This window comes from Manis javanica, chromosome 12, assembly GCF_040802235.1.
Source record: "Manis javanica isolate MJ-LG chromosome 12, MJ_LKY, whole genome shotgun sequence".
Taxonomy (NCBI): Eukaryota; Metazoa; Chordata; class Mammalia; order Pholidota; family Manidae; genus Manis; species Manis javanica.
The window spans coordinates 10,071,448-10,143,536 of NC_133167.1; the positions used below are offsets into that span (position 1 = coordinate 10,071,448).

The 72,089-nt window shown below is 42.5% G+C and overlaps 1 protein-coding gene and 1 pseudogene across 3 annotated transcripts; one reads left to right on the forward strand and one right to left on the reverse strand.

The window, feature by feature from the left end:
• Positions 1–25,445: 25,445 nt before the first annotated feature.
• Positions 25,446–42,460, reverse strand: SLC19A3 (solute carrier family 19 member 3). Of its 3 annotated transcripts, none has more exons than XM_036997838.2 (7): positions 42,352–42,460; positions 39,823–40,059; positions 33,235–33,386; positions 30,710–31,526; positions 28,945–29,137; positions 27,336–27,477; positions 25,446–26,532 (listed from the first exon to the last, which is right to left on the reverse strand). In XM_036997838.2, the coding sequence occupies exons 2-7, from the start codon at positions 39,833–39,835 to the stop codon at positions 26,347–26,349; spliced, it is 1,503 nt and encodes a 500-aa protein (XP_036853733.1). In that variant the 5' UTR covers positions 39,836–40,059; positions 42,352–42,460; the 3' UTR covers positions 25,446–26,346. The 3 variants fall into 3 exon arrangements, with proteins under 3 accessions (XP_036853733.1, XP_036853734.1, XP_073074138.1); XM_036997839.2 differs by lacking the exon at positions 42,352–42,460 and adding an exon at positions 41,663–41,868; XM_073218037.1 differs by lacking the exons at positions 39,823–40,059; positions 42,352–42,460 and adding an exon at positions 37,462–37,608.
• A 21,525-nt stretch (positions 42,461–63,985) lies between these two features.
• LOC108406059 (thiamine transporter 2-like) lies at positions 63,986–70,964 on the forward strand (annotated as a pseudogene).
• The last annotated feature ends 1,125 nt before the right edge of the window (positions 70,965–72,089 follow it).

Here is a 72,089-nt window from a genome sequence, read left to right on the forward strand (position 1 = left end):
TGCACAATGAGAAAACATCACGGAGCTGGGCTCTGATTCATGAGGCAGATCACAGGGTGGGAAGATGAAGGTGCAGGCGGCCAAACCTCCGAAGGGCTCTCAGAACAAGAGGTTTGGATGTCTTGGGGGAATTCGGCCAAACCCTCTTCCTCCTCTTTTTGGACACAGACGTCTTTGTCAACAGGCAGGCCTCGAGGGACGGCAAAGCAGGATGACAGAAGCAGCAGCATTCTCAAATACATGGAAAAGGCATTGGAGAGGAGGATGTGCATCGATCAGGGAAGCATAACTTCCCTGAATTTCCACAACCAACGTGGGACCGTGGAGATCTAGCTCCATGGGCCAGAGGAAAGCTGGTCGTTTACAGGGCAGGCACGGTTCTTCCCTTCCAATCTCACCTACCCCTCTGTGGCATTATGTATTTATTGTTTTGAGGAACTGTTAGGTCACTTTTCTGGAGGCCAGAGGTCAGAAATCAAGGTGTCTGCAAGACCATGCTCCCCATGAAAACTGCCAAGGACTTTGTCTTTAGCTCTCCCCAGCCGGTGGTGGCTTTCCAGAAATCTTTGATGTCCCCTGGCTAGCAGGTGCATGGCTCCAACCTCATGGGGTGTCTGTCTCCATGTGTGTCTGTCTTCACACGGCCGTCTTCTGAGAAGGACACCAGTCATATTAGAGGAGGGGCCCACCCTATTTCCGTACAACCTCATTGTAAGTATCCATCTGCAATGACCTTGTTTCTAAATGAGGTCACATTCTGAGACTCTGGGGTTAGGATTTCAACATATGATTTTTATTTGAAGGGACAGGGCTTGGGGAGAGACCCAATTCCACCTATAACAACCCTCATCTGTGGCAGAATGTGGCAAGTGCCTCAAGAGTGGGCCACATAAGAGGCTGTGGACAAGACACAAGAGCACTCCCTATACCCGCACATTACGGAGGGGGGAGAGGGCTTTTCCCATCGACCTTTTAGACACAGGGTGGCAGGAAGTGTATTCCAGGTGGAGAAACAAGCTTCAGTCTTGATATCAGACATGGTAAGTGTGTGAATTAAGGTAAACATCATTTGAATGAAGGAAAATAGAATATTTTAAGTTCAGAAAAATGGGTTGGGGAGGGCCTTGAAGACTTGGGCAATTAGGAAATTGGGTTCCTAATCCAATCTCTATAGACAGTCACTCTGTTGCTCTTTTTCTTTTAATTCATTCTTCTGATTTGTACTGAGGGACTACCAGTTATTCCCGGCCCAGAGGGCACAGCATTAAACCAGACTCCCATGTCCCTTGCACTAAATATGAAGAGGACTAGATCATAAAAGGCAAATTCATATCATTTCAGCCTGTGAGAAATGCTAGAAAGATAGTAAAGCAGGGTAAGGAAGAAAACATATCTGAGGAATTAATTTTTGACTATGGACAACTTAAGGACAGAATGCAAAAATTTGGGGAAAGTATGTTCCAGGCAGATGGAACAGTAGGTGCAAAGGCCCTGAGGCAAGGACGGTAATGAACAGACTACCTGGAGCCCAGGGGAAAGGAATGCATCGTGGTAAGGAGAAGACTTCAAATGACAAAGAACTTCAAAAGAGAAGTGTTGATATCCACTCTACGTTGTTCATGTCAAAGTTTGATAGGTGTGGAAAAATAGAACCATGTCATGTAGCAAAGCTGATGGGTGGGGTGCGCAGATGGAACCCAGTCATGGCTGCACCTCCGTGGAGTCCCCTGCTTGGCCTTGCTCCTTTGGTCTGTGTGGGAACTCAGCTGAGCTGGAGGAAGGCCCCAGACACTGGGCCTCATGAGGTGGCTCAGGCTCCCAAGTCATACAAGGCAGTTATGTAGACCAGAAGTGACTGATTTATAAAGAAAAAACAGCTTCCAGGTCACATCAACTCTTAAACCCTCTGCGTAGGTATCTGATTAAATTAAGTAATTATTACTTGATTATAATAAACTTCCTGGAGAGGCCAAATGATCACGAGAGCTCTCCTTGTTCAGCACTGGATTAGAGAAAATGGGAGTTAACACTTTATTGTTTGGAGAATCTTAATGTTCACTGGGATTTAACCAAATGGACCCAAGTTTACTACAGAGATTTATCTGCCCAAGGGACCACAGAGTCAATGCCACCTGTCACTGTGATGGCATACTGTCAAATTCCTGTGGCTCAAACTCTGCTCTCAAAGATGCCATGTGGACCATCCCTTTCTTCTATTAGCAGATAGTCGTAATGGTGATTATAACACCTCCACCTTTTATAGCGCCCTCCCTGGGGCTGGACCAAGCACTCTGCTAAAATCTCTAGGAGTAATATACAAAGTTTCATTTCCAGAACAACACTACTGGTACCCCAATTTAAGGGATGAAGAAAGTAACACAGAGAGGTTGAAAAACTTGCTAAAGCATGTGAACAAACAATTACCAAAAAAGAAACAGTCATGGTGAGTAAACACAAGGAAATGTGGCCGGCATCACTGGCATTCAAGTAAATGCCCCATGCACCTTTCAGATTGGCAGTGATATGCAGTATTGATAAGGCTGGGCAACAGGTGATCTCAGACACAGTCGGCAAGAGTCTGAATTGTAGTAAATTTGCTGAGTCTATCAAAATTTAAATCTCTACCCAAGAATTCATTTGTAAGCAATTGTTACAGAGGATGCTCAGCATTGCATCAAGAAGATATAGCATAAATGCTTATCAATATGGAAATTAATTTTTAAAATTTTATACATATATATACACACACATAGATTTATATGTTTATGCTTGTATTTACATTTATATGTATCAAGAGAGAGAATAGAGACAGAATACACACACACACACATACACACACACACACATACATACATATAGCATTGACTTTAACTTCTTAGTTAAGATTAGTTAACTAAGTCTTCTTAGACCACATCTCACCTTTCCAAGCTCTAAGGGCAAGCCAGCCATCCCTGTCCACCTGCTTGTCATTCCCAAGCCACACTTCCAACCTTCTCGCTAATACCTGTCTCACCCCTCCCAAGATAGCCCCACATACACACACAGTTCAGGGGCGTTCCTATGTGACTGTCTACAGAAGCTCCCTTATCTTTGGTTTGGCTGCTTTGAAGTGACAACTAAAGATAGCGCTCTAAGCCATGATAACCTAGATCACAGAAGCCACAGAGAATAAAGTAAGCACAAAGGCTAAGTCCCAGGAATCACAAAATTAGCCCAAAGATCAGGAAGAAACAGGAGATGGATGCATGTCTTCACAAAAATAACTATTTGAGAACATATGCTTCACAAATTACTAGATTCTATAAATGTATGGAAGAAGAGAAAATCATGTATTGAGTCATAAAATTCAGACTCTGAGAACATATGCATGTATGTACATGTGTACACATATATGCACATATGCATGCACATATATAGGTATGAAATTATTGTATATAACATGTAACACATATTCACCCTGATATGTATGTATATATAAATAACATGTATAACCTATATGTTAACAACATATATAAACTGATGAATAGGAGTAACATGTAAATATATATAATATAGGTTTTATATATGTATATATAAAATGTATATAGTGTCTATTCATTCTAACAATATTTATTAGCAAACTACAATGTGTGCCAAGCACTGAGATCCAATCTGAATTCAAATCTTCTTCTTAGAGATGGATACAAAAGATGAAGATTAGATAAATAGACCAAAAAGCCAGTAATTCAAGCAGATGTATGGCCAGTATGGCATATCAAGCAGACCTGCTGCTTCTCAAAATACCCATGCCGATGCAATAAAATAAATGCACCATGGACAGGGTCAATGTGATTGATGAGGGAATTTAACATGTAATTTACTGGACCACGTTTTTAGGTTATCAACTCCCTTTACTGAAATGAACAAACAACTTTAAAGGGAATGGTTAGTTGTAACCATATTTACTATGTGTTTTTAAAGAGGCTACTGTGTATAGTATCCCAAATCTTTCAAAAAGAATAGAAGTCACCATGTATTGTTACCTCACTGTATCAGTCAGCTAGAGCTGCCGTAACAAAATACCAAAGACTGGGTGGCTTCAACAACAAAGATTTATTCTCACAGTTCCAGAGGCTGGACATCTGCGAGCAGGGTGCCAGCACAGTCAAGGGCTGCTGAGGGCTCTTTTCTTGGTTTGCCGACAGCCACCTCCTTGCTGTGCCTCACAGAGCGGAGGGAGCTCTGGTGTCTCTTCCTCATCTTTAAGGGCACTCAACGCCATTGTGAGGCCCACACCCTCGGGACCACCTCTAAACCTAATTACCTCCCACAAGCCCCATCTCCAAATACCATCACTTTGGGGGTCAGGGTCCCAACATAGGAGTCTAGGAGACAGGGAACAATTCAGTCCCTAGAGGTCACCAGTGCTGCTTGCCTATTTTGTAATTGCAGGCATTGGCCTTGTTGATTAGGTTTTGTATTATGTTTTTCATACCCACAGATAGACTTGCCAGTGCCAATTCTTCAAAATACACCCCACAATATCATCACTTTCTTGAAGCTCCTCCAGTCCTTTCCACCCATTCCCCATCCAAGCATGTGGAGTCCCTCCTGCCGTGACACTGCATGTGTCTGTTTGTTATTATTCTGTCTCTCTGTCTCGTGCTCATGGTTATTTGTGTATGACTAAATTGTAAATCACCCAACAATGTAATTATTTGTGTATCCCTGACAGCCCCAAACTGTGGAAGGCCATAATTAATGCCACTTCAATGAAACTAACTCTAAGAATAAAGCAAAGGAAACTGGTCAGAGTTCATTTTTGCATTTATTAAGAGAGTCTTAGGAGAGCATCTAAAAAGAACCTGTGGTCACAGAAAGGATGGAATGCTTAGGTAAAGAACAAAAAACTCATGTATAGCTAGAAAAGAACTTCAAGAAGAAAACGCAGTAGAATTCATCATCTCATTTTGCTGCATTATAATCAAGATGTTCTCCACCTTTTTCCTTGGATGACATTGTATAAAATGTCCATGTGACCACCTTAACGATTACTTAACAGTTACTTAAACGCAGAGCATGAGAACCAAGCGCTAAGTGCCTTAAAGCCCAGGTGACAAGGCAGTGGGGAGCAGATGGAAGGAGGAAAGTCTCACCGGCAGAGTGGGCCCCGGCAGCTGCGGGTCGCCTGCCTAGCAGCTGCACAGCTACCCACAGCTGCCCTTCCGCCGACAGCAGCCCTGCCCGCAGCCTCAGCCACACGGACCGCAGCCCCGAGAGCGGCACGTGCAGCAGACCACGGGGACGCGTCAGCAGCCCCCACAGCAGCCGCTGCAGCAGAGGCAGCAGGCTGAACAGCAGCCCCCCGGGTAGCACCTGCAGGTGGTGCAGCCACCGCCGTAGCCTCCACAGCTGCAGCCTCCGCAGCCACAGCACCCCATAGTGTCAGGAGGACTCAGGAGAGGTGAGGAGGACTCAGGAGGTGAGGGGGCTGATGCCCTTCCCCTGGGGGTCCTTTAAATACCATCTCCATGCGCTGAGCCCAGAGCGCGCAGCCAGTGCCTCATCGCTGTTTATTCCACTGCCTATAAAAGATCTCACGAGGATCAAGTCCTTCCTTGTTGACATCCTGACCAGTTAACCTTTACTTATCTCTTAAATCTATATTTGGATTAGAACAAACTTCCTAGAGATTTGTGGCCATGAGAAACTAAATGTGCATGTTTTGCCCCAGAGCCTAGAACAGTGCCTGGGTCACTGAGCATATTCAATAGATACCTGCTGAATTTCAAATAACTGCCTTAACATATTTAAGAATAATCTTCATTTTTTTTTGTAACCATGATAGTCTGAATCTAGAGTCAGGTAAAAGTCCTGTGTTTCTGTGTGTATTTCATCATCATCATAAGTTGAAAAAAATCTTGTTTTTTTTCTCTACTGAGATTCATGACTCACCCCTAAGTTACAAAAACCTCTTCAAAGAAAAAGTGAAAACCAAGATTTAAAAAGGAAAGAACAGGCACCCCTAAATGTCTTCTATCTCATATCATAGCTCATCTCAAAACACAGACACACTTTTCCTGGCTGCTCGAGTTTCTTTGTTCACAAGAAGAGCTGCTTAATCATTAAAAATTACACACAAAGTATGTGATCTCAGATGCTAAAAATGTAATTTTGTACAGCCTGCTCCTAAGCCATCTGCCAAGAGTAAAATTTCTGCTTTGTTAAACAATTTTTATTTGTTCACCAATTGGGTAAGAATAGGAAAGGTGTCATCCAGGTGCTGGCCTTCTCTCCTGCCTCTCTCAGGTGTAGGAACTATGGTCAGGCCCGACATTTCAGGGGCTCTATGCAGCTGACTCTACCTGTCTGGCCTCCATCGCCTGCCCCAGGTACCCAGGTAGCCTGCAGGTGGGACCAGTAGTCCTCGGATGTATGTTCTTGCTTGGCAGTCTTGAGAACTTGGGCCTGCCTGCCTAGGGCAGGTACACCTGACAACTCACAGAAGGAAACCTGTCCCAGGACTGCACCTTCCGGATCAGACATGCCCCACTTTGGCAGGTCTGAGCTTCCCCTAAAATGATAGTGTCCCTGGAAGCTCTTTAACAAACTTACCTTTTGAAAACCAGAGAAGAAAGCCTTACAATGCCCTCCCTTGACCTACTTCTCATCCCCCAGAAGGCGTCAGGATTCCCGCAGCCCCATTTGGTCGCCCAGCACCCTGGACTGTGCAGTGCGCATGGAAATTCATGAAATGTCTGCAGTGGCCCATGGCTGACATACAGGCAGCACTTTGAGGATCCTGGACTACTTTTGTCCTCCCCTTTGGCAATCATTTTTCTGTCTCTGGAATAAAGTTACAACACAAACAATCATCGTAACAGAAAACTCAAGGTTCTCTAAGGAGGCTGCTGTGCTAAAAACAGCAGTGTTATCATGGCACGGGCACCCAGGAAGGAAGTAAACACAAGGTCTTGTGACATTCTTCTGTGGAAACTGGGCTAAAAAATAAGGGAGGCTTGGTATATAAGGGGCATCAGACCCCCTCACCTCCTGAATCTCCTCCTCACCTCTCCTGAGTCCTCCTGACACCATGGGGTGCTGTGGCTGTGGAGGCTGTGGCTGTGGGAGCTGTGGCTGCCGAACCTGTGGCTGCGGAGGCTGTGCGGAGGCAGCTGCACCACCTGCAGGTGCTACCGGAGGGGCTGCTGCTCCGCCTGCTGCCCCTGCTGCGTCGGCTGCTGTGGGGGCTGCTGCAGCGTCCCCGTGGTCTGCTGCACGCGCCGCTGCCGGGGCTGCGGCTCCTGTGGCTGCGGCTGCGGGCAGAGCTGCTGTCAGAGGAAGGGCTGCTGTCAGCAGAAGGGCTGCTGTAAGCAGTGGAGCGGCTGCTAGGCGGGCGGGCGGGTGGCTGGCAGCCGCTGGGGCATCTGCTTGCTCGCACCCCTAAGGCTTCCCTCTTTCCCGCCTGTCTGCTCCCCACTGTCTCCCTGTCACCTCAACTTCGGGAATTTTCTCACCGGTTGAGTATCCCATACTCAGCAGTGTCAGTGATCCTTCGCCTCTTGAGAGCGATCGCAGGAATACCTTATGCAGGGACATCCGCGGTGGTAAGAAGGGATCATCGGCCCAGGGTGGCCCCGGTGACGGAAGCACGTGGCGGATACTGACAGGTGGGCTGTGCCTCGGGGAGTCAGGCCTGGACCCTGCCTCTGGCCGTGGCTGTGTGTGCCAGACTCCCTCAGGGGGCTCCTGTCTGCCACTCCCTGCTCACTTGGGGCTCCGTGTTGGGACCTTGTGTTCTGTATCTTCTCTTTTTGCTTTGAGTAGCTCAAAATGTCACACCTGAAAATTGTCTAAACCAGTAGAAATAACTAAATTCAAAGGTGAGAGCACCTCCCAACACCCAAAGAACAGCCAACAGCCTGATCTCAGACCAGTAGGACTGAACTTCTACATATTTCATTCTGCAGCTTTTGCCCACCGATGTCTGCCTTTCCCATCTTTCAATGCAGCCCTGATTTCTCATTCGCAGTCTTTGTATTTCTCATTATTATGCAGAGACCTACTGAATGTCTAATAAACAATAAGTTGTCCTTAATATATTGACTCACAAAAGCTCTTTATTTGGTGGGGACCTTGGAGGGAGGACAGGCAGGCAGTGTTGTGTCCGGGGAGGAAAGAGACCTCCCTGAACAGCTTGAATTTATTGTGAGCATGAACTATTTATATAATGGAAGATCAACACCAACCAACATTACGTTTTTGACTAATCTATTTCTAATCAATTTTGTGACCTGAAATATATTCTTTTTTTTTTTTCAGGAAGGTCTTAAGTAAACTAACAATAACAGCCCAGCACACAGACAAAGCTTGTTAAACCTGTCCTAGGCATTGGAATTTCTGCCACAGCTCTCCATGCATAGTCCTTCTTAGGCAAAATGGTTTCATGAAAATATGGATTTCGTATACAACTTCGATTTTCGGAATAGTATTTTTTCGACAAATGGATTTCCAGAACTGAATTAAAAATCTCATTTATTCACAAAATATTAATTGCCAACTCTAGGTCTACCTACCATCTAAATATTCTCTAACAGGAGAACATAAGGGCACTACTCAATCTAGAACTTTATTTTCACATTAAATGGAAACAAATCAACTTTCAGGGCTGTGAAGCTCTTAGGTGAACTCTGCCATTCCTTTTGCAGAAATGAATTGTCCATAGGCAATCACACACTCCAGGTCCGCCACCACTACCACCTCCATCAGCTTGCATTAAATAAGCATGAATGGAGATACCTAGGAATTTGTCCTTCAAACATCTGTTCAACAGTTTTTCCCTGATCCCTAGCTATTTTCAGAGGTGAATAACCACCTGTTAGCATTGGCCTGGAGAACAGCCCTTCTCCACCATACTGGTGATAATGCTAAGTGGTACTATTTCTTGGGATGGTAATTTAGCAATCTGCACTTTGAAAAAAAAGGTTTCCCTTCAACTCAGAAATTTTACTTATTAGGCAAAGACATGCTACTTACAAGGCTATTCATTGCAGTGTAAAGACTAGGAAAAAACTAAATGTCTGCCACTGAGGTCAGATTACATGTTGTACCTGTAACAGCAGAATGCTGCCCAGCTGCCAAAAAGAATGAGATCGATCTCTGTGAACTTAAGAGGAACGATTTGAGAGCTATGAAATATTCAAAAGGCCAGGCAAGGTACAGCAAGTACAAGACCATTGGGGTAAATGGAAGCTTATCCCCCAAATTATGACACACAAAGGAAAGGTGTCATCAGTGAGGTGTACGTGAGGGGTTGTGCGTGTGCCTATGGGGAACAACAAGGGCTGTAGGGAGATTTCGGGAAGAAAGAAGACCTGACCTGATGGGATCCTGCAGGTTTTTAGGTGGCTTAAGCTCTGCCACACATCGCGGTGTTCCTATGACATTACACCTGGGAAACATGAATATCACAGGGGCTATAATCGGCAGGGGCAGCAGTGGTCTGAATTCTACTTCGGTGGACTCACTGTATCTGTTCAAGCACACACAGCAGCTCTGGGTCTGAGGCTGAGGGATTCCAGAACAACAGAGTCAGTGATAGTGTGACAGTGGCTGCCTTAATTGCGGTGTGGTTTCAGGTGTCTGATTTTCAACTGGCCAAAGACCCCAATGTCTCAGCTTCCTGTGGGCTAAAAGTAAAGCCATGACAGGGGAAATCAGGGAATTATATTCAAGTTAGCTCAACCTAAAGGTCATTAAATAATTCACCCTAAGCTTATTCTCTACAGTTCAAATTCATATAGGTCTTGTCCAAAAAGATCAGGGAATTACATCTACAACTATCAGATTCCTATGGAAACACACCCAGAGGAGAGGGACTTGTCCTCAAACACATTCACAACAGAGGCAGGATTGTTCCAGAATACATGGGACTACCCATTACCATGACTAATAAGAGAACTTCACCAAATGGGTGAGATGGTGCCGCATAAAGACATGAATTGTTGACTTTACTTCTGTCCTGGTCTGGTTCCACCTCCTTCAGATCACAGAAACTGACATGAAACATTCAAAGAGAAAAATGAGGCAAACAGAGTGATTTTCTTCTCCTTTAGATTTTTTTCCTGCATTTTAAATAAGTTCAGTGTAAACAGTTTTAAAATATAGAAAATTATAAAGGAGAAAATGATTATTGCATATAACCATTTTGCTGTATTTCTTTTCATTGTTTTTCTATGCTCCTACTTTTTCCCAATATTTTTATTTTGGAGAATCACAAACCTACAGGAACATTGCCAGAATATTACAAGAAGGTCCTGTATGCCACTCACTTAAGTTCCCCAAGGGTTGACATTTTGTCATAGTTTTAGAGTTAGTTTTCCCTCACTCATCTGAGAGTACATTATAGAAATGATACTTCACCCCTAAAAATATTAGTACATATTTCCCAAAAGGAATTTTCTCCTACCGAGCTACAAGGATCACACTCTAGAAATGTAATAGAGATACATGCTATTGTGTAGTACACAGTCTTCAATTTCCTTAATTATGCCAAGAATGTCTTGCAATTTTCATTTACATTTTTAATAATTTTTCAACCTGGATCTAATCAAAGATGTATTTTAAGTCAGTTTTAATCTAGAATGGTCCTCCAACATTTTAACATTTTGCCTTTGGCCTGGCAAGTTGTTTTGAAGAGGAACCTCAAAAAAAATTTGTCTGGTTCTTCCATTATGACCAGATTCAGGTAAAACATGTTTGCAGGAATAGTACAAGTGATGTGTTTTTCTCAGAACATGGCAATGAGAAATATGTGATTGCAGTTTTTCACATCACTGGTGATATTAAATTTGCTTTTTAGAAATTGTTTTTATGACCACATAATAGCAAATAATTTCTATAACTATCTTATCTCCACTGCTAAGATACCTAAACAATTGGACAGGTAGCTAACCATTTAGAAATATAAACCTGGATATCCCAAATCCCAAGATATAGTCATAGACTTGTGATTTAAAAATTATTATGGAGAGGTCCCATGTGCTATTACCCCAGCTTCCCTCAAAGGTAACACCCAAACATAACTACAGAACAATATAAAGAAAACTTTTTATAAAGTAAATGTTTTGCATCACATCAAATCTCCATAAATTCCAGATGGATTTTTTTTACTATATCGCAGTACTTACCATAGAGTAGTACAAAATTACGGGAGAAAACTTCAATATTCCTGGAATGTGGAAGGTCTTGTTTAATATGACAACAAGACCAAAAAATCATAAAGGAAAAAAATTGACAGCTATGATTTATAAAACATTTAAACATTTGCCAAAAACTCAAAGTCTCAAACATTTTGTAACTGGGAAAATTATATATGTTCACATAACAGACAAAAGAGTAATACCTTCACATATAAAAAGTTCTTACAAATTCATATGGGGAAAAAATGTGCAAAGGACAACAATCAGACATTTTAAAAAGAATCATAAACAAGGGTTCCTTGAAAAATGAATGATTCCCGATGTGGGTCATAAAATGTACAAGATGAGCCCTGAACATCTTGTCACTCCAGAGAACAAGGAAACTACTAAAAGTAATGGGATTATATTGAGAAATATTATTATCATGATTATTTCCATTTTAGGAATCAGGAGACCAGAAAGGTGAAGTCATTGCACAAATTAATAAACATTAGAACTGGGATTAACCCCGGAAACCTGGCCCCATGCCTGGGGGTATAATGTTTGTGCATTCATTACAGCATCATTTATAATACAAAGTATTAGAAATAACCTAAAAGTCTGCTTATAGGCGTTTGGTCAAATAAAACTGTGCTACATAGAGTTGACAGTTATTATACAAGCATCAAGCATATTTTACTCTCAGACCCTTCGTCTCTGCAACTGCGCATGTACAGTGCCAATATCCCCCTGTAACAGCATGCAGTGTCTGCCAAACAATGGCAAGCTGTGGTGATGTGCTTTTTGTTACCCGAGTGTCCAGTCCTCTGATTAGTGTGGGGTCACTTTTCCATTTAACGCTGCAATGGTAGTGGCTGCATCCACCCCCAGCTCTTGGCTGAAATTCGGTCCCTCAGGAGTTGCCCCTACACATCCTGTCGCTCAGCTTGTCCCCAGAGTGCCGGCTCACACACCCAGGCACAGCTCCGGTCTTCAATTCAAGGTGCTGCCCTCCATTCACCACACCCTCCCCTCCCCCGCATTCCTGGCTGCGGGCCTCTCCATCAGGGAGCCACTCTGTCGCCACCAACCGGCCACTGGGGGTCCCCGCTTGGCCGGGCCAAGGGCGCTCTGCTGGGAACCACTGCTCTGACACCATTCCCGCTGCTCCCTTCACCTCCTCCATCCCAGGGGTGCAGCAGGGTTATTCCCCTCAACCTTTCAGAACCCAGATAATTACTACTGGCAAGTCTGTGCAGCAGGTTCAAGGACACAGGAAGCGATTCAAATCACAGCCAAATACAGAATACAGCATGTTCTTGGACCTGCAGCCTCTGTCCCTGCTCCTAGCACCCTGCTGCCTGCCCAGTAGCGCCAGTCGGCCCCCTCCCTGCAAAGGGCCGCCTCTACCAACTTTGTCCCCCTTGCAGTCTGACAGGAACCATCATTAAAGACCAAAGAAAGGAGGAGGGTCCCCCCACCCTCCGCAGGGTCCCAGCCCACAGCCTGTTCTTAAATCCACGTCAGCTCAAGGTCTTGGACAGGGGGACTCTCTGCCACTTTGGGGTAAATCCCACTCTTGATGCTTTTGGAGTACATTTCAAGTGCCATGTGTATGGGATGCGAATTTATTCCTCTGATGAAAAGTGTCAAACTGTCCAATTCACTGTCACGTCCCCTCCTTCACTGGAGGTTAACATCACACAGGAACATCTTTTCTAGAGACCTGAGGTCAGTGCTCCAGAACATGTGTGAACATCTGTTTTACCAAGAAGACACACAGTGCCCCCGCCCAGATCAGGAGGTGCCTGAGTTCTTGCCCAGAAGAGAAGCGTGTCTCCCCACACGGCCCGCATCAGCCGGCACGCTGAAATATCTGACGTCACTGTGCTAGGTGGGACTCTGGTGTCTGCCTCTGCAAGCGGTGGGGGTGTGGGGGGCACTCCTCTGCCCGTGTACCTACATCAGAGGAGCAGTAATGGGGATTCTCCATGCCCAAGGCAGTGTCTTAGCCTTTTACAGGAAACATTTTCTGTTCTCACCAAGGTTTTAGAGACCCAGTGGCAGGAGGGAAGAGAGCTGACAACTTAAGCTTTACAAACTAGACTCTTGATCTTCCCACCAGCACTCCTTTCCCTACCTCCCTCAAAGTGCTTTCCTCACAGACCTACCTTCCCAGTTAATCTTAATTCACAGCAACTTCATCCTTCAGTTGCACAGGCAAAGAAGACATTGGAGCCCCCTTCTTTCCTGTCTTCTGCTCTGCCCTGGATTTTCAGCAGATCAGGCTGACATTACCAGAACCCAACCCACTCAGCACCTGCACCCCTACCTACTCCACAGCTCCAGCCCCAGTGCCCATGCCCAGCAAGAGCTTCCGCACACTGTGCAGCTCCCATCCCAGCCCCTTCCGTCATCCATTCACGGTGCTGACCGAAGTGGTCCTGCACAGTGCAGGGCAGGCGCTCTCTAACACAAACCCTCTCCGTCCACATTACTCCCAGTCAGAGTTGAAGTTTGCAATGACCTGACATGATACCATGAAATGCAATCTTGCTTTTGCCTTGCTGACCTCCCCGCTCCCAGCAGCCTTAGTGACTGGCCTCTCCACTGTCTAGAAGGCTGTTGTCCCAGACAACTGGACAGTCAATCCCCCCTCACTTTCCAGTCTTTGCTCAGTTGTCACAGTTTAACATTGAAACCCTACCCACCCTCTCTACAGTCCAAATCTCTCCCACTCTGCTCTTTTATATTCCCATGGCATCACATTTTAATATACTTTTTATTAAGCAACTTCCACGGCACAGAAAACAATGGACCATACTGTCTTTGGTTCACAATGCACCTTAAGCATAGGCTTTACTTAATTTGCTAATTATGTTATTAATGTGAAAAACAGGACCTTGACCACATAGTCTAACTCTAAGGTGCCTCGCCACCCTAACCTGTTCTTCTGCACCCAAGTTAGTCCTGACCCTAAAACCTGTGTTCATCATTTCTTTGCTTTTCTTTTGACATGGGTTTCTTACACCTGCATGCATTCCTTTTGACCCTATTGCAATTCCTTTGTTCATCTACTCTCCAGGTGATGGGAATTTCCATTGTCTTTTTTGTTATTTTTTAATCTTTTTGACAGGGCTGCTATGAACATTCTTATATGTATCTGCTGGAGCACATGAGCAAGAAGTTATACATGCTTAGGAGTTAAACTCCTGAGTCTTGTAGACATAAATGAAGAGAAATCAAAGAGGGTGAGCGCAGGTCATTTGTTCAGAGCTCACTATGGCAAGGGGCTCGGCCACCATTGCTTGCATGTTGGCAGAAACTCAAAAACAGAAGAGTAAGAAAACTTTATGGTGGGAAAGTGGGAGGAGGCACTTGTGCCCTCACTGGAGGCTGTTGGCCTGGGGAAGCTAGAGGCAGGCTAACCACAAGTGGGGTGTCCAATGTGAACAGTTAGGGGTGCCTATTTGACTACCTCTGGTTGGTTCTGAGTTGGAAGCAGGGGCAAAAATTAGGGGAGCTCTCAGTTACTAATTGGGTCCTAACCACTTGGAACCGATTGTTATCATTTGGCTTCCTGGACTGATTGCTAGAGACAGTGGTCTGACTTCTTGTAAGTCTCACTTCTACACAGTAGACTGGCTGCCTGTGCTGGTGACTTAGAAAATGGGTTGGTTTCCTGGGCTGATTGCTGTAGATTATGGGTGAGAGTTTTATTTTTACCAATTGTCCAGCCATGGTCCATTTGTATATTTAGTCTCTCAGTCTCTGACATGCTATACAGTCTACTTATTTATTATGTGTATTGTTTAACTCCCATAACTAGGATATTAGTTCCACAAGGATAAGAAATTTTATCTGTTTTGTTCATTGAGGTATCCTTGGTACTTAGAACAATGCCAAGCACATTGTAGGTTCCTAATAAATATCTATAAAATGAGGAAATGTATCTATAAAAATGTTATGCAACAGGTACACATTTTTTATTTCACCATTATCCTCAAATGTAAAGACTCACTCAGATCTAATTCCCCTGCATCTGTGCAGGAATATTCCCAGCCCTTGATTATTTTTGTACGTTCTGCCTTGCCCGGCACAGTGTCTGACAGAGTTGATGATGGCCTGAAGTGAATTCATCTATTTTACATGATTATCTGATTCCTTTGATGCACAGACGAATGCGATGGTTGGTAAGCACAAACGACTAACACCCCAGCAAGCAGCAGCACCCGTCATCTCTAGGTGTCCTGGAGAACACACTTGGGCCCATCAGGCAGTGCCCATTTTTCCGTGAGTCTTGTGAATGCTGCCCCGCCTCTCCCTGGAAGCACCCTGGTTTGGTGTGTGCTTTTGCCTTGCCCTCTGCACCAGCCCCTCCCACAGTTCTTCCCAGGCAACATTTCTGACGCATCTACTGTCTGTGAGGGCTGCCCAGAGGGGAAGACAGAGAGGGTCTGAGATTTTGTGGGTGTGGGGGAGGTAAACCAGTGGGGGTGAGTCACCTTTTGCACCTGGGGCAGCTGCCGGAACCACTGAGGTGTTCCTCTGCCTCTCTCTTGCTTTCTGTCTCTCAACAGAGAACAGATTTAGGTAGAAAATCCTAAGGGATAATTAATATAAAAAGATACCACATTCAGAAGTTGGATGGGTCAGCATCTTACACTTTATGTGATTTCACCTTCAAGGGACAACCAGCTGTGATGTCTTTATTTTTTATGTTCTTAAAGTATATTTGCTTATGATAGAATACAGTCAAAGTGGAGAAAGTGTTTTAGTAACTCACAGCTCTTACTAATAGATGTATTCAGTTTTAATTACCATGCTAGTCATTTTGTGACCATAATCTGCCAGGGAGATAGTCAACTAGTATGGGTGCCAGAATACAAATTCTTGTTGAACTGTAATCAGATTTTAGATTTTAGGTTTTAACAAACTAAAATAACCAAGACCTAAATAGAAACATGTTGCTTTAGGTGTTGAATTTCATCTGGCTGTGGACTCTAGGATCAAAATCTGTTACAAAAGTTGAATCTAGGGGCAGAGAGAAAGTGATACAATGTTCCCAGAATCCTTTTTCTGACTTATAAGAGGATAGTTGAAGCCACCAAATCTTTACCATCTTGTGAAAACCTACTAGTGACAGATTATCTGTTAATTACTCTAAACTGATCCCAAACAAACATCAGGGGCTTCCTCACTTTGATGGCTTTAATCACACCTCTGGATGAGACATATTGGAATAAAGAAAAAAGAGAAGGAGATACTGATGAGTCTTGAAGGTAAATGTTACGCAGTTTATTAGGAAAATAATTGCCTTAGGTTTACAGAAACAGAAAAGAGTGGCAGAGATAGAAGAAGAAGAAGCCACAGAAAGGGGAAAGAGAATAGAAACAAACATTTCAACAGTAAAATTTCAAGAAAGCATAGAATTAACATCAGCACACTCTTTTGCGGGGTTCACACCTTGGTGAAGGATGGAGAAGGATTGTGTCAGTGTTTTACATTTGAAGGAAATACCTCAGGGACTAGAGGACGTGGATTAAATTCCTCAGTCTGAGAACCCATCTCATGTCATCCTTGCGACATTCAAATCAGGAAGGACCGGCAGGAAAGAAAATCTTATCAACCAAACGGTTACCTGCAACGCCTGCCCAGGGACAGAGGTCCCCGCCCGCCTAGCAGCCGCTCCACTGCTGACAGCTGCCCTTCCGCTGGCAGCAGCCCTGCCTGCAGCCACAGCCACACGAGCCGCAGCCCCGGCAGCGGCGCGTGCAGCAAACCACGGGGACGCTGCAGCAGCCCCCACAGCAGCCGACGCAGCAGGGGCAGCAGGCGGAGCAGCAGCCCCTCCGGTAGCACCTGCAGGTGGTGCAGCTGCCGTCGCCACAGCCTCCGCAGCCACAGGTTCGGCAGTCACAGCTTCCGCAGCCACAGCCTCCACAGCCACAGCACCCCATGGTGTCAGGAGGACTCAGGAGAGGTGAGGAAGAGACTCAGGAGGTGAGGGGGTCTGATGCCCCTTCCCCTACTGGGGGCCTCCTTATGTACCAGCTCTGGGGATAAGGCAGGAAGACACATGACCACATCCTGCTGTCACTGGGCTCAGTCGTCATGGGAGGACCTCATAATGTATTAATTACTTCCTTTGGCTGGAACGTCAGGAGATTTACTAGATTACTTGTTTATTTTTCTAAGTCAAATGCCCTAAAATTACCCGTAGGGCCTCTGGGGGCCATGGAAAAGAGGGTGCTGTCAACAGTTCGTGGCACACTAGGAAGACGCATGTAAGACAACATGCTATGCTTGAACTGGGGGGTCTGACATCAGCACAATGAGATAATAATACACATTATCAGCAGGCTATTCTTGGGTGCTGCTGTCTTCCTACCAAAGACTGGAGAACGAGAGGGGTCTCAGGCTCAAATGTCATTGCCAACTACAGAAGCAGCCCTGATAGCCTCACCAGAGCATATTTGCTGAGAGCAGACCTTACTCCCCACCGCGAGTGGTAGAGCAGGCCACTCTCCTCCATCACTCAATGTATTTCACATTGCATGACTGCTTAGCAAGCACAAGTAAATCTTTGCAACGGCTCGTCTTTTTCGGGTACAATTCTCATTGCCTTTAAAATAAGAAGGCATTTCCTAATTGGAAGGAAAAATGAACCTGCAGGCTTGGAAAGTTTTTATCAATTGATACCTAAGAGGAAAATCTGCACATAGAATAATATGGCCCGTAAGGGCAAATAGATGAACAGAAATATTTTTACCTGTATACATAAATTTTTTAAAAATAATATTCAAGGCATATTTGAACTGGCAGGACCCAAATTGCATGTTTCATGTGACCTGTCTAAGTGTCCCTATACCTTGGCTTACCTGCTGCTCTAAATCACAGACCACATGAAGGCACAAAAAGGTCCACTATAGAACTTAGCAGCACGGAACTTCATATACGTCAGAGGCTGAATGCATCTTTATTAACGAATTGAGGAATAACTTTATTTTAGGTAAGTCACAGGCAACTAACTGCATTGTTTCTGAAATAATAGATGGAAAAATCATTTGGAAAGATAAAACACCACAGCAGGGTTTCTCAGGCTTGGCACGACTGACATTTTGAGCCAGATGGTTCCTTTTTGGGTGGGGGAGGGCTGTATTGTGCATCATAAGATGTTGAGGAGAACCCCTGGCCTCTAGCCACTAGTTATGACGCCCTCTCCCCAAGTTATTACAACCGAAAATGTCTGCAGACATCACCAAAAGTCCCCCGTTGGCAAAATCACCCCTCATTGATACAAGTTTAAAAATAGCCCCTGAAGACTGCAAAAGGATTTTGTATGAAATTGTCTTTTCTGTAATTTTTTGGAAAGACTCCCTGGGGGGTATGATTCTAAAAGGGCTAAGAATCTGGAGTGGCTGGTAAAAGGGGACAGGAGGGGCTTGCTCACTCTTACCCCACCACCATCCTCACGAGGAGCAGGTGTTGGGAGTCCATGAGTGGGTGCTCTGATCTAGTTTCTTTTGTGTCAGGTGCCACTGGGAGGCAGGCAGGCAGTAGTAGGAACAGCACAGGAAATACTAGTGATGCCAACTAAACAAACCCTGCCCCCTTTTTAAAAAGCAGCATAGAAAGGGCAAAGAACACACATGCAGAAAGGGAAACAGAGAATACACAGAAGTATAAGTGACGCTTGGTGAGAGGGCGGATGCCGGAGTGGGAGTGGCAGGCCTGCCTGCTGACTCCGGGCTTCCACCGGCACTGCTGAAAAGATGGGAAGGGGCCCAAGGAGACAGAAATCTTTATGAAGGTGGGTACCCCAAGATGCTCCAGGCAATAGAAAGGCACTGCTCTAAGAAGTAGGAAAGAGGCATAAAAACAGAGCTTGGAGGATGGATGCCATGGACAAACTGGCATCTTGTAACCCTGGCCTGCTTATCCCATGCCTCTTTCCTCCCCAGTTCCTGTCATTTACAGCTTGGGTAGGCACACCCCCATTTCCCAAGGCCTGACACGTTCTGCTCAGTTCCTCCGCGGAAGCCTCCTGTGTGACTCCTCTTTGGCCCAAGTTGCTTTACCTGATCACATCGGTATTAGTTCGGGCCGCTGTAACAGAGAACCACTGACCGGCAGCTTTTAAGCAGCAGGAATTTATTTCTCGCAATTCTGGATCAGGGTGCCTGCCGGTTGGGTAGGACCCCTTCAGGGCTGCAGACTACTGACTTCTCATGGTGTCCTCACCTGGCAGAAAGAGGTAGAGAGTGTTCCCTGGATCCCTTATCTAAGGACACTAATCACACTCCTGAGGGCTCCACCCTCACGGCTAATCCCCTCCCAAAGGCCCTTCCTCCTGATGCCATCACACTGGTGTCAGGATTTTAGCAGGTGAGTTTTGGAGGGACATAAACATGCAGTAAACTGTACCATCCTCGCCTGTCACCAATCCACCCCTTTGTCAGTTCACTTCCGCGATCCTGACAAAGGCATGAAAATATAAATAAAATATAATCCCCACACTTCAAGGAGCCCACAGTCTGGCCAGGAACACAGCCAAAAAATAATAATCCGACATCATGAGGACATCAAAAAAGGAAAAGAGAAAGTGGGAAGGAAAGAGTGAACAAAGCTTTATGGCTGAGGATGATGGACAGAGGATGCTTCAGCTGAGCTTTGAGTAAAACCAGAAATCTTCTAAGAGGCCAGAAAGTGAGGAAAATAGTAGTGGTGAGGTGTTTTTCTTTAAATATAATTTTTTAAAATAACTAATCATGGTATCTTTCCAAGTATAAAACTGACCAAGAAATGAAGCTTGGTCATGAAAGCAAAGGTCACTTGCCAGTCCCCCAGGCTTTGTGATCTGCAGTGACATTTGGTGAGGGTACCTGAGTGGTGCTGAGACACAAAAGCTCCTACAGAAGTGCTGGGTGACTGAGCACACGTGATCTATCCCAGGCATTTCTGCAGAGGAATGCAGCCCCAACTAACCGTTGTTCTACACAAAGCATGCAAAGTACAGTAGGAAATAACTGTAGTCATTGTCACTGATGCAGGATCTCAAAGTTAAAATGGAAGGGGAAAACCTGAAAGTAGGTTCTGGGGAAACAGAGCTGATCTTCGAATCGAAGGGACATGGTGGTCCCTTCGTTATGCTCAGGCAGAGGGAGGCAGAGCTAAGTTAGAATCCTGACTCAGACCCCGGATGAGACCCTCGGCATGTCCCTTGCCACCCTTGAACCAGAATTACTAACAGCATCTACCTCATAGGACTGTGCTGAGAATAAACACAGTAAGAATCTGGACTGGAGTTACATATGTGTGCTCAGTCCCTTTCTTCTATGAAAGACAGGAATAGAAGCTTCGGTGGGGTGCAAAGTAAGTTTCCTGTATTTATTCTGAACCTTGTTAAGTAGCCCAGAAAGTAGTCAAGAAAAATGTGAGATTTTTTTTCAGGCCTGGAAATTGCCCATCTAGGCAGGACATAAATTATAAAACTTTTTTCAAATTAAACACGAGTTATTCCAAGTAGATGGCAATCTGGAAAAGGAAAAACTGGAGACAGGGATTAGTGGGGAAAGAGGGGTGAACAGGAAGAACACACAGGGTTTGTAGAGCAGTAAAGCTACTTTATATGGTACTACAATGGTGGCTACCTGCCGTTAATCATTTATCCAAAGTCATGGAATTTATAACACCAAAGTGAACCGTATGGACTTCGGACTAGACTCTGGGTGGTAATATGACACACCAACATAGGCTCATTGATCGTAATAACTGTACCCCTTCTGGCGCTGGACGCCTCTGGTGGGGGTGGGGGCGGGAAGTATACGGGAAATCTCCGTACTTTCAGTGTTGCTGTGAACTCGAAAGTGCCCCCCAAAAGAAGGTCTACTTTTAAAAGTAGACACGATTTCACCTCCACCAAGGAAACGGAGTCACAAGAAACCGTGGCTTTCTTCGGGACTTGGATCCTTCGCCCATGACCCCACGAGTATAGAAGAAGGGGTGATGTGAGCCAGCCTGGGAAGCTCATTTTGAAATACATGATCAACCCAGAGCAAGCCCTTTCCATTTTGACGCACGAGTTAAGGACAAAAGTGAATTGGAAAATGAAAGAGAAAACTGATTTTTAGCCTCAGAACTTTATGACATGTGAGAAGACGCAAACTTGGGTGCTCTGCTTCCTGGCGCGGGAGCCCACCTTTTCCGGCATTCAGCCAAGAATATTTGCAAGCAGGGAAGGGAGTCAAGTGAGACTCGTGTGTGGGTCCCGTCCACCCTTGAAGACTGCTGGACTCCAACAAGGTTAAGCCTTTTAGAAACATGTCGGTTTATTAGAAGCGTAACTTGAGGAAGAAGCAAATGCTAAAATAAGCAATCAAATAAGGTCAGAGGTGTTCAGTGAGAAAGTACACTCGGGGTCTTGTGAAATCCTTCCAGGGAGGCTGGTAGAAACTACAAGGAAGTGGCCGCCTGCCCTGGTGAAGAGGGCACATGAAGGCCCCTGAAGCGAAGGGCATCAGCCCCGTCATCTCTCCTGAGTCCTTCGGACACCACGGGGTGCTGCGGCTGCAGCTGTGGGGGCTGCTGCAGCGTCCCGTGTACTGCCGCTCCCGGGGCTGCGGCTTCTGTGGCTGTGGCTGCAGGAAGGGATGCTGCTGGAGGAAGGGCTGCTGTGAGCAGCGGTGCAGCTGCTAGGCCGGCGGGGGCCTCTGTCCCTGGGAAGCCACGATCTCCCCAGTTGTTGGGACTTACCTGTGCCGGTCCCTCTGCTTCTCCTCCCAGGCCTCCCCACTTGCTATCACTTGCATGTCCTGGGATTTACTCCTTTGGATGATACCACTTTTTTTTTTTAATGCTGTGCCCCTGTTTTTCAACCAGACTGTCTCAAATATTTTTTTTTGAAAAAATTCCAAACAAACAGGAAATGGCCATTATAAAGATGTGAAACCTGCCCAGTACCTGGAGATCAGCATCCTCACCGAGCCCAGCCAATGGCAATCACAATGTCGAGCATTGTTCTCCATGGGTATTCACGTGGCCTTCCAACTTGGTATTTCTACCTCTCTGCATCTGCACACACACTATTTTTAGTACATTACTATTTTCTATTACTATTATTAGTGTTTCCAGTAGCCACACAGCTACTACCTAAATTTCCTAATAAAACACAGAAAACATCCACTGATGGATGAATGAATAAAGAAACTGTGGAGTATTATTCAACCACAAAAAAAGAATGAAATCTTTCTTTTTCTTTTTGTGCCATTTGTGATGAAATAAGTCAAAAAGACCCATACCATGTGATTTTACTTATTCCTGGAATCTAAAATAAACAAAAACCAAAAACAAACTCATAGGTACAGAGAACCCAGAGCTGGCTGCCAAAGGGAGGGGGAGGATGGCAGGTATGCAGGAAGGAGGGTCAAAAGGTAAAAAATCGTGACTTAAAAATTTTTTAAAACAAAGTGATTCTGCTTTTATTCCGCTATGGCAAATGCCAACCTTTGTTCTTAGAAACAAGCCTGTAATGAGAAATTCTATATGCAAGAGTGCATGCAAGAGATTTCTATCTTCTTGGGCAAGGCGAGCCCTCCAAGCACAGATCTGGGGCCCGCCCCTCCAGCCACCTGAAATCCCATGGCCCTGCTCACGCGTCGCGTGTGCATCATCTGCTTCCTCAGACAACTTCCTGAACCAGATTTAAGTATTTCACCTAAATCAAGGAGCAAATACAGGTAAAGGGCTGATCCAAACAACCTAGACCCATAACCTTTTTCTTTTTCTTCTCAGAAATGGTTATTCTCTTGCCATCTCTACCCCTTATTTCTTTGTCTATGAATTCTGCTTCTGTTACTTCTGAATCATTCTATTTATAAAACAAAATATTTAAGGTATTTCTTCATAAGGTATTCTTAACCAGTCATAATATTCTATACCTTACAAAGTAAACCTGTTTTAATACAAAAAAAATACAATTAGTGATACAAAATATTTTTACTTAAAAAATATTCTTTTTTCTTCTGCATTTGTTCCTTTTAATTATAAATCACATTTAGTTATTCATGAATATAGCAAAAAATATAAACACATTAGAATGGTTACATACAGAGAATATTAAAAAAACCTCCAGCTCCTTATTCTTCAATGCTAATTTATTTCCCAAGAGGTTAAACACTTTTCAAAAATTAGCACTTTAATTGGGTAATGAGTACTTCATGTGGTATCAACATCAAAATTCATGAAAAGAAGACATCTCCCTCCCATTTCCCATCACCCCACAGCAGGTAATCATTGTTACTAGTTTTGTTTGTCCTTCAAGAAAATTGTATGTGCATATAAGCCAATACAGATATTTTTCTTTCATGTGGACACAAATGATCAGCTGTTTCATTCACTATTATTTTGACACTTGACTTTTCTATTAATCAGTATATTTTAGAGCCCTTTAACACTGTGTAAAGATATTCCTCATTTTTATCTAGTTAATATTATTCCAAATGAATATACTGGTGTACCATTGCATATTTTCCTTATCCCCATTTCATAAAGTTTGTGCTTTGAAACAATGCTGTAATGAAAAACCTTTTATATAATTCCCAGGTGTGCAAGTATATTGGAAGCATATATTTCTATCGAGGAAATCTGTACGTGGAAACACACATTTGTGATTTTGAAAATGCCAAATCTTCCGTTGTAGCAATGAAATTTATACTTCCAGTAGCAATCTTGCAGACTGCTTGCTGACCCATCCCCACAGAGCAAAGTGTATTGTCACACTTTCGTATTATTTTCTAATGTGACAGGTGAAAAATGGTATCTTATTTTAGCTTTAATATACGTTTCTCTTAGATACTTAACATTCTAGTTAATTCAAGCCTCTTTTGTGTGTCCGAGCTCTTTCTATTTCCCTTTCTTTGAATTCCTTGTTCACATCCTTTGCCCATTTTTCTATCAGGTTATTTACCTTTTTCTGATCAATTTGTATTGGTTCTTTATAAACTGGGGAAAGTAGCTTAGATGACTTGCAACATTTCCTCCGGATTATCATTTTTCTTTTGCTCATACTATTTTTCCTTCAATGTACAAGTTTAGTTTCACGCTGTCAATTAACTTTTATATGACTTCTAGGTTTTATGTCACTTTAGGAAGGTTTGAGATTAAAAAACAGTTGTTTTCTTCTAGTACTTTTGTAGTTTCAATTTTCTTAATTTGCATATGGATGCATATACATTATATATTGATAGAGTTATTCTAGCATTCTTGGGTTCAAGTTAGGCTTTCCTTTGGGAAAAAAAATGTCCCAATTTTAAAAATTGTTCCAATTTTCTTCTTCTTGCATGAAATGCTATCTTTATCACAGTCTAAAATCCCATGTGAATTAAGGACTACTTCAGAAGTTTCTGCTCTGTTGCTTTGGACTGTCTCATCATGCTCCTATGTTACTGGAATAAAGAGTTTAGAGTAGGAGTTTTTCCTTGCAAATAATTTAATCTCATTTTTCTAGTTGAAAAACATTTTCTTGGTTTTTCTTTAATTTTCCAAAAAAAATTTAGACTCACTCATACTAGTTATTAAAAAAAAAAAACTATTGGGATAGGAATCTAACTTATAAATTTATTTAGGACTGATGTCTTTATATACTTTTTCTTCCTAATCAAGATAGGTTTTCCCATTTGTTTAGGGATTATTTCATAGTTCTCAAAAGTGTTTTCAGGCATATTCATATGTCTTATACATTTATTGTATTATTAAATAGATTAATATAATTATTTTTGTATTATTTTTGTTCTATTATAGATAGGGTTTTTTACTTCTATATCTTCTAAATGGTTGTTGTATCATGAAGGCTGCTGGTTTTTATATACTATCCTTTTGTACTATTATCTCGGTTTTTAGTTAAGTCTCTTGGGTATATACTAGGAATAGTGACAGTTTTGCTTCCTCCTGTGCAATTTTTGACTTCTCATTTTTTTGCTTGTCTAATTGTGTTGGCTAATATCACTAGTTAAATATGAATGATAAGAGTGGTCATCCTTCCATTGCTTTTGATGTAAGTAGGAATGTCATTAATTTTCTCCATTAAGTAAGTGTTAGCTTTTGGGCTGACTTTATTTTTAATCCAGTGACTGAATTTTAGGATTTGGAGAAAAGTATATTTGAAACATAAACCTTGAACCAGGATTCTTTACTCCCATGGCAGACTTCTCAGTGGGTCCTCTGTTGAAGTCAAAGGACAAACTCAGGTAATTTTTAACACAAGTCATCAAAAAATTAGAAAGGCCCTTTAATATTTTGCACACATTATTTTATTTGGCACAATCACTGCCATTTAAAAATTCATGTCCCCTGCCCCCATTCTTATTTATGAATGCTTCTAGAAACCCCTGAAAATTTCTACTTCAGTTTCTCTGTTTTAGACGAACACTTCACTGACATAGCATTAAAACACCCATCTGGAGTCAGGGTGGGGAGAAAGCTCATTGCCTCTCCTAGGACTGCTACAAACTGACATGCGTGTCATTCTGTGGACACACAGGAATGTCGGGAGCTACTCCTGAGGTAGAGTTTCAACAATAAGGCTCAAAATGAAAAGTAATCATGAAAAAATTAAGTGCTGAGATTATTAAATAATAGTTTGTAAATAATTCTATGTTATCAGGCTTAAAGAGGAGTCCTTAGAAATGAGACCAAACCTTGTAGTTCTCTCAGAATACTGCAAGTTATATAGAAATACACTTAATGGAAGAAGAAGGAAAATGGCTTCTGTGATAAAAAAATGTTCCATGTGTTGCCTATTTTGGTAACATCAAGTAAATATTTACACCATGCAAAAGGATCAGTTGCATTAGTATTTCTGCTCACTAATGGGGACCCTCAATTCCAGGAAGGCTGAAATTTTCTCATTGTTTCCGTGCCATTTGCATGCCCTTCCAAGAAATCAAAACCAGAATCTTCCAGTTCTTGCTATTCACGGAGTCCCCAACATGGGTTATTTGAGGTGATGGGCTCTGTTGGCTGTTCTCAGTTCAACTGAGCACACAGATACCTGGTCTAAAGCTGAGATTCTGTTGTGGCTTTGAAAGGTTCATTGGGATCCAGATTTGTGAAGTGCGTCAATTTATGGTACTCAGTGACTTGTGACAAGCAGAGTGTCCTTGCTCAGAGGATAGTGGTTGACACAAGGTTAGAGCCTTGTTCCCATAGTGACTTTCCTTGGTCCCTCTGAGTGTTCTGAGTGTGGGCCATCTGGATTCTGACTTCCGGCAGAGCTCTGCACTTTATTTTGGCATATGGCTGAGCAGATAATGTATATGCTTCGCATTAGGAAAATGCCAGCAATGAATGCAAAATAACTTCCATAAACTAAAAACTGGAGAAAAACAAATAGAATTAATAAACAACACATAAAATACAACCATCTGTGCCATTGATAATACATAGTGACTTTGTTGATTTGCTTGGATTATAGGGTAATTGAGACTTAGGATCTTAATACAGGTTATTTAGATTTGTGCAATACCTTCGTCTTCCATCTTAGAAGAATCAAATATCAAAGTGTGAGAAACGCAGTAACTTAAGAATGCTCGGGACCCAGGGTTACGTGGCTTCAAATCTTTCCTAACATCACCAGTAGTGAGAAAACACTAAATCCCACCGATCTCTGTGTCTATCTTTGGAAGACACTGCGATGCTATACGTAACGTCTCCAAGAATGAATCTTAGACACTGAGGTTACTGCTTACCTGCCTTATCCCTCTTCTTCAGATCTATATGTAAAAGGTGAAATTGGGCTAATTTTCAGTCCTCAGCGTAGTGCGGGAAGAGGAACTGAGTTCTGCGGCCATGTACCTCTTTCTAGCTGAATCTCAGCAAACCTCGTAACCGGATGTTAGGAGGAAGAAGAAACATATGGGAGACACAGTGGCAAGAGTGTTACCTGGTGAGGAGCCAGTGGTTCCCGTAGTGCTAACCGATTGTGAGGATCGCTCAAGACCTACTTGGTGTGTTACAGTGTGCTAATTAAGGAAATGCTTATTTTAAAACTTGCCTCGCCAAGAAATCCAAGAAATTAAATACTGAAAGTCGTTCAGCTTGAAAAAACTTTTGCAATGACCTAGTTATTCTACATTCCCCCAGCAACATGAGCAGGAGAACAAAAATACTGCAGGTTACCTGAATGCTGACTGGCAGGTTGAGTCCTCTCGGATCCACTACAATCACAGTGATGATGGTCTGGATCACCAGGGCAATGAAGGTGTTGATCCCAAACACCAGGGCATAGCGCTCCACACCCAGATTAACTGCGATCTGAAATCTAGCATGAAACATTGAATATGGTTTTTGACAGGAACATACAAAGATCTTATCTTTAAAAGACAGGAACTGAAGAGAAAGCAGTGTCTTGTTAACAGCAATTTTTACCCAAATCTCCTCCAGTATAGACCAACAGGCAAGGAAAGGGAGTTAAAAATACAGTTAAGGGCTGAGTGAAAATACAGTTAAAGGAAATATGGCAAAATTCCTCCTATCCAATTTAATTCTTCCAGAACTTACCCCTAAATGTTCTCAGTTATCATGACTTGAGAAGACTGCATGAGATCTGATTTTAGATACTGATTCACAGTGAATTTTTATGAAAATGCAAGCAACACCCAATCTAAGGACTTTTTTTGGAGAGTTATGCTTCTTTAATTGTTAATTATATTAACAGTTTCAAAGTTTTGTAGGTGACTTATTCTTTGGAAGATCCAGACCATGACTGGTTGCACAATTGAGTCTGTAATTCATTTTTTAAAATAATGATATAACTTATTTATTACAATTAATAATTATATAGATTCTGAAATCTTCTTATAAAATACTTCTGAAAGACTGGCAAATGTATGTTAGACTTCTTCCTTGGAAGGCAGGTGCAAGGCTGTGGGTTCTGACTATTCTTAAAATGAAAAGAAATAATGTAATCCTACCGTAACATTACAAAAAAGAAAACTCAAGACATATAAGTTTGAGTCATTAAACTGACACATGTCAGTGAAAATAAAAAACAACTTGCTTATAAAAAATAAACAAGTTTAATCTCTTTCCTTTGTATCATGACCTTTCCCAGGGTGCTTATATTTCTGTGTTTTGTCAATTACTTATCAAGCATTTTTCACAAATTAAAAACCAAAATTTAATAAAGCTTTTGGCTCGACTTCTTTCATGTGATTTGAAATTCAAATGTTTCTAATCTCTTTTGATTGATACCAAAGCCCAATTCCCATTGTCAGCTTTCTCTGCACTTTTATATGGGACCAAATGCTTTTAAGTAAAAAAAGTAATTTCTGCAATTTGCAGTTTCTTGTAATCTTTGCATCTGTTTTTTTCAGTATGCAACTTTTTATAACTTGTTGAGAATACTTTGTTTCACACAAAAGTATATGCCTGGAAAGTGAAATTAGGGATGATGAAATCTAAACTTAATCATTCAAAACCAGGTTGCCCCCTACCTTGTTATGGCAAATTGCTTGAAATAAAAATCACAACCTGATAGTGTATCATTGCTTTTGGTTTATGAACCTACAGACTTTTTTCCTTGGTAACTAATCTTAGCAATATTTGGAGGACAAATAGTTAAATGAACAGATGGCACTAATTGTGTCTAATTTAATATGAAGTAGTCAACACCTAATATTGCAATTGATTAAAAGCCCCTCTGAAGTTCTTAAAAGAACTATAGGAACACAGAAAAGAGACAATGGCTTAGTTTCAGGAGTGGAAAGAAATGGTTGGTAATACTTACACTGCTATGGTTATAAGAAGCATATAGCTGGACTTGAATATCAAGTAGCCAGCATAGCATGCCCAGATGTTGGCTGCATAATGCATGAGAAATAGAGAGCCTGCGTTGACAACTGAGAAGATCCCCAGGGCCAGCTCTCCCAGTAGATCCCAGTTGACTTTCACATAGCCCACTGCAAAGGCAGCCACGGCCCCTGAGAAAGAAGCAGTAAAGAAGATCAGACACAGTGACTGCTCCTGGGAAATACCAACATGCTCTCTTAAATAAAACTCAGGTATTAGGTAATCCTAAAAGGCGAATATATTGCTATCCCAAAAATAGCAGATCCACCTAACTGTGGATTTATCCTTTTCTTAACCATGTTTTCGTTTGGCTGATCTCTTTACTTCCTGTTCTTTCATTTAGTCCTCACACTTTTTAATTAGCACCAACTACATGCCAAGCACTGTGCTGTGCAGAGGGGCCAGGAAGGTTCCTAACCACAGCAGAGTAGGGAAAAATGATACATAGCTCAGTCACTTAATATGACATGTTAAGAGCAGAGAGAGAAAAAGATGAAACAAATGCTTTGATAGCACACCTGGCCAGTGCATCTCTGCTGCCTTTATCATTTTTTTATCATGAAGTTCTTTTCAGTGATGGGTAACAGATCTGTTGTGTTGGGTGGTACATTTTAGTCTTATTATTAATCTTTATTAATATTAATCTTATTTCTAGGGTCCATCTTGATGTTTTCAAGATCTGGCCTAATTTACTTGGGGTTTTGGATGAATAGACTTATACTGACTTGCAGAGTTTAGGAGATTGAATAACTGACTGTATTTAGAGTTAGTAATCATAGTTCTCTTCAACAAAATGAAAGGTATTTATGTTTCAGTTCACTGACATTTGATTAACTTTTCCTCATGTCAACTAGTAAAGAACCATTACTACAAAGGAAATAAAATTATACCCCCCACTAGAATTCGGAGTGTAGAGAAATAATTTCAGTTAATCGAGTCTAGCACAGTCCTGGGTTGCAGTAGTTAAACTGAAGCCTCCCAAAAGGAAGACAATAATAAACAGGGCACGACATGGGTTTTCAGAAATTTTTTGTACATGAGGGTGTAGAAATCTCCTGCTTTCTAAAAACTATCTTCTAAGTCTCATTTGCATTTAAGTCTCCATTTACCAGGACATAAATATTTATTGTAGAATAAACTTCAGTGGCAGATTTCCTTCTGATACTAAAATACTGACTCTAAGATACCTTCTACTTCTCATTTAAATCTCTTAAGAAAGTTACTTTAGAAGATTTTTGGTGTGTAGCCTAGGATTGTTAAAGGCAGGCACTAAAGCAAATCCTTTATAAACAAGGTCTTCCAGTGACAATTCGGAAGGCTTAACAGCTCAATTTACTTTCTAAAATAATAAAACTCTTTATATATAAGATGCCTATTTTCCATTTGATATTGAAAACAATCACGGAAGACCAGGGGATATTATTAACATTCTTCGTCCTGATGAACTGGAATCCTAGGAATCTGGCAAGAGTATAATTGTTGGGCGGTTACTCCTGAGCTTAAGTTACTCATTATAGCTATGCCACATGAAATAGAAGTGTCATGGTCCTCTTTTTCTACTCCCATGCCTTCCCTTCCAAAAAAAAAGATTGGCATGCCTTCTTAACAGAGCTAATTTACCAGCATACATAAGTTTCTCAATGGGAGACATGAACTGAGTGGGAGTGAGACCATCAAAGGAAGATAAATCAATGTTTATTTACCTTCAAAGGTTCCAATAGCTTCTACTGCCCCGTTATAGATGGAAGAATTTTGGGATGATGGTGCCTTGTAATCCCACAGGATTTGAACATAGTTCAAAACCTGGTTAAAACCTGCTGTGGAAAAAGCCCACCACAGGGACCAGTAAAAAAGATGCTTTGAGGAGTAGCACGCCTTCAAATCTTGGAACCATTGCACAAAAGCTCTCAAAGCTATGTTTCTTGGCTTCGGGCTGCTCAGCTGGTCATCATCCAAGTTGCCTGAAATGGTGAATAGTCCCTGGCAGACTGGTCCCTGATCCTTGGGAGGTCCCTCTAAGAAAGCATCCTTTCCTGGTGGATTTGGAGGAGCTTCTTTGCTGGGATTTGCATGAAAAAACATGCTTTTCTTAGGCATCGGTAGAGAAAGTGAGACAAGAAAGGCCACGGACACAGAGGCCAAGGTTATGACATTGAGGTAAAAGTACGACAGGTTGGCCAGGGAGACCAAGAGTTGGGCCAGCACTGAGGCCGCCGTGTAGGCCACCAGCGTGACACTCCTGCAGCAGCCACTCACTCGCTGGTAGTACTCGGGGCTGACCACGCTGTAGATGTAGGCATAGTAGGCCACCTCGGTGGCGGAGACCATTCCGTAGAAGAACTCCACAGCCTGCATGGCCCTCACTCCTTGGCCAAACAGCAGCAGCAGCCAGGTGATGATGAAGCTAATCCCTTGTAGGACGATGACTGGCTTGTAGCGGATGTAATCGGTGAGGATAAACACAGGGAGGAGCAGGACCAGGTAAGAGTACGTCCAAATGGGAAAGATCTCATTTGTGATCTATGAAATTGAAAAAATGGATAGTGTGACCATGAGGCACCAGGAAGTGAAGAGAGTTACCTTTCGTAGGTATGTACCTTTGGTAGGTAAGGCACATCTGGCCTGCCCAGTATCAAATTCTGCATCCCATCAGATAGGAGATTCTTCATATTATGGAAGAGTACAATAGAGAACTGATTTTCAAGGAAACAGCGAGGAAAACAGTTCCCCCTGCTCCCAAAAATTCCAATGTATATGCTTATGTGCATCCTAGTAGAAGAATATATTGTCTTAATGTGCAATCTGAACTATATTAAATTTAAACAGCATGTACATTTGAGTAAACTACTTGAAAATTGTTCAACAGACATTTCTGGTTTTTCAGGCTCTTAAAAAATACCATTACCTCCTTGTTCATGGATTAACATTAGATAAAGTGACCATAATATTAGAAGAATCCAGCAACCTTTATCTTTATTTGATCCATCACTATGTAAAACATCGTCAAAGTGTGGATGAACACATGTGAAGATAGCTAGAGTAAACAAGCTTACAGAATTACCAAGTGGGAACAAGTAAAGCATTGAATTTCCTTCCTGGGCACATTTGCTGGGCTTCCAAACCATTTTCCCTCCAGTTCTGATTAATCTCTGCTTACCCCATTCTGGCTTCAAATGAATATGGGTCATTTAATGCACTGAGTCAGACACGCATGCAACCTCAATGTCCACTCATAGAGAGAAAAGCCTGACAAAGCTGTTGATTTGGGGTCATGAATGAGGCAGGTGCAGCTCGGTGACACTAGCATTTGTTCTGTGCCCCTCTACAGCTACCTTGGTGGGGGGTCCAAACATCAATGACGAGGGAGATGTTCAGTGATCTGAAAGCCTGGTCTCGCTGAGCGGCCCCTCAGAGGATGGGTTCCCTGACTGGTCCATGGTGGTCACAGGAGCAAGCCCCCAGGGGGGGTCACAGGCTGATTTTGGACCCATGTCTGTCCTTTGTTTTCTCCGAATTGTGACATGCTTCCATCTGGAAAACTCTGAAACAGAGTTGTTGCTAAGCAATTCAACCACAGGGCAGCAAGCTTGCCTTCATTCTTACCACCTCATCACCAAATTAACGAGCAGCGATGAGCCCTCCAAAGGAAGCCACGCACTCTGCAGTGTTTTCATAGCTACGGATGGAGGTTACAAAACCAGTTCAGGATAACTCTCCTGCTGGACCAGTGCCTTTTCTTATTCTACTTGTGAAAAAAGACATGGATTTCTAAGGAAGATAATTTGACCTTTCAGGGAAGATAAATTGGGAGATAAAGCTGCTAATGTCTCACCTGTTAGTTAACAGCTTTTCAAAACTGAGTAAGATGTCCTCAAGAAATGGCACAATCTTTATTAGGTCTTGGTTATAACTCAGCAGCCTGAAAGTTTATTAGAAGACTAGATCCTGTGCCTGGCAGGGATTTTATTTTGGGATTAGTGTAACAGAATCAGTGGAGACCAGAAATGTTCCTATGCATTAAGACTAACGTTAGAACTCCATAAAAGTTAAAATATTTGTTACACATGGAGAGTGTTTTGAAAGTGTGAGGAAGGAAGAGTTTGAAAATGGGATTCATTGAGGTCCATGTGATAATCTTATCTCAAGTTGAATAAAATACTAATTCTATGTCCTTGTTCAAATCCTATAAAATTAAACCATATTAAGATAAGCATGTAGATTGATTTACCTCTGCACTGGTCAGGTTTTTGTCTGGTCCAGATAAATACGGGATAAGGAAGGGTTCTGAGGGTTTTAACATGGAGAAGAATCCGAACAGGCAGAGGGTCACAGTGGGATAAATCCAGGAATGGCTCGGTGAGATTCGGAAAACATCCACGGCTGATCAAATGGAAACAAAGTCAAAATTAACAAAGATGGTTATTCTTTTTTGGCATGTTGGATGTAATGAAAACTGATTTCTAAATGCCTTATGAAAGGTTCATATATATATATGCAGTTGACATGAGAAGGTGAGTAAGGAGCTGCTCTTAGGTGACCCTCCTTGGGTGAGCTGGTCAAACTCTCCTTTTTCAATGCATTTCTTATGCACTGCAGCTCAGGGTAGTCACATTTCTTGAGCATTCTTCACCGCAAACACTCAGTAATGGGTAGCTAATAAAAGATGAACCAAAGGCCACTATCTAAAAGTAAGTAAGGACATCAGCTAGTGAATTGCTGGTGCATGTGTGGAAGGTAAAAATGTTTGTCCTTCTGAGAGGACAAACCCAAGAGAACAAAAAGTTGATCAAGCCCTCTGTTATCTGCACACTCTATTTTGCACTGTGACTCTGAAATCTTTAATACATTGGATGGCATGAATTTAATTACACATGTATCTCTCCATGAGACTATCCCTTAGTGCCTAACACAGACATCCAACATACTTTTGTTAGGTGTCACCGATCTGAGAATTTATCATTCTGTAATTTAAAAAATTAAACTAGATAAAGATTTGACTTGACCACTTTCCTGTACTGTGTCCCTTTTCCACAGTGGTGCTAACTCTATGTTGGGAATGAGAGGCATTGCCTCTTAGGGTGTTGTTCCATTTTTCTTTATGACGGGTCCAATTTCCTCTCCAAGTCTTCAGTTACACACTACTCAGTGGGGGCAGGTAGCTAATTCACACTTCCTACTCTGTTCTTAACCCAGAAATAAATGTGCTTGAAATTCAAACTCCAGACAAAAAGTCCAGTGGAGGATCCTTTGTCACTGCACAGGAGAAAACATAAAACAGAACAAAACAAAAAACCCTTAAGTTAAGGTGGCTATATTGGAAAGCACGTGGATCATCACGTACACAGGGAATCGGCATTCCTTCACATTTTGGATCAAGCTTTACTTTGTAAAGCGTACATATCTTTGGTGCATTATCTCATTAAATCTTCAGAATAACAGTATAATATATACTATTATTTCCAATTCCCAAGTACAGATATGGGAGATCCACAATGTCCAACAACTGGCTTCAAACCACATCGCCGAGATCTGAAGCCAGGAGCCCCTGGCACCCCTCAGGGTGCTTCCACCTGCTCCACCCTGCCCCACCCCAGCGCTCCTTCTTCCTCCCCTGGTCCTCATACCCTAATCTGTCCTCGCAGGGAAGGAAGAAGGAGCTGCTGTGAACACATTCATACTACAGATTATGGCTTCCTACGCAGAGCTTCCAGGGGCAATTATAATTTGAAAGTGGCCTGCGGAGAGGGAAGACGATGCTCACTCCAGAAGAGAGAGTCACCTGGGTGGGCCGCCCCGTATCCAGGAACTTTGCTAGGGGCTAGGCAGGTGGGGAGGGCCTGTGGGCCACGGTGGCCAATGGTCTCATGATTCTTGGAAGTGCTGATCACTATCTTTTTTTATTTTTACCTTATCAACTCGGGGGAGATCCTGCTCTTTTCTGGCATCATGACTATGATGATCAAATTACTTCTGCAAGCTCTGTAATTTCTACATTTTGAAAATTACTCTTTCTTTGATAATTTTGTGAGACAGAAGTGGTATCTTTCGTAGGTGGGGAAATGGGGGCCAGAGGCAATAAGATTTGTGCCAGTTTTCACATTTAATCAACATTAGAACCTGGATTTAGTTTAGACTGTTTTTCTAATTCTGAGGTCAAGTAATCTTTCCTCTTACACTGTGTTGAGAATGCCTGCTCATATCCTCAGAAATTCCAATTGCAGTTTATTTTCAAGTAGCACTTTTCAGATTGGGAGTGTCAAAACATTTAGTGGGTTGCAAGCAGCATTGTTTTTAAATGTTGCAGAAAAGATAATAAATATAAAAATGTACCACAGAGCAAGGCTGTTTTTCTTTTCCTGAAACTTTGTTTGGGTTATCAATATATAGATACATAAAAAAGTGATCACACCGTACATCATACTTTTCTGTGGGACAGAGTCCCTAGGTTAGAAGTCACAGAGGCAAGTATGGGACTGAATATCTACTCACACCCCTCACAAGCACACTTGATGATGTCACCATGGAGTACCCGCTGTGTCTGGGGGGACCACAGACTTCACAGCAAAACACTACCCTGAAAAAGACTGCTCTTTTGCTATTCTCCTATTTATCATTAATTTTGACGCCCTAATTGTATCCTCCTCCTAAAGAACACCCTATACATCCCTTTGCTTCACTGACTCTAATTTGAGGACATGAATTGCGGTGATTGTCTAAGTGGACACATCTGACAGCAAGCTGTTTCTCCTCTCCCTGTCCGTGCTTTCCAAATAAGATACTCCCTTTAAAAGTTGCTCCTGTGGTAGTAATTCACACATCTTACTCATGTGCTCCATCACCATTTAAAAAAAGGTACAAGTAATGCTATGTAGGCAGTCTGTTTAAAGGATGGAAAAGAAAAGGACATTCTTGAGACAAAACGTCAGCCTGTCAGGCTATCATGACTTGAAATCTACAGGATCCAGAAGGAACAAGAGAGACCGAATGAATGAGCGACTCCTGCTGGCAGAGACGCGGAGCAGCTCAGTCCATCACAGAGCCTCCCTTGGTGGGCTGGGACGGGTAGGAGGGTTCTTCAGAGGGAGAACCGGGGCTAGCGAGCAAAAGTAGATAAAGAAGTGGGTGCTGAGTGTGGGCCTGTTTCCCTCCACAGCTACGGCAGCCCCGGCTGCCACCACCTCTACCTGCCCAGTAAGCCAGAAGGTGCTTGCTTCTGACTTACTTGCATTATCTGTGCACATGGGCGGTACATTATGGGGGTCCTGGGCATAAAGGGCCAGGTGCCATGTTGGGGCTCCCAGCCAGCCAGTGTGACCTGGAATGAACCCCAAAGACAGTCAATGCCTTTGCATCGGAAGTGACCCACCTAAATTACTTTGAAAATGATAATACTCCTATCTCTTTTTGCTGGGAGGGGAATAATGATTATTTTTCATTCAAAGCCACAGCTGTCCCACCGAGGACCCGGCAATAGTCTATGGTTAAGTCTCCAGCTTCTTTCCATCCTTCATTTGGGTCCATTTCTGGAAGGCCATATATTTTTGCTGCTGCTTCCCTTTCTCCAGGCTATGTGGAGGTGCTGTAGCCTTTTTCTAAATGACAATCCCCTTACTAGCAGAGTTAATCCCATTTTGTTTTACTTTATTTCCTAAAACATCTACGATTTACTTGTTTTTTGTCTATGACCAAATTGGGGCTGGGGTAGCTTCTCACTGTTTCTGTTCTCATCTGGAAACATTTGTTGGATTTTCTTTTTATAGAAAAGTTTTGAAAAAAGTGGAAAATCTTCCTTTTACTTGGAAAAAAGTCTTTTTATGCAACCTCTTATATGTTTCTAGTCTCTTGGTCTCAGAGTTCAATTTTTCCTCTAGTAAAGAATAATAATACATAATTTATAAATGTAACTATTAAAAAATCTCATAATAAATAATAATTTGTTCCAATTATTGCCTTATTATTGACTTCTTCCCCTCTGATTGTTCTTTAACCATACCCTTAAATCTTTCTAACTGGCCCCATCTTATTCTGTTTGAATGTGCATCATTTTAATAATAGTCATAAGTGTTTCTTTGCTTTATAATACTGTCTCTGATATCTCCACTTCTCTTATATTGACTGTAAAAGTAGATCATTTGTTATTATAACTATGGATGGGGACAAGGAAACTTTCAGTTAGTCTTATCTTGTACATTCACTGTCTGAACTAAATCTTCTCCATATCTGTGCACATAAAAATGTCCAGGTATTCTTCATCTATGCCAGGGGGAACTATATGGGGCCTAAGCCAGTGTGGACCTTATCTAAATTTCAGGCACCGACAGTGTCCTGTTTCTTAATCAATAGGCTGTGCATTTGCATAAGTGTATATATATAAAAATTCTATGGTCATAAATATTTTTATTTGCATAGGACAGGCAACTATTAAAAAGGAAGAGCGGTAATAATTATTACATACCAGTGGGCTTTCTGGCTTCTTGAGGTCTGGGTGGAATTCCCAGCCAAGAAGGACCTTAGCTGATTAGATTCCTCCTCTCACTCCCAGAAGATGGAATTCCCCCATAGCCAAAGCTTTCAAAGCTGTGGGCTCCCTGAAGCAGAGGGCAAGATGCTTCGATCAAACAAAGACCTTCTCCAAACCTGCGTTTGCAACAGTTCCCCACAACAGAGAGCCTGGGGTACACAGAACTAGGTTAGCGGGAAGGGATCGTTTTATCAAATCCTCTCCCATAATCGTTTGAAGATACTGCCAGAATTAACTGAGATGACAATAATTTAGAAGAAAAGTATCTAGAATCTCCAGTGTCCCTGATATGGAGCCCAAATACCTATCTCAAAGAACAGAGCAGGAGACTGATAATTTTAGATAATCATGCATCTCACAACCTCTAAATTCCAAAGGACTTGGACAGCTGGTTGAGAGAGCTGACATTTGCAATTGGCTTCACTCCTGAAGGCCCAAAGCCTTTTGAAAAATAATTAGGGCCAGTACTTGTTACATTTTCCAAAAGGTCCACCTTTTAGATATTCAACACCGCTAGTGCCAGACAGAAGCAAACCAAAAGTTCGATTATTCAAAACCTAAATATTTGCTCTTTGCTGAAAACAGAATATAAAACTACTTGTATCTCTTCATCTACTTTCTACAAAAATAAAGGGACTATAACTTGAAGTAAAACATCCAAATCAAATGAAGGGATACTGTCTGCTTGAGTCAAGGCAATGTGACACTGGAGGAAGGCACAGGGAAGTAACTCCAGGGAATCGCTTAATTACTATTCATTCCTCTGTTGCGAAATCAGGATGGGAGGGTGGTTTCACCAATTCCTAACAGGCTTTCATATTTTAGCTGTGACTTCATCTTATTTCAAATGAATTTTACTGACCTCTACCTCCCTCTACACATGAAAACAAATTTGACATAATAATAAACTCTAGTGCCATAGAGTACTGTCTAAAATAAAACAGATTTTTGTGACCTAGGGATTAGCAAATATGTCATTGACATGATAGAAAGGACTAAATTTAAAGGCAAAAAAAATGATAACTGGATTTCATCAAAAAACTGTATCTGCTCATCAAGAAAAACCATTAAGAAATCAGAAAGGAAAATGAGAGAGAACATTTCACAACCACTAGAACGCCTAAGTACAAGAAGACTAACATACTAATGCCGGTGCGGATTCGGAGCAACTAAATTCATACACATTGCATGTGGGAATGTGAAATAGTATCAGTTCTTTGGAAAACCATTTGGCAATCTATAAAGGAATGTTCATGTATTCATAATTGTGGAAAAATGGGAAGCAACCAAAATGTCCATTAAAAGGTGAATGAATAAAAAAGATTGTATATTTAAGCAACTGAATGAATTAGCAATAAAAAGGAATGAACTATTGCAAAAATATGGGTGAGTGTAAAAAGCATTGTGCTGCGTCAAAGAATCCACACATAAAACTGGAAGATTCCATTAATATCTATAGAGTCCTAAAACAAGCAAAACTAATCTACAGTGACAGAAACTGAATCAACTATTGCCTGGGGTGGGAGATAAGGAAAGGAATGAATGCAATAGAGCACAATGGAACATTCTGGACTATGAAAATGCTCTATAACTTGATTGTGGTGGGGTTACAAATTGACACACACCTGTGAAAATTCATTTACTATACACTTACAATGTATATTTTATTATTTGTAAACTGGATCTCAATAAAGATGACTGGAAAAAAGGAATAAATCACTGATGCACAGCACACAACAAATGAATCTCAAACACTATGTTGTGTAAAAAGAAGTCAGACATATAAAAATGACATACTGTATGATTCCGATCAGAAATCAGAACAGTGGTTATATCTGAGATACATATATGGGGGCAGGTGGGAACTCACTGGTAAGGGGAATGAGAGAACTTTCTGGGATGATAAAGCATCCTAGAGCTGGTTGGGACATAGTTACATGGGTATATGCAATGATAAAGACTCAAACTAAAGATTCATATTTTATATTGTATGTAAATTATATCAATTAAAAACAATACATGCTTAACTGCTCCCCTTACACATTTTACTGGGTAGGCTTCCTGAAGCCCTGGACTTTTCCTATTGGTGTCTAGACTATGGTTTTTCCAAATTCAACACTAGGCAAGGTCTCTATTTAATCTGGAAACAGAACAGCATCTTTGAAATTGAGTCTATCCTAAAAAATTCAGAGTGGCAACAGTGCCCATAAATTAAAGCTAGGACAGACCTACAAACTTTTGAAGTCTGGTCACATATAACAGTGTTCAAAAGAATACAAAGAGAATAAGAGTTACCTGTTCCTTCCATGATGAGTTTCTTTCTAGAAGCAAGTCCCACCTTCAGATCCAACTCCTTTTCCTTCCCGCTGCAAGCTGCTGTCACTGGAGGGAGTCCTTGCTCTCACTGGAGTCTGAGAAGTCCTGCTTTGGAATTGACAGTCCAGAGTAATGGCTTTATACACCAAAGCCCACCTACTTCTGAGGGCTTTATACTGGAATACACCGCCTTCCACAGCCTTTTTTGGAATCTCACTTAAAAAAAAATACAGAACCAGATTCAGATCTTTTTACAACAGAATCGCGGAGGTAAACATTTCAAAAATACTTTCCCCTGAATGCTAGTACTAGTCTAATTTAGTTTCTCTAGAATTTGGTATTAAGAGACTTAGAATCTCAGAAACAGTCCTACCACCTATTTCCCACTCATAATTCTTTATGTACCTTATCCCTTCCCCAAAAAACAAACTTTGATGAAATGAAGCACTCCACAGAACTTCAGAGGGTGTGAATTAGGTCCGCACATTCAATATCCAGGCTGGCATAGTTTCACTTTTGGTCAAAACCATTTCAAGAGTGATCTTTAAAAATCACGCTTTGTATTCCATTATGTCAGATCATTCCTTTGTGTATGCATGGAACATTTGCTAATGAATTAGTCCTCCCCTCCCAAATTGTTTATTCTCTGTGTTGCTGGGGCAGCTGAAGAAATAAAGTGGGGGACAGCTTACACAGAAAGCCAACTAACCACATCTACCCACGGCAATGCAGTGTGGGTAATTGGTGAAGTGGACAGGTGTGGGTGCGGGTAGGGAAAAGTCTGTGCTTCCCTATATGTTGTTTGAGCTATTTTATAATTCTGTAAACTGTTGTACTGATAGCAATGTGATATTTCACATTCTTGTCTATAGACACGCGAATGTTTCTCTCTAATGAAGGGACAGCCCTCTTCCCCTCTCCCCCAAGAAAAAACAGTTTTTCTTCCATTTCAATATTCCTGAACTATAAATATACCCATTCTTTGGATTCTCCTTAGATCTGGTTGTAACTGCCTAACCAGTTTTCTCATTACTGAGTTAATAAAACTCTTTTTGTGTCTGTATGAAAGTCAAGACTTTATTCTTTGCAGAAAACTATATTTTAATACTTTTTACCATTCACTGTGCCCCTAGCCTATCCAAATAACCTCCAGTTTATTCCTCTGAATCGAAATGATTTGCTGATAGTTGTTAAATTACCAAATCGCCTTCAATATTTTGACAGCTCACTGCTGACCTTCCCAGCCTTAAGCTTATTTGTTTTTCCCTTCCTCAGATCTGGGTTCCTGGCGGCCGGTGTGGTCCAGCGGAAAGGCAGACGACTTTGTAGTTTGAGGCTCATGTAGCCCCACCCCTGTCTGGCATGTCCTTAACCTCTCCAAGCCTTCTTTTAAAATGCGTATAATCACACCCACGTCACAAGAAGACTCAGGAACCACTCAGTCTGGTTCTTGGCACAGATCAGGCCCTCAGTAAAGTCTCCTTCCCAGCTCCTCACGGAGGCACAGAGCACAAATTCAACCAGAATGAGCACAGCTGGGCACTCATAGTTCAGAGACAGTAACCTTGTTCAGAAAGGTACGTGGTAGGTAATCTAACCTAAACTGCTAATGGGCAGCAGGCCAAATAAATTCATCTTTGAATATTTATGCTTGAATAACATTTACCCTTACCCAACCTTGAGAAATCATTGTTGAACTACAACCAACAACGACTGAGCCAATGTAGCAGCGTTTCTGTCCATTTCAGCGACTACTAGACAGTTTGAAGAGAAACGTATTTGGAAGTTAGCTATATTTTGGTCTATTTAAAATACATACCTTAATGAAAACACACCTTTCACCTTAGAAGCCCCCAGTGTTTTCCAGTATTGGTGAGAGCAAAACACTTCTGTGTCTTTTCTTAAAAAGAGTATTTCATTCACTCTTTTCAAACTTTAAACTCTCCGCAAACTCAAACTTGTCTCACATTTACAGCAGCGGCATTGACTTAACGAATAATTGTGATACATGTTCTTTGATGACTTGGGTATCACTTCCAGAAAAATTCCTATAAGGTACAGTTATGTTTTCCTTTAATTCAAGTAGTCTCAATAGAGTTTCAGGTCTTTTGACTCCCAAGTCCCCTTGTAGGACTTTTTCTGCCATTCTTGGATTGGGATTTGTAATTCTGTGCTAAGGTGTTTTTTTTCCAGTTGAAATCTGTGAACTCGTCTGTCACCACGGGAGGTGCTGGCCCTCCACCAAATACCAGGTCTTAATTAATCTGTTTTTCCAGATGGCTGAAAGAGGGAATTCAGGCCAAACCTTGGGCGAGTACCGGCCGCGCGACGGCAGGGAGCGCAGCGCGCGGCGGCTCCGGGGAGCGCGGCCCTCCCTCCGCCCGCCGGGGCCGAGGCCCGTGCCGCGCGCCGCCCCAGCGCAGTCCCCGCATCCGCGGCCCGACCGGGGAGGGCTGGCGCGGGGCGGGGTGTTTCTCCGGGTATCTCACCTCCCGGGGCTGGTCTTACCTATCGGAGAGGGTTTCTGCTCGGCAACTCGCTCGCATTCCTAAAGAACCAGCCCCAGTGACCGTCCCGTCTGGCGAAGCCAGGCGCTGGAGGTAGGGGTTGGGGGCGGAGCCTGCCCCATGCGGAGACCGGAGGCCCCGCCCCCACGTTTTACATATGCTAAGGATAGGCTTCTTGAACCTTTACACTGGGAGGCAGAAATCCCATGTCTGTGGACAAACCCTGCGTCCATACGTCTGCGCGAAAGGAACAGACTGCAGTGATATGCTGACACCCGATATCAATGTAAACAAGCAGCATGAGCTCAGTGCAATGTCGATTGGTTTATAAATACATCCTTTCCTATAAATCCATTTATTTCTCCCCCAAACTCATGAGAAATACAGCTAAGATGTCCATTCTGCATATGAAGAAAGTGAGGCAGAGCACAATAAGGCTCGTAAGTAGAGAAGCCTGGATTTTTGTTGGGCTATCCTAGCTCTAGAGTCAATGTTATAAGCACTGAGTTTTTTGTTTTTTTTAAGATGGTGAATTGGTATGGTTTCCTTGTACTTTGAGAATTTTCTAACAAATAGTTCATATAATAAATATTTTTTATTAAGCAGAGGTTTTTTTAAAAAAGCATTATATAGTTCTCGTTGGTTAAAATGGAATTTTAAAAACAACTTTTTTGGTTATCTGTTGCAGGAAATGGAAAACCTTCCCCAAAGATAACAGTGTTTGGTTTCCAAGGGCTACTAGAAGTAATAGCAGTTGATTAAAAGCTCCCCAGATGTTTTGGGTCATCATCCTAGTGGTTTAGATTTTCTATTCTCACTCTCCTAGGATTTGGGGCAAGTCTGCCTGTAAATAACCAAGATGCACCGCAGGAGTGGGAGTGCCTTGTTCACTGTGCAACAAGAGTGAGTGCCCTTCTGAATTGCTGGACCTTTCCAGGGAATACTGTGCTGTTTTCTTAAAGGTTAAAGGCATGGTGATTTCTTCTCTACCTCTCACCAGGAAAAGTCCTCAGTTTGGACTGTGAGAAGTTATTTTCTGTCTTTGATATCTCATAGCCATAATCTAGGTCAGAGAGATGAAGAAGAATTCATTCTTTTGAGGAACCTAAACATGTTTGCTGATGAGATGACCAGAGGTCTGGATGTGGTTTCATGTAAGTTGTGGGAGTATACAGATGACAAGAGATCAGCCATGTTGATAATTGTTGGCTTGGGTGGTGGCTCTTAGACATTTATTATGCAATTTATTGTAATGTTCTCCACTTTTGTGTATGTGTGGCAGTTTCCATAATAAAAAGTTTAAAATACAGTTTATTCATAAAGAAGCTATTTATTGAGTACGTGCTATGTGCTGGACACTGTTCTAAGATGCTTGAGGTACATTAGCGAGCAAAAGAGTTAGAAATCTTTGCTCTGTAGAGTGTGCATTACAGTTGTACATGGGGGACGCAGATGGAACACCGTAGGGTAACATGATAAATTCCTGAATCTTATGGTATATTAGAAAACGATAAGTGCTAGGGAAAAGAACAAAAAAAGACAGAGGAAAGAGCAGAAGGGGGCATAGAATGACAGAGGAAAGGGCCAGGGTCTGAGGTTTGGGGCGTTAAAGTTGGGAAAAACATACAGAGGACACAAAGAGGATCAGCAGAAAGGGTGGGGGGTCAGTCAGGAGGGATGAGGGGCTTGGAGGAGGGATGCCAAGTGGGAATCCTGTGGAAAACGTCAACAACTCACCTGGTAAGCTTACCTAGCAAGTGAAGGGAGAGTCTCTTAGACTGGCACTCAACAAAGTGGCTGCAAAAATGTGCACAGAAATATTTGAATCATTGAATTGTTGGTAGTAGGAGTGGGGGAAAGGTGACCAGGCAAAGAAATCTGATATAGGAAGCTTTTTGTAATTGCTGCTTTCTGTTTCCCTCTTAGACTCAATGCTTTGAAGGCAAAGGCTTATTATCTTTAGATGTCTAGTGCTTGGCTGTGTACCTAGTACTGCTTTCATGTATTTGCTGAATGAATGAGCAGAAAGTACATGGAATGCTGGAGTGAAGCTATGACTTGCCACGCTGGGACTGCCCAACACAGCCAGAGCCAGCTGCAGACAAACATCCTGAGAGCATCTGTGGGAGAGGAGAGCAGGGATTTCCCTCAATGGCACTGATGGCCAGTGTTTGGAGATCTCCCCCCAGGTTCCCGTCTTTATTGTAAAACCCACGAGAGGACAGTGTCGAGCCCATCGTCCATGAACTGAAACCTATCCCAGGTATTCAAGTATCACCCTTTGTCTTTGTTCATTGGCCTCAAGCATGGGAGGGTGCACATCTTACAGAACAGAGGGACACATTACAATAAGGAACTTTTTTCAATTGAGAAAGTTACCTTGAAAAAAAAAAAACATGAGACATAGAAATGGGAAACAAGTTAGTGAATGTACAACAGAACAAAAATTTCATCGTAAGTCATTTTTTCTGAAAACTTAGCTGTCATGATTTTTTGTTAAGCTTATAAATAGATTTTTGCCATAGATGGCTGTGTTTCCACATCTCAATGTTGACAGTCTATGATGGTCTTTTGTCTTTCTTCCAAATGGAGACAATTGCAAAGATGACAGAGAATAGTTACCTCCTTGATGCTAAGTTCTGGAATATATAGGGAGAGGAAATTGCTGTTGTCATGATACTGAACTGAGGGGAAAGAAAAGCCCCGGACCTTCAGAATGCAAAGGACAGAGTGAGCAGTTGCAAGACATCGAGGTATTCAAGGCAGGAGGAAGCAGCCAGGAGGGAGGGAGGAAAGTCTTACCAAATGTTCTGAGCAAGCCCCAAGCTTCTGTGACCCTACACGGGGGCCAAGCCCCCACCTAGCAGCTGCACCGCTCCTTACAGCAGCCTGTCTGCTGACAGCAGCCCTTCCGCCCCCAGCAGCCCTGCCCGCAGCTGCAGCTGCAGCCACACGAGCTTCAGCCCCGGGAGCGGCGCGTGCAGCAAACCACGGGGACGCTGCAGCAGCCCCCACAGCAGCCGCCGCAACAGGGGCAGCAGGCGGAGCAGCAGCCGCCACCCCGTAGCACCTGCAGGTGGTGCAGCCAGTGCAGCCGCGGCGCTGCAGCCTCCTCAGCTGCAACACCCCATGGCGTCAGAACTCAGGAGAGGTGAGGAACAGATTCAGGAAGTGAGGGAGGTCTGCGCCGTCTACTGCAGGGGTCCCCTATGTACATTCTTGAGGTAATGGTGATGGATTGACCTAGGACACATGACCAATGGCTTCTTCCTGGATATTTTTTATTCCAGTATCCAGAAAAGAATCTAGAGTTCTTTCTCCTTTAAATCCTAGTGGAAATATTTAACATAACAGAAAAGCTAAATTTTAGAAAAACATTTTCATGTTAAGAAATCAGGTCACATAGACATAAAACTCGGAGGGTGGGAGGTACAAGAAAGGGAATCTGAATGGCTTCTGACTCAGTAGAATTTGGGGAGAAGAAAAGAAAAAGAGGCAGAAGGAGTCAATTGGTGTGCATCTTATCTTCTCCTGGGGATGCTCTGTTCAGCTTGGGGGAGTGACGCTGAGTGAGCCCCAGATCCCGTATCAGGGGTAGAGATACAGAACATCTCCTTGCACTGTGGAAGTAGAGAGGGATGCTGATGGCGCTGGGCAGTGACATTGCCAGGGGTCACTGGCAGGAGTAAGATGTTCCAGGAACGAAGGACTCAGAGCAGACAGCCACTATTAGGATGAAGGGAGATACAGCCCATCTTCCAGGCCATCGACAGCAACAGAGAGAGTCAAGCTGGAGCTGTGTCGTCAAGAAAGGACCACCTGGTCTTGACTGGGGCCAGAAGACAGGTTCTACCCCTATGTGGGCTGCTTAACTTTATCATAACCACAGGTTATACCTAAATCTCCCTGTTGCCTTATAAATATACACCTTGGGTTGGCAGATTGACTAGGTGGGGAAAAGTGTATTTATCAGAGCAAATTATCACCACCTTTGAAAGCACACATCCTTCTGACAATGAGCAATATGGAAATGTCATTCATTATTCACCATTTCTGATGTGCTGAGCTGCAGCCTCAAAGAAAAAGATGGTGTCATGGTTGGACAAAATCGAATTAAAGCAATTATGAAAGTATCTTGTGTAATTGAGATACTGTTATGGCATCTTCCAAGTTTTCCTTGAATTTTGAACTATATTAGAGGCACCACCAACTCTGTGGCTTCTCCCACTGTAGTCCCTAAATTCAAGCCTTAATTTGTAGTATAGGGAAATCTCAAGAAAAAGCGTAAGGTACTTGATGAATTCCCAAAGATGGCTAAGACTCTTTCCGTGTCTTCAAAATATTTAATGAGAAAGAAAAAATATTTCTCTACAGAAGAGTACTGTAAGAACACTTCTCTGTCCCAGAGAGAACCTTTATCTTTCTTAGTGATAAATAAATGAGTGGCATTTCTTACTGTAATACTTTTGAAACCAAAATCAGTCAAAGGGAGAAATAAAGTGGGAGAAACCATTTATTGCTTACAAGCAGTTGTCCACTTCTGCTCACCTGTGTCTCTCACAACCTGGTGGGAGAAGAAGGGACCCCACCCAACCTCTTGGGTCCAGATATGCCCTTGCTGGCCCTTGTAATTACCTTTTGATATGGAGATGAACTACTTCTCTCCACCTCTCTTTAACACCTATTGATATGGAGATGCACTAAGGCCAGGGGAGAGAGTCTGGAAATATTGCCCATTTTACCCACACTTACAAATAATGACATACTGGGTTCAATGAAATATAAAACGGTTAATATGTTTAAAGAAATTAAAAAAGATAACATAAATTGGATGAAGTAGCACAAAGCTATCAACAGTGACCAACTAATTCACATAGGAACCAAATTCTTAGAACTTCAAGAAATGAGAAATGAAATCATAATTTAAAAACTCAAAAAAACTAGAAAGCTTAAACAGATTATCAGACACAGCTGAGGAGAAAATCAGTCCAGAAAGCACAGGTAAATACATTACCCAGAATTCAACACAGAGAGGAAAAGAGATGAAAAATAAGAAAGGTGAGAAGACATAGACCAAAGAGTTTTCCTCACAGTGGTTCCCAAGCAGAGGCGCTACTGTTGACCTTAAGGGTCATTTGGACATGCAGGAAGGCACATTCGGCGCCCTGCCAACATTTAGTGTCTGGAAACCAAGCATGTAAAATGTCCTATAATGTAAGAATAATCCCACACAAAGAACCTTCCCATGCAAATTTGCAATAGTGCTTCTGTTGAGAAATTTTAGTTTAACAAACGTCTGATTGAAGATGAAGAAGATAAGGCAAAGAATGAAGAACACATAAAAGTCAAAGATAATGTTAATTTTCCGGAGATAGAGATGCCAAACGTCCAATTCAAGAATGTTAACAGATACCAATTTGGAAGAAAAAAAATTAAAAAAGTTAAACTGCACACACTGTAGTGAAACTGAAGAATACAAAAGAAACTAAGTCTGAAGTAGCCTCCCGAAAAAGGGAAAGTTATCTACAAAGACGTGATCATTAACCCAAGAGCATTTGTCTCAACACAGTGGAAGTCAGAAAACACTGGAGTATAAATGTTAGCTTAGAATAGCATCCAAAAGAAATTCTTTCCAGAGCTTTTACCACAGGGGAGGATGGTCCATCTACTAGACTGAATTCATATGCATAACTGTAGACAAGTATTTTGTGTCACTTTTGGTTATCTACATAGTACAGATCTGTAACACAGCTCACTGGCAATGGAAAGCTAGAATCAGGTAACTGGAAGAATGTGATCTAGAGTCTAGACAGTGTCTAGTTCTGTACTGACGCAGTATTCTTCGCTACATATTACACACCTCATATTCAACTGTAAATTAAAAAACAAGATAAAAGCAACTTTACCCTGACCTGACCACTTGGTGTCCTTTTACTCCTACAGAGGCTGAAAACATCACCTGGATTTGGGGGTGGTATCCAGCTGGTGTCTACATTGGGTGGGAGCTGCAGTGGGAGTTTTTTCTAAATTTGTGGTTCTAGGACTTTAAGCCACTGAGCACAAAATTCTAAAGAAAGTCTGAATTAGGCTCCTTTGATCCTATCAGTCTGGAGAAGATGTTGGCTTAGATTTTTTTCCTCAGTTACCTATTTTCCCAAGAAGATCTGGATCCAAGAACTGAGTTTCTGTGTGACTTTACCAAAGAAGTTGGCCTTGGCAGGATGTGTGCTTCAGGGTCTGGACTATGTCCTGACACTTTGGCAGTGGAGGGAGGTGACTCAGAGGGACGCAGAAGCTGGGTGATCACAGATACCAGGAGTAGCAGAAGCAGCAATCAGAACTCACCCAGAAAGGAATAAAAACAGGCAGAATTGAGAAAAGGTAACTCGCTCAATTTCTCAACATTCTGTCTTCCTCAACAATGGAGAAGGGAAGGGGATGGTTTGATACAGTATTGCTGTATCAACCTGATACAAGAAAAACAGTATTTCAGAGGGCTGTTCTGTTTGTGCTGCTGACCTGCCCAGCCTCAAATTCCTACACACTATATGACTTGGGCAAAATTATTCAGTGTTTTTGTACCTCAATTTTCTCACCTAGAAAATGGGGACAAGAATGGTCTTACTTCGTAAGATTGCTGTAAGAATTAAAAGGGTTAAGACATGCATGTCAAGGACCAGAGAGTGCCCAGTACACACTAAGGGCCCTGTAAGAATTGGCTAATACGACCACTAATAATTATTTCTCTAAATGTAAAATGTTCAGGCATAAATGCTTTCTTGAGCTGCCTGCGTTTTGATTCAGAGACCACATTTTCCTGAGACAGTCACCATCGTGAGTATCTCGTGGTACTACGTAATTACGCAGCAGGATACCTGTTTGGGTTTTGGAAGTGATGGCCACTGAACTGGTAGAAAAACCAGACATCTTGAGAAGAAAGAGTCCGTGTGAGGTTGAAAATATTGAATTGCCCTAGAGGAGGCTCCATCTAAAGCAGACCTCTTGTTAATAATTGAGTGCTTGGTATGAACGAGGCATTGTTCTAGGTCCTGCAGTTAGCTTGTTTTTCATCAGGAGGTTTAGGAACACCACCCCCCATGTTTTCTATTTGTAGCAGAGAAATAGAAATTAAAAACTCTTTACTTCCTATAGCATCAGCTTCTGTTCCGTCTGATCCTGGCCCAAATTAGAACAACATATGCTGGCTTTATCTAAATTTATGCACTTTTTAAAAAAATTTTCCCTGCTTTAACCCTAAAGAGTAAATCAGATATTCATTTTATTCCAGGTGTATGAATTTCAGCTAAGTGCTTAAATTTACATTTCTGTTATCCAATTTTGGTGGATCCTGTCCCCAATCCCCAGTCTGTATCTTTACAGTCAGAGCTTAGTCAGGGGACAGTGTAGGAAATGGTGGGTTTTGAAGAAGAGTATAAAACTGTTGCCAAAATAATGTGGGCATTTTTGATGATAAGAACCAAATCATGTACATTTTCTTATTACTAGGTGAGCTCTTCTAGACCTTTGGAATTTTTTTTAAAGTGGTGGGGTGATGAACAATAGTGGGGGATTGGGCTGTGCCCACTCCACAGATACTATTATTTGCGTCACTGAATTCGACTTTCTCTCCCTCAGGTACGATGACTCAGAAAGAAAAGGGATAGATCTTGAGGGGTAAAAGGAGACGCATAGCACCCCAAGCAAGTCCTTAGAGAATTTGGGAGGGCACATCCCACACTCAGTTCCCTTTCATTACACACAAAATGAAAATCTTGGGCAGCGTGTCATTGCTTTTTGCTTCCTTCATGAACATTATTTCCCTCTCCATTGTAAGGTCAGCTGCCCTGATGTACGAATGTGTGTAGACTTCAGGGCCATTGCATGAACTCCACAGTGCTGACCAGCAAACGCCTAGCCCTGCGAGCACCCCCCACATATAAGGAGATGAATGCTAGTAATGCCAGCGAGGAGGTGGCTCAAAAAACAGGTGGTAAGTGATATATAGGAAAAATGAGACAGCACATTAATATTTGCAATAAAGGGAGGCAGATGTCAGAATCTTAATTCATATTATATGAATGAATGAAGGGACCAAATCTCTTTGGGATCCTGGAGAGGGACCCTTTATCAAAGAAAAGGATAGGGGGGAAAATGCAACCACCTTGGAAGACAGAAATTAAAGTGAAATGTCATAGAGGAAAAGGGCAAGTGTGAGGACTCAAAACTTCAACCCAATTAGATGTTCCAGGAAGAAAAATGTGACTTTGGAAAAGACCCGTGACACGAGGTTAAAATAGGAAGCTAGCGAAATAGCAGGATCTGATCACTAACAAAATCAGGTGCTGGGAAAAAATCCAACAACTTAGTTTCTCCAAGAGGTTGTTGGTATGAGGAGTGATTTATTTTTAATACAAGGAAAAAACAATTTTCTGCTGATACAAAGGTGGTTTCGTAAATCTGGGGCAATGAGGCTTTTATTTCCTGTCTGCCAAGGATTGCGGCATGCCAGGGTGTGCTTCATCGCTCAATCAAAATTTGTGGCAGGTGTTATGTGATCTGCCCTACAGACAGGAACTTTGAGGTGGTGGCTGATGGTGGCTGGCTCGGTGTCCCAGGGGAGCAAAGTACAAAACTGCGCGCCCACCTTGTTAACCTCATCTTTGGCTGGCTAATACTCTCCTTTTGTGTAAAGTCTCGTCTTCTTTTCCTGTTGCTTCTGAGACCACAAAGCTAAGCCCAGACCAGCCTCACCATTCGTTGGAAAGAACAGCTGATGAAAGACATCTTTCAAGTATTTACTTCAGACACTATTTCCACTAAATATGGAGCCACTCCTGATTGAGCTTAGTAGGGTAAAATAAAGCATGGAAAAGTATTCACTCTAGAGGAAAGAAAAACAAATTGGAACAGAGAGGGAAATAGCAAAATAGTAATTGTATGGAATTGATATTTCTACTCCCCATTGGGTCTGTCCTAAGAAGGTCTTTTACATGAGTCTAATAATAATTAAAATCTTATTGATTTTATCATTTCCCCAGGTTAGAAAGGGGCTGCAACATACTCAAAATTATATGCCATCATGTCCATAATAAAGGCAAAGTGCCCTTGTAGCAACCCCCAACACTTGGTTAGTGGTACCAGCAAAGTCTGGAATGAGGGGTCCTTGAGGAAGGAGTAGAAGGAGCCTTAACCCCCTGTTGGTTCTCAGGCCTCACAGATAGAGCCGCTCTCAAGGCGATGCTCCCCCAAGTGTATCTGAACTTTCAACGTAGGAAGATTTGCAGGTAGGGGCTAAGCCACCCTATCACCTGAGGCTAGGGCTAGACGTCACTACCAGTAAATAGTACAGGATCACTTTGGCCAAAGGAACAACTTTTGGGGATTCAAGTGATTCAAAGAAGAGGTTCGTAAATGTCCACTGAACTCTTGAACTCTTTTCAAGAATGTATGATGCGTTACTCAGCCATAAAAAAGAATGAACTCTTGCCATTTGCAACAACACAGAAGGATCTAGACTGTATTATGCTAAGTGAAATAAGTCAGGGAAAGACAAATACTGTACAGTTTCACTTATATATGGAATCTAAACATCAAAACAAAACAAAAGGGACACACTCATAAATATAGGAAACAAACTGTTGGTTGCCAGAATAGAAGGTCAGAGTTTGGGTAAAATATGTAAAGGGGACTAAAAGATACAAACTTCCAGTTATGAAATAAATCAGTCACAGGGATGTAATGTACAGCATATAGAATATAGTCAGTAATATTGCATTAATTTTGTATGGCAGATGGTGACTAAACTTATTATGGGGGTCATTTTTTAATGTTTAAAAATATCAAATCACTATGATGTACACCTTAAAGAAATAGGATACTGTATGTCAATTATACATCAATTTAAAAAAGAATACATGCTGCATTTATTATCAGTTAAGGTAATAAGTGACCATTTAATAATATGCATCACTTTTAGATGACAGTGGCAATATAATGAGTTATAAGAAATACATACTTGGTCCATTCATATGACCAAATATCGATTTCCTAAGTATATTTGGTCTCCAGAAAGGGCTGCAGAGTGTTAAAGGTGAAATGGGTGTTTGATCATGTTAATGAGAGACTTTGGGGCTGGAGGTTGGATCAGCCAATGGCCATCGATTTGGTCAATCATGACTATGCAATGAAGCCCCTCACAAAAAAACCCCGGAGAAGAGCAGATCTCTTGGATTCTGCTTCTGTGTCAGAGGACTTCCATGCTTGGGGATCCAGAAAGCAGCCTCATTCCACCTAGCCGGGCCCCAAGCTCCAAGAGGACGGAAGCTCCTTTATTTGGGACCGTGCCCTGTGTCTCTCTTTCTCTGGCGGTTAACTTGTATCCTTTACAGAATCCTTTATGAAACTGGAAAACGTGTTTTCCTAATTTGCTTTAGCAAATTAATGGAACCTAAGGGGGGAGATCTTGGGAATCTCCAATCTGTAGCCAGTAGGTTAGAGCACAGGTAACTGCCTGGGGTTTGCAACTGGCATCTGGAGTTGGGGATGGAGGGGAGTCTTGCAGGACAGGGCCCTTGACCTGAGGAATCTGGGGCTGTGTCCAGGCAGACAGCATCAGAAATGAGTTGAGTTCTCAGACTCCCTGCTGGTGTTCAAGAATCACTTGGTGTTGTGTTGTCGGAATACTCCTTCCCCCAACAATGCACACATTGGAATCAGGCCTGGGAATCCAATACTACTACTGCTGTATGATACACTATTGTATATGAAAAAACATGCAACCTTAAGTAGTATACAACAAAGGTTCAAACTTTGGGAGTCACCAGGACAGACGGAAATAAACAAGACCATGGAACAGCTTGAAAAGAAAGAGAAAAAGGAACTGAGACTATCATGCCCCACCCAGCAGGTAGAAGAATTCAGGCTTTGCATCCTCACAGAACTGGATTGTAAACTGTATGACCCTGGGCAAGCCAGGTGGTCCCTCCCTGAATGTCTGCTTTCTCATTTGCAAATGGAGACAATAGCTACTTTGCACATTTTTCAAAGCATCAGAAAAAAGCAATGGAAAGCATGTAGTATAAATGTGTAGGTATTAGGATAAAAAAAGAAGTTAGGTGTTTGGTTAAAAGTGGCAGCTTCCGGCAGTGTTGTTTTTGTGTGCTTGTTGGTGTCACGTGCTAGGAAGAAATGATTTTGTTTTGGTGAAGGATTGCATACTTGAAATGCAATCCGAGTACTCAGTCTCAAGAAATGTGGGAAGACAGGTACAACCAGACTGCAGCAGGTTGCTAGAAGTCATAGTTAAGGGTGCTTACTTAGATTAAAGAGCTATGAGAAGAAGATGAGTTGTATTTTACTCCCCAAGTACTTCCAGGTGCTGAGTTTTCGTGGTCTGAAGAATTCCAGGTATTTGTGAGCACCTCTGTTCCCCAGTGTAGCCCTGCCATACCACTTTGTATAGCCCTAAACTGGGCAGCACGAAGGGCTGACACTCACGCGGCCCCTTTTTGGGAAAGCATTCTGGGCAGGGGTGCCAGGGTGGTTCTCAGCCTGCGGGTGGGGTGCATGGGAACCAGGAGGGTCACTGAGTAGCAGCTTGAAGTTGCACATGGGACATTCTAGCACCTGTGCCTGGAAGGGCATTCCAGGATCTCCAGGAAAGAAGGGGAAAACCCCAAAGTAGTTGTGACAGTTTTATCTCCTACCTTTGTGAATGGCCATTGTGGGATGTGCCTCAGGGGTTTGCTGTTGGGAGAACTGGACCAGTAGGGAGCCCCCCTGTGAAAATAAAATGCAGTGCACCTTGGTTCACTGCTCCCAACTGTGACCACGACACCAGTAACTCCAGTGCTTGTTAAATGTGCAGGGTCTTGAGCTTCAAACCTGACTTGTAAAGTCAAAAGCTGTAGAGATGAGACCAGGACATTTGTGTTTTTACCAAGCCCCCCAGTTGACTCTGATGCTCGAAGCTATTCATCACAGCCTTTTGCTAAATGGCCCCTGTGAAGAGGACCTAAAGAGGAGGCAGGGACGTAAACCAATCACCTGGGGCAGCCACCCGAACCCTGGAATAAAGGTGGGATTGCGGAAGTGCGCGCATCTGAGCATTTGCGTGGCAGGATTCCGGCAGCCCCAGAGGCCTCCGCAGCAGCTCTCAGAGCTGGGGTTGAATGTCAGAGCTGATAAGGGTGCTTCTTACCCAGGAGTCCTGTGATGATTGCTGAGAACCTCAGCTCTTCTTTATGGCCGCAGACTCTGGCCTCTCACATCCCCATCAATAGTTTTCTATTCAGTTTATTTTCAATTTTCTCAAGCCAAATTCAGAGGGCAGGAATGCCAGAGTAGGCAAAAAGATGAGAAAAGACAGAGGCATGTCAGCACGTGCAGGACAGCAGAAGTGAGCATAGGTCCATGAAAAGCACGGAAAAGAGAAGACCAGAAGTTCAGCTCAAAGTTCAACTTTGGAGTTGGGCGAACAATCCATGGTCAGACTAGACAGAAATACAGTGGACAATAAAAGAGACTAGGCTTCCAGGAGCACAAGAAAATTAATGACCTCATAAGGCTCCTTGATGACTCAGCAGACAGTCATTTATCTCATCAGTTACTTATACAAGAAAGACCTAGAAAATCCCAGACACTTCCCATGTAGAAGAGAGAGCCCCACCCAACCTCAGATAAGCCCTGGCTCACCCTTGGAATTACCTATTCATATGGAGATGGCCTCTACTGCTCTCCACCCCTTAGCAACACCTCTTGATATGGAGTTGCACTAAAGCCAGGTAAGAGATTCTGGAAATATTGCAATTTTAGTCTCCCAACTCCTCCCACACACACACCCCTGCAACCCCACTCCCATCCCCTCATGGTCAGCAGAGGAGGAGGGGCCTTGCCATCCAAGGAAAGAAGATCAAGTCTGTGAGACCCAGTGGGAGAGGGTCCACTCAAAGGCGGCCCTTCTCTCAAGTGAATTAACCTCAGAAATACCTGTGAAAGGTCCTGTGCTTCCTTGTCTGTTGGCAACTCAGCGTCACTACCACCACACCACCACCTCCCAGGGCCTCCTCCCTCCCGCGTGAAAGAAACCTGGGGTGACATTGGCCTGAATTTGTTTCCCTCTGCGGGTGCAGGTCAGGCACTCCTGTGAGATTTGGAGAATAGAAAAGAAAAAAAGTGGCCAGAATTCTCCAAGACAGTCCTTGTCATTAAAATCAAACTCTGCACAATTCCTTCTCAGGGAGGCCTGTAGATAAATTTAAATTCCTATTACTTTAAAACATTTAAATTCAAACTTCCTGAAGCCTGTGAGAATAGTCTTTAACATAACCAGCGTATGTAAAAATAAAACATCATTATGTTTAAACCATTATTGGGAAGTGTCAGGTATTGTATTTTAAACCCAGAAATATGAGCAGAAATGTTTCCATAAAATCATAGAGTGCTCAGATTATCTGAGTCCTGTCAGAACTATTTCATAAAACACACTGGCTTTTACCACTTTAACACATTTGACACCTGACAATGTAACGTCTATTGTTCTCTTTCTCTGGAGCACCCTGACTGACACAATATTCCATCTTATGGCATACATTTTGAGAGCATTAGTTAATTGATCCAAAAAATGTTAAGTCCTACCGAGTACTAGGAATACAGTAGGAACACCAAGGTGGATATTCCCTTCTGTTATGGCTTTTCTATTTTATAAGGAAGAAAGAGACAAAAACCAAATATTAGGTAACAGGTGGTAGCAAATCAAGGCAATAGAGAGTGACAGTAAAGGGCCACTGAGGACGGGGTGCTCTGAGAAGTGCTCTCTGGAAAGGGGCATTTGAGCCCAGTCTCCATGGCATGGTGGGGCAGGGCCCACAGATGCCGGAGGAAGGGTATTCCAGCTGGTGGGGTGACAAGACACACGGCCACAAGGAGGAAGCTCCCTTGACCGGTCTGCACGCAACCCTGGAAGTATTTTGGTGCTGTGGGAATACACTGAGCTGCAATCAGGGGACGTCCTGTCACTTCCCCACAGTCATTGTACATCTCCTGGGCCCTGCATCCTTAGAGAAAAGATGAAGGACTAGGGCCAGGTCGGTGTTTCCATTCCTAGATGCCCACAGTGGTCCTGCATGCTGCACCCTCCTGCCAGCGGTGTCCAAGGCACAGATAATGGCTCTGAGGATCATCCTGGTAAAGGAGCCTGTATAACTTTACTTAACCCAATGTTTCCAATCTTAATTTGGTCTCAAAACCTTATTTCTACTATTAACAGAATTCGGATTCATTGAAAACTTTTAAAGAAACACTATACTCAGGAAGCCAATTCATCTCTGAGTTCTTAAATTATCTGAATAATGGGACACAAAATCTCACATCATGCCCAGCTCTCTAGTTAGCTAGTAGGACTCTTAAAAGAAGCAGCCCAGAGGAAGAGCAGCTTTTAAGTTTATTTTTAACAATAAAACCTTTCTTATATATAAATTCCTATGTGAAACATCAGCAAACAAAATACATAAAATCGAAGGTGCTGGGCCGAAGCAGGAGTAGCGGGGACTAGCTGGCAAACACCGGTCTGGAATCCGTGTGAAGCCCACAAGCTCTCTCTCCAACATCGCACTGCCCCCTCATGTCTCATCTTCAGAGAAAGTAAAGCTAACAGTCTAGGACATCTCTTCTTTCAAACTTTCAGCCCAAGAGCTGACCAAGATTGCTACTTGCAAAGCAGTGAATCTCAAAGTGAAGTTCCTGAGCACCAGTGTCATCAGCACCTGGGAGCTTGTTAGAAATGAAAATTCTCCATCTCAACCCTTTCCCACTTGAAACTCACTGCATCAGTAAAGGGGGCAGAGACCCAGCAAGCCGTCCTCCAGATAAGGAACAGAAGCGTAACTCAGCCCATCACCCACGGATGGGAGAAGCAATTTTTGGTACCATGTGGCTGTTGTCAACTAAGGAAAAAACAAAAAAAGGATTTGGGAACAGCCTGTGGAAAGCCTGTACCCGGTCATCTTTTCTTTAAAGGAAAAGTTCTGTGGTGATAATGCCCATTGTAAACAGCAGGGTTTGCATTGGGAAATCATGGTGAAGACCCTGTAAAGCTAACCCGTGTTTGACATGTACACAGGATGGTATTTCCGGCGTCAGTGTGCTTTGTAGCCAGCCATGCGGAACCCACGTTCCGTTCGCAGGGAGACCAGGTGAAGATGCACAATTGGATTAGAGCCATTTCGCCCCAACTACAAGAGAATATGGCTTTCCTCTTTCCCCAAAGGCTGCCCAACCCTTGTTGGGGGATGGATGAGGACTCTGTTGGCTAAAAGCCCGGCCCTACCGAAGGTGCCCTGGGAGTCAGCCTCCCACACAAAAGACACCTTCATTTGCCACCATAGTCCACCTGTTCCCAAAATTTGATAACATGATAGAGAAGGCAGAGCCAGCAAAAAGAAGAACAGCAGTTATAAACATCGGTATCGCAAGGGAAAAATCAGTATAAAATAAATTTAAGGTAATGACTAAGCTATGAGGAGACTTGTCTATTTTTATTTGAAAATTACAACTTGCTTAAAAAGGCAGGTCACCTAAATGAACGAGCTCTCCTTCATCATTTCTGCAAATCATATAACATTTAATTTAAAAAAGTAACATTTAGTCTTTTATGAGAACACTTAAGTTTTCAAACAACCTCCGTATGGGGTCTAGTCAATGCTCATCACCAAACTAAAGACATTTATGAGTAGCTGCAAAAACAAACTGGAAAAGTTCACTCTATATGTAAATAAGACTCATTTGTCCTATTTGTATTTAACAATAATGCAAGTATGCATACTGGAAAGCCAGGATAGAACATAGTTAATAAAATATTGTAAATGTGAAGTGCATCATGCATCTTGTCCAATTATCAAAAATTCAAATTAGATGTATCAGAATTGTAGCAGGTCACTAGGCCTGCTGTACCCAAATACCGGCAATCTGGGTGGTTTAAAACAATGTAAATGTATTGTCTCACAATTCCAGAGATTAGAAACCAAATCTAAGGTGTCACTAGGACCAGTCTCCCTCTGGAACCTGCAGGGGAAGGTCCTTCCCTGCCTCTGCTAGCTTCTGGTGCCTGCTGGCCATCCTTGATGTTCTTGGCTAATGGATGGATGACTCCAACAGTTGCCTTCATTGTCACATGGCCACCTTCTCCTTGTGTATCTTTGTATCTGTATCTCTTCTTGCAAGCATCCCAGTCATGCTGGACTGAAGGTTCTCCCTACTTCCATGTGACCTCATTGTAACTTAATGAATTATACCTTTCCAACCCTGCTTCCAAATAAGTCCCATTTTGAGGTATGGAGAGCTAAGATTTCAACATACTTTGGAGAGTGGGGGGACACAATTCAACTCATAACAGTCCAATCTTCCAAATGCACATGCAAAATACATTCACCTCATTCCCAGCATTCCTAGATGTTTAACCATTCCAGCATAAACTCTAAGCCTTAAAGTCTCATCAAATTCTATCCCAAGTTCCAAATTTCATCATCAGAATGAGTGTGGGTGATAACCTGGGGCATGACTCATCTTAGGTGAAATTCTTCTCCAGCTGTGCACCTGTGAACTAGAGAACAAATCATCCGCTTACAAAATACAATATCCAGGCACAGAGGAGACATTCTCATTCCAAAAGGGAGAAAGTGGAAGGAAAAAAGGAGTAATAGATCCCAAGCAAGTCTTAAAAACTAGCAGGGCAAGTTCCATCAGATTTCAAGGCCTGAGAATAATCATGGGGCTTGAAGCTCTGTCTTCCAGGTCTGATGAGACAGCCCATCACCGTGTTGGCCCAAGGAGGTCCCATCAGCCCCAGTTTCTGCCCTCATGATTTCACTTTCTGCGTCATTCTTTCTCTGTCCCTTTCAGTCCAGGCTGTTGGGGTTTCTGCTGACATAAAATTTTCAAAAACCTTGTCCATGTCCAGTGCAGTTCACAGAGGTCAAAACCATCAGACAAGAAGGTCTTCCATGGAGATTTCCTGGATAATCCCATCTCCAGTCTTGACTTCTCCTGAAATGGTCAATAGGATCCACTAATCACACACCTAATCTCTTTAGCAAGTGATTGTCCAGCCACACTCGTGACGCTGTTTCTAAAGTACACTATCTGGATAGGCCGAGAATCTTCCAAATCATCAAGGGCCGGTTCCTTTGTTCTTTGCAGTTCCTTCCTCAATTTATCTCTTTCTTCTCACATTTAAGCAGCAAAGAGAAGCCAGGCTGCACCTTCCACACAGCTGAGAAATACCCAAGTAAAGCATCCAAGGTCATTGCTTACAAGTTCTACTTTCCTCCCAAAAACAGAACATAATTCAACCATGTTTTCTGCCATTTTATAACAAAGAGATCCTTCCCTCCAGTGTCCAATAACATTCCCTCCTTTCTTTCTGAGACCTCACCACAAGCACATTTACATTCATATTTCTAGCAACATTCTGTGCATGATGATAGGTGTACCCTGCAAGACAGTCGTTACTTAACAGCCCCTCTTTCTTCTATCTGAGCCCTCACCAGAATTGTCTTTGATGTCCATATGTCTCTTTAAGGCATTCTAAGTTTTCTCTATCACGTGCCTCAAAACTCCTCCAGCTTCGGCCCATTATCCAGTTTCAAAGCCACTTACGCACTATTAGGTATTTGTTACAGCAGCGCCACAACATGCCCACCCCCACCCCGCACTGCCTGCCCAGTACCAAAATTGGTATCAACAATTCATTAATCCTTGTGATTTCCTGGGTACAAAGAAAACATGCCCTTGAAATGTGTCTCTAGTCCTAGCTCATAGCTTCCAAACAGCAAGGTGAGTGAAGTGACCAGGAAGAAGATCTGTCCAATCACCATTAAAAAGGGTGAGGCTACGTCTTTGTTAACATCTTTATTTAATATGTCACCCACTCATGGCAGTGCGCCGGGGCCCCCAGGCTCCAGGACTCCCCAGCTGAAAGATGCTGGGAGAGACCAGTGTTGTGAACAGAAGCCTCCTGCTTTCAGTGCACCCAACTTCCTCAGGAAAAGCTACAAATGTGCACTTCGACATAATTAGGAGCAAATCAGAGTATTTGGTAACATTTTAACTGATTTCCAATGACCTTTGCAGCAACAGGTTAAAAATTAACTAAAAATTATCACCTGCTTGAAATATTAAAAATTACAACTCTAGGATAGCCTGGAATTGTAAATGCAGCATTTGCCCTTTTTAAAAGCTGTGATTCCACCATTAATTTCAAAAAGAGAAAAATGCCTGTGAATTAGAAAAAGTGCCGAAGAAGAGGTGCTTTCATCTTTCATGAGTTCTTTGCTCCTTTCACTCCAGGAACATTATACTCCCCATGTTTTCAAGGTGTTTCGTAGGGAGCTGTTAGCTTTCTGCAAGCCACAAGAAAAGTGTTTCCATTCAGGGCTGTGGGCAGAATACCAACAGATAAAATGAACACACGTACAAGTCTTTTTGCAATAAATGAAGATACCAGCAGGGGGCAAACTTAGATTTTTTCCCCCCCGAATAAGACTAGTGGAAATCTCACATTCGGGAGGATTTATTGCAGCTATTGATCCACGTGCTCATGTCACATGAGTCTTCTCACTGCCGTGGTGATGGATTCCTTAATGTAGTCAGACCAACCCGTCTACCCACTTTCAGATCAGCTTTCTACTTTTACAAACTGGCTGCAAACATTAAGGGTGGAACCGGAAGTTACCTCCAAAATAGAAACCTGAAGTCACTGGTGTCTGGAAGCAAAGCGCCTGGTATCAAAAGTGCTGAGCGATATTTCATCCACACCAACACCTGAGACGTGGATTCAGAAGGAGGATTTGAGATTTCCTGGGTACAAATTCTGTTGGAAACTATGTGTTTCTGCTCTGCATGTTTTTATTAGTATCCCAAGAATTACTACTCTCTAAAAAACACTTTCGAAAACTGCAATGGATCAAACAGCACAGAAATTATAATTTTTACAAAATATTTCGTTATTTTAGCGTGTTACTCTCCAGGGGATTATTTCTGATAAAGAGATATCTCTCTGGTTATTCCCCTTAGCTGCCAGCAGGCAGTTAAGTTACTAATCCATGTAAACAATAATCTCAATAAACCTAATTGCCCCAGGTTTTAGAACCTGCCTGTGGCTTAAGCGTTTCGTGCTCCACTAGAAAGAGAGCAGTGATGGCAAATGCCAACAGTGTCTCTAAAGATGATGTTTCCCCAGTCCATTGCCCCAGATGCTGATATGGAATCTCCAGGTAAAGGAAAGACTCTATCCCATGCTAACCACCTGCAGCAGTGACACCATCATGCCAGGAACTTTCCTCACAACTACACATTGCCATGGGCATTGCAATCCACCTATGCAGGAGAAGAACACTGGGACCTCAGCACATTAACAAACTTGTCCAGGCTCACAGGACTTGGAAGGGTGGTCAAGAGACTGGAATTTGCTCAGCTACAAAGCCTGTGTTCCTCTTATCAGGTAATCTTCTTTTTATTATTCCAAAACTACTTCAAGAGCAATGTGAATATTCTTTCTTTTGGTATCATTAATCTACAATTACATGAGGAACATTATGTTTACTAGGCTCCCCCCATTATCAAGTCCCCCCTAACATACCCCATTACAGTCACTGTCCATCAGCGTAGTAAGATGCTGTAGAATCATTACTTGTCTTCTCTGTGTTGTACAGCCCTCGCCGTGTCCCCCTCTACATTATGTGTGCTAATGTATTGCACCTTTTTCCCCCTTATCCCTCCCTTCCCACCCACCCTCTCCAGTCCCTTTTGCTTTGGTAACTGTTAGTCCATTCTTGGGTTCTGTGAGTCTGCTGCTGTTTTGTTCCTTCAGTTTTTTCTTTGTTCTTATACTCCACAGATGAGTGAAATCATTTGGTACTTGTCTTTCTCTGCCTGGCTTATTTCCCTGAGCATAATACCCTCTAGCTCCATCCATGTTGTTGCAAATGGTAGGATTTGTTTTCTTATTATGGCTAAATAGTCTTCCATTATGGATATGTACCATATCTTCTTTATCCATTCATCTACTGATGGACATTTAGGTTGCTTCAACGTGAATATTCTTGAGAATCAAATGGGGGTTTGTGGTTCCCACTCCAGCAAACAACTTTAAATAACTGAAACACTTGGAAAACATCGTGTTTTTATTATTTGAATTTTTCTGGTTGGTTAGAATGTTTCTGTTTGGTCCAAAGGCTGTACTTTCAACAAGCATTTCCAGGAGATCTTTGATGTGTAAGATACTGTGCTAGACTCTGGGTGACAAAGACGAATCCCTGGCTAATGAGCAGATGTGTGTGTCACCAGCTCGGTACCTTCCAAAGCCATCAGTACTACACACTTGGGTAGCTCAGGCTTACTGACTGGCCTTGTTGTAACATGTGCTTCTGCATGTCATCCCCACAATGTGAGGTAGGTATTATCATCTCCATTTTACAGATGACTTACCTGAGGTACCAAAGAGGTCCAGTAACTTGCAAAAGGTCACAGGCTTGTAAGTAGCAGAGAAGGATTTAGACCTTATTTGGCTCCAAAGCCCTGCCCTTGACTGCCCTTGACTGCCCTGCCAGTGTCTGTGTTGCCAGGTCTGTGACTGAGATGAGGCAGTAAGGATGGGGAGAAGGTGGCCAGGAGACTTCAGGGAGGGAGCAGTCGCGAGCGAGTGTGAGTTCTCTGGGAGCCCTTCTAAAAGACAGCCTCATCTTCCCTTCAGGCAGCCAACCTTAAGGATTGTCGTCCTGAATGGAAGTCCTCACTTTTCAGTATTAGCAGAGGAAAAGGGAAAAAATAGGAACAGAGTGGGGGCTGTAATTCAAGTGAGAAAATACTCCTAAGTGTTGCATTTTGATTTTATCCATGATTTGATATTGTCTGGGTGTCACATAATTCTTGTTCTGAAAATAGGTATTAGAAACAAATCATATCCCCTAGATGGATGACAGTTCAAAGTAATTTGAGGCTTCTGATGCTAAATCAATGCTCACTTTGAATTTGACACTTAGAAAAGGCAAAGGGTCTATCTGATTATAAGTCTCCACTCTCTAAAGCCTATTTCATTCACCATTTTAAAATTCTCATTCCAGTGAATTTCCAAGTCATCAATAGCTAAAGGTTAACAAGCTCGTGATGCAAAACAAAGCATGAAGCAGATGTTTGCTTAGCAATTACGTCTGTTGAAAGCATCTCGCCTCTCTAAATCTTACCAATCTTATCTTCTGCCTAAGAGTTCTGCCTTAGCAGAAATTCCTGATTTTTTTCTACTGCAAAAGATTAAAGCAGAGTGTAACTGACTTATCTAAGAAATGCTTGAGAGGGCTTTTTCATCACTGAGCCTGCCATTCCAGCTAAGATCAATCGCTTACACACGGTTTTCAGGTAATCATTAGTTTTCTCTTTAGACCAGGAACCCAAAAGCAAAGATTCACTTCCTGTGCTTTGACCTGAGATATATTTCCACTGTCACGGTGATTTTTTTTTTTTCATTTTTAAGACTGGAGGACAATGGGGAACAGAACATAAGTTTTATGAAAAGAAATCAATTGGATTGATGGCCACTCTTCTTACTTGCTTTTTTCCTTTTTTCTGCAACAGATTAACCATCCATGAATTGTTGCCCAACATCACCAAGCCATTCCTGGGTCTTTCATAGTAAGTCTCAGCTCCTTTGAATTTTCCTCAATGATGAAGCCATTCGAGCCATGTATCATGCCTCACTTAGCAGGGCCAAATAAGAATCTAAGCCTCAGTGTGGTAAATTAAGTAACACGCTTATCTTAGTCTTAAATCTTGTTAGAATGAGTATCTAAAGACGTGGGTACCAGCACTTCTTACAGTGTCCAATTTAAACAAATAGGCCTTAATGATTTTCATATATTTGTCATGTAAAAATATAAACTGTTTGCTGCAGCAAAAATGGGGTGGATGCAAAACAATCTGCCTTTAATCTTTCAGTTGTACAAAAACAATATTCCAGGACCTCGTGGCTTATTATCATTAACCTAAAATAAAGTCATCCTTTTAAGTTCTAAGTACAAATCTTAGAGGATAGTGAATGGTCTGCAGGGGAAAAACTTACTGAAAAGCATGTGAAAAATCTTCTGAAGATTTCCCCCTCTTTACTGAGAAACATTAAGGCTGTGTTTAACTTTTAATCAGATCACAGGATCTAATCCTAAGGACTCTTTAGTCGGGAGTGCTCAGAGTGTCCCCCTTGGACCACCAAAGGCATCCACATCATCTGGGGCCTTGTTAGAAAGGTGAATTGTCAAGCCCATCCCAGATCCATTGAATCTAAATTCCTTGTGTTTTTAAATAAGCCCTACAGGTGAATCTGATACATACTAAAATTTAAAAACCATTGCTCTAAGCCATAGGGCAATAACAAGATTAGACAAGGGACTGGAGGGGTTCCCTTTATCTATGAAAAAAAAAAAATGTCTCCAGCATCAGTTTTACGGGGTGGTTATTCTGCAAATGGGACATAAATATTTTATCTCCATTTTCCTACCTTTCCCAGATACCTTCCTCATTCCTGTACCCATATCAAGAAAAATTTGTCCCCTAAACCAGTCAACCATCTCTCCTCGCAACAAACACAAGCGCATTCCAATCTTGAATGCTGTGGAGCGCAGACAGGTTTAGCTGGGAGGTATCCCGGGTCTGGAGTTACACTTCAAAGGTTCTCATAGAAAGCAGATATGGAATGCAGTCATTAACTACACCTAAACATCAGAAAGAACAAGAATAAAGTTCTACCAAACTTTAAGAACACTTATGTAAAGTCTACCTGGGAACCCAAGAAGAGACAACAAAGATCAGGTCAAAACAATGACACTCTTGGGCTCACTAAATCAGTGTGTTTATTTCAGTGGTTTGAGCAAACAGGGATTGGCAACTTCTCTTATGTCATCTTCTATCCACTACAGATCCTCTGCAGTAATCATGTACTATGGATGGGCTTAGATAATTTGCTAGTACAACCAGTGTCCCATGAGAAATTGCAACCAAAATTGACTTAAGCAAGAGAGATAGTAGGCAGTTTCTCACGGTTCCTCCAGAGCAGCCCATGAAAGTCAGGCCAAGAATCTGCAAGAGCAGAAATAGATGAACATGTTTCTTTTTCTGACATTCAGTCTTGAACTGGCCATTTGTTCTGTATCTGCCCGATCACCCAAATTGTATCCTGATGGTCTGCACATTCACATACTGATGTGGATCAAAGGTGAAGGTGGTCAGGCTCTGTCAGCACTAAAACATCCTTTTTAAACCTCTAGCTATGACTTTGAAGAAAAGAAGAGTATTTTAAATGCTTTCAGGCAGCAGTACCTGAGCAGCCCTGAACTACCCTGGAAATATGGTGAAGTAAGAAATATGAATGCATGCATTATGGCCTCTTTTCCCAGATTCAACAGTCCACGCAGTTCAAAGAACATTTTTTAAATGTAGGAAGCAGATAACTCAACTAAGAGCAGTAACTACTGTTGCTCCACACCTGCAGGAATGAGCCTACATATTATGAATATTTGTCATCTTTGCAGTTTGTTTCCCTGAATTTCAGTTTCCTGATGCTTTTCATTATATTGTCAGAAAGCCTTTGGCATGTGTCCTGGGGTTGATACATGTCATCTGTATAATGTGTATGTCAGAGATCCATGGTGCGCTTCACTTTCTGATGTTGTTGTGCTCACACCCTCCCCATTTAATCCTTCCCGTTTGGACTACTGCTCCTGCGCGTGTTTACCCTCACCGATTACATCCACTACAAGCCCGTCATCGTCACCTGGCTGCTGCTGCTGTTTGATCAAGGGGTGAGGGCCATGCAGGCTGTGGAGTTCTTCTACGGAATGGTCTCCGCCACCGAGGTGGCCTACTACGCCTACATCTACAGCGTGGTCAGCCCCGAGCACTACCAGAGAGTGAGTGGCTGCTGCAGGAGTGTCATGCTGGTGGCCTACACGGCGGCCTCGGTGCTTGCCCAACTCTTGGTCTCCCTGGCCAACCTGTCGTACTTTTACTTCAACGTCATAACCTTGGCCTCTGTGTCCGTGGCGTTTCTTGTCTCACTTTCTCTACCGATGCCTAAGAAGAGCATGTTTTTTCATGCAAATCCCAGCAAAGAAGCTCCTCCAAATCCACCAGGAAAGGATGCTTTCTTAGAAGGACCTCCCAAGGATCAGGGACCAGTCTGCCAGGGACTATTCACCATTTCAGGGAACCTGGGTGACGGCCAGCTGAGCAGCCCAAAGCCAGGAAAGGGAGCTTTGAGAGCTTTTGTGCAGTGGTTCCAAGATTTGAAAGAGGGCTACTCCTCAAAGCATCTTTTTTCCTGGTAGTAAAAAAGCCCCCTGTGGTGGTTTTTTTCCACAGCAGGTTTTAACCAGGTTTTGAACCATGTTCAAGCCCTGTGGGATTACAAGGCACCGTCCCAGAGTCCTACAATATAAAATGGAACAATAGAAGCCCTTGCAACCTTCAGGGGCAGGTATACAAGCCTTTATCTTTTCAATGTGCACAAGGGCATTTTTCCAAATATATTCTTGGAAAACTTTGTTGTAGTGATTTCAACACTGAATACCAAATACTTGGAAAAAGAAAAGAGTTTTTGTCACAAAATTTAATAGAGGCAATGTATATAATAGAAGACTGATAAAGCTGTACATGGAAGACAAAGTTTCACACATCCTTAAAAATAAGTGTTACAAGTTGGTGTCCCACTGGTGAAACCTGGTTTGCCCAAGAAGAACTGGCTTGTTCAAGGTTAAACTATCAAAACTCTTTCCTTGCTCTGACCTTTCAGTAACTATAGTCTTTAAAGTGTGGTTTGCAAACCATTAATAAGAGGTAGACAAGCAATGGCTCCATGGGCTACCAAAGTTCAGAGTTTTTACATTTTTAAGAGGTTGTTAGGGTAAGAGAAGAATATATGAAAAGGGCTATTTTAAATATATATATAAATTCAGCCAAAAAACAAACAAAGCAAAGGATATATGATCCACAAGCCTCAAATATCTACTATCTGGCCCTTTACAGAATACAGATCTTGAAATTAATTTAGTGGATTTCTGACCAGCATTTTTAAATTAAAGATCAGAAGAAAGAATAGAATAGAATAGAGAATAGAATAGAGAGCATATCTGCTTGTAAGTATAAGGTCTGCTTTGTGAAAGTTTTGTTTACACATACATATATGTGCACTGGTCAACATATAAAGTATATTTCTTTTTCAAGCTATGGTCAAAGAAGTTTGAAAGCTACAAGTCTAGGCACTACTTTATTTTCTCATGGGTTCCCACCAAAATGACCTAAATAATGTATTGGTATCTTTCCTTAACTCTCCATGTGAGGATTTGTTCAGGCTGGTTGCCTTCTGTTTAAGACTATTTTCCACAGCCATATTCCCCATTCCCTACCATATACAGATATTTGTTAGAATAATAGTTAAACCACACTGGATTCTTACAACTTTCCATCCCATTTCTTCTCCTCAACTGAGTTACTGCATTATCCTGTATTATTTTCTCTCTGGCCTTTCATACGTATTATACTTCATTTCAGTCATTAGTAAGAACAAGAGACACAGCAGCCCCTTAACAAATAGCAACTCTTGCTTATGGAGAAAATGGCAGCCAAAGACAAGAAGCACTGTGGGAAGGGGAAGAGGTGAGGTGGGAGAGGCGGGAGAGGAAGCCCTCCAAGAGGATACGCATGTGCCCACGTATTCATTGCTTTTCCTTGAGTTGGCTCGTACGTGTCTGCTTCGTCCTGATTTCTGAGACTGCGTTTTGTCCAAGAGGTAAAAGGCAAGGAGACTGAGGGACCCTGAGAAGGTCTCTGGGGGACGGAGGGTTCCCAGCTTCTGCTGCTGGATCCACCCCCAGTCCCGCCCTGGGCTTGCTACTTGGGCAAAACTTCCCTCCCAACTGAGAAGCATCGGTAGTTTTGGGGGGCTTAGATACTTGTCCATGCACTATTCTTTTTTTCCCAGAACGCACTTTGTGAAGTTTGAAGTGCTATTCCAAAGGAAGTGAGGTGAAGAGAGGAGAGAAAGAGGGCTGATACAAGAGTGAATAGTCCACGGTCAGAAGGGCAACACCCAAAGCCCTTTGAACTTGGCCCAACAACGCACATGGATTTTCCTGACATAACAAAGCTTTTACATCAAATAAGACTTTGAAGATGTTTATTTTTAAGTCAGGGTGTTCCACACCCACATATTTATTAACATTTCAGGGTCTATTGTTGAGGTAATATTCTTCTCATTTCCCTTTCTGGAAATTCCATGTGACTCCTAGGAACCTGTAGTAGGATTTGGTTCACCTTAAACCTTTTCCTCTGTAAGTACTTTCTCTGGGAAAGAAGGGGGAAAAAAATTCTCTTCTCCTCAGATAATGTGCCATTACTTAGGGGTTGTCTAGAAAAGGTACATTTTTCATAAAACTTATTCCTTAAAAGCTCTTTAAATACAAATATTAGTCTCTTTGTGCAACTAAAGGTCTAAATTAGTATCAATATTTTGGGCAAAACCAGGTGAAGTAGGATTGGTTTGCTGACCTAAGCATGTAAATTAAGGTATGTCTTTAAAAAAGGAAGCCGAGCTGAGAAAGAAGCGTGAGAGCCGACCACTTAGTTCACAGCACATCATAGGAACACATTAGAAGTACGTTACCTACGTAATGCACATTATAGAATGGATTTCTCCTGGGGGTGTGTCTTGTGACTACATGTGCCCCCAAGCTCTTGGTGAGCTGGGTCAGGGCCTGGATCAGGATTTTCTCATCCTCAGCAATAATGACATTTGGGGTTGGGTAGCTCTCTGCCATGGGGAGCTGTCCTGGCACTGCAAGATGGTCAGCAGCATCCCTGGCCTCTAACCCACCAGACCCACACCCTCCCCACCAGGCATGACAACCAAAAATGTCTTCAAATATTGCCATCTGCCCCGAGAAGGGCAAAACGCCCCTGGTGCGAACCACTCGGTTCGGGTGAGGCTGGATTTCAGTGAGGGCTGGAGCCTTTATGAGCCTTATTACACTCTATTAAAACTGTACATTTATTTATGTAGTTTCTCCAGTGGGCTGTGTTATTTTCCCACAGAGAAGCTCAAAAATGTTTGATGGGTAAGTGAAGGAATGAGTGAGCAAATAAAGAAGGGAAGGGTCCAACACCGGGCAGGAGTGTGTGGAGAGAATTGTTGAAAAGAAGTCTGGTATCTGTCAGGACTAAGAAGAAGCTGGCATCCCAGCTGAAGACTGGCACCTTGCTTGGTCACCGAGCGCTCACATTTGCCTGTTTCTTACCTTCTTTGTCTTGCCCAAACTTGAGCCATGCCTTCTCTTTCCTACAGGCTCCTTACACCCGCCTGCCCCACCCCCGAGCAAACACAAAAAATGTGGAACGTGCTCCCCACCTTGTCAGCTTCTCCTGGGAGCAGGCTGACCACATGGGACACTTCCTGACAGACTCCATGGTCATTTCCCCTTGCTGGTCCAGCTTCCCCTCCAAAGATCCTGCTTATCTCTGCCCTGCAGCAAAGGATTACCCTCTTAAAAAGAAAACTCTTTTTCTGTTTGGCTTTAAGATGCTTGCAAATCTTAGCCATCAGAGGGCTCTCCTTTTTTCCATAGTCTTTCTTCTCAACAAAGCCCCTCCTTACCAAAGTCCGGATTTGTTTTTATTGGACGCTGGGTTTCTGAGCCTGAGTTTTATCTTCTGCGCGGGAAAGAGGGAAGAAAAAAAAAATGACCTCTATCCAGTCCTTTCTAGTGTGTGATTAATTGAAACCCAAACTCGGTTGATCCATTTCAAACTTTAAGAAAGATACGTACACTTCACAGAGCTGGATCAAGAGTTTTTTCATTCCATCAAAGTTTACAGTAACTCAATATTTTTTACCATCCCTTGAAAATGTTTCAATGGTTATACAATATGGATTTAAACAAAATGGCATGCCACTACATTATGCATGGAATGACAAAAATGGAACATACATGGATGAGATGTAACGTACATTCCTTTCTCTTCAGGGCCGTGGCAGCCTTCACAGTGGGCTAAGTGAAAGTCGACTGGGGTCTTCTGGGAGAGCTGGCTCCTGGGGCCTCTGGGAGGTCTGGCTCCTGGGGCCTCTGGGAGAGCTGGCTCCTGGGGTCTTCTGGGAGAGCTGGCTCCTGGGGCCTCTGGGAGAGCTGGCTCCTGGGGCCTCTGGGAGGTCTGGCTCCTGGGGTCTTCTGGGAGAGCTGGCTCCTGGGGCCTCTGGGAGAGCTGGCTCCTGAGGCCTCTGGGAGAGCTGGCTCCTGGGGCCTCTGGGAGATCTGGCTCCTGGGGTCTTCTGGGAGAGCTGGCTCCTGGGTCCTCTGGGAGAGCTGGCTCCTGGGTCCTCTGGGAGGTCTGGCTCCTGGGGTCTTCTGGGAGAGCTGGCTCCTGGGTCCTCTGGGAGAGCTGGCTCCTGGGTCCTCTGGGAGGTCTGGCTCCTGGGGCCTCTGGGAGAGCTGGCTCCTGGGGTCTTCTGGGAGAGCTGGCTCCTGGGGCCTCTGGGAGAGCTGGCTCCTGGGGCCTCTGGGAGGTCTGGCTCCAGGGATCTTCTGAGCAGCAGAGGCAGGATCTCTGTTTCTCATGCATTACACAACCAACGTCTGGGCCTGCTGCGCTGGCTACTTGACATTCAAGTCAGGTTACATGTTTCTTATAACAACAGCAGCATAAGCATTTTTTCTTTATCTAAATCTAAAGCAACAATGTATATATCTTTATTTTTCTAGTTCCTCAGAAGACCATTTTTGTAATGTTAAACAATGCAAAAAAAAAATTCAAAGTTCTCACAATAAAGTGACATTCTCAGGTTTTGTATTTAAATTTTTTTGTATTTGATTTATTTAACAATAACTTCCTTGACTTTTTTCTTTCCTATTTTATTTTTGTAAGAATACTTAACATGAGATCTACCTTTTGAAGACTTTTAAGTGTGCAGTACAGTACTGTAGAGGTGGCATAGATGTGACTGCCTTATTTCACTTAGCATAGTGTCTTCAAGTTCATCCACGCTGTCCCATATCGCTGGATTTCCATCTTTTTAAAGGCTGAATAATATTCCACTGTGTGCATATACCACATTTTCATTATCCACAAATCCATCAATGGACAATCAGGTTGTTTCCACATCTTGGCTACCATGAATTGCACTGTAATAAACATGGAAGTGCTACTATTTCTTCAAATCCTGATTTCAGTTATTTTGGATAAATGTTCAGAAGTGGAATTGCTGGATCACATAGTAGTTCTAGTCTTTGTTTTTTGAGAAACTTCCATACTGTTTTCCGTAGTGGTTGCACCATTTTACATTCCCACTAGCAGTGTGCTGGCGCTCCATTTTTTCTACATTGACTTACTTTTATTTAGCAATATAATATAATGTGATTATATCCATTAGCTAAATTTAGTTTTCATTCCCAATTTTCCCTACTTACTTGAGTAATCATAATATAAACCTGGCTTGCATTAAGGAGTTAGCTGTTATTCTCATTGTTCCCCAAAATGCAATGGTATTTTTGCTTTAGGCTGCTTTTAACATTTTCTGCTTTTATTTTATTTATTTAACAATAATTTCATCGACTTTTTTCTTTCATATTCTTTTATTTTTGTTTGACTCTATTTGTGTATTTTTTTATGGAAAAGTGTGACTTTTAGCTTACCCTGTTCTTTTCTTATTGTTAG

Coding starts and splice junctions, on each gene's coding strand:
- SLC19A3 (XM_036997838.2), bottom strand. Junction 29,138..30,709: donor AGCTATTGGAACCTTTGAAG/GTAAATAAACAT, acceptor CTTCTTTCTCAG/GGGCCGTGGCTGCCTTTGCA. Junction 26,533..27,335: donor ACCTGCCAGTCAGCATTCAG/GTAACCTGCAGT, acceptor GTTTTTCTCCAG/TTTTTAGTTTATGGAAGTTA.